We start from the raw sequence: 72,089 nt of genomic DNA on the forward strand, positions 1-72,089 counted from the left end.
GGGTCCCCCAACCCTGATTTCCTTGTTGAAAAGATGGTATCAATAGTGTTGAGAGACCAACTGATCAATTCCATGGTTATTCCAAAAGCAGTTTGAAGAATTCACAGTCTGGTGAAGTTGAGACTTTAAAGGTTGGGACAGAGATAGAGACAAACAGGAGGAGAGGAGAGAGGAGGAGATGCGATTGCCCTCATGTGTTCACTTGTTCTGGATGATAGAAAATCTTAAAGCACCATCAGTGGTTCTGCACTAAATCATTATTTTCACAGCCAGTTTTCTTACGGAGATGAACACATGAGCATTTTCTTGGATTTAATTTCCATCAATCATTCAGAAATACAAACAGTCTGATACTGTGGAGTAAGTCTGTGTGCAGCAGGCAGTTCTCAAAAACTGAGTGATTGAGAGTGAGGGAAGCCACCAAGACACCCAGACAGCTCTGAAGAACTTATAGGCTTCTGTGCCTGTGACTGGAGAAACTGTGCAGAGTGAAACATTTTTCAGAGACAGAAAATCTGATCTGGTCTGTCTGTGGACTTGTGCACACCGCCATCTTACGAAGTGATCACTCACTAATACTGTATGCTGATTGGTCCATATCAATGCGGACATCATTCTGCACCAAGTGGAACGAAAAAGCACCAAATTTAAAACATGATTTTTTTTTTTTTTTTAAACTGCAGGAAATTCATTTTGTAAACACAAAACTTAAAGCTCTTGATCATCTTTGAAACATGTAGTTTTCATTCTGGAGGATCTGCTACAATATGAGGCCTGCAGCTAATTGGCTGAGCACACCTTACTTAATTAGCAGTGGGCGGAGCCTGAAGAGTCAGGTAACCTCCAGGAGCAGGGTTGGTGAGCCCTGATTGGTTAAATCCACTTCAACAGATTTTAACCAAAATCATCAAACCTAAAAAAGCCAAAAGTTGTTTGTTGCTGATCAGCACAGTTAGAGGTGATCAATAATCAATGATCCATTTGGAGTGATGAGTGTGTTAGAAGAGTAGAACTAAAGTGTGTGGATGAGCTCAATGTCATGTTGATGTTTCCATGATTAATGACCGTGTTGCTCCACCCCCTCCTCCTTTCAGGGTGGATCCTGGTGGAGTCCGATGGCTGAGACCAGGTCTGAGGAAGTGTAAGTGTCTTTGTACTTTGATCCATCTGTTTCCATAGAAACCACTTTCTTTCACATTACTCATTCAGGTTTTACTGACAGTGAAGCAGAGTTCAATGTAAAGGCTGCAACAAAAGGTCAATTGATAAATGTGTCGTGGTGTCCATCGGTGAACTGGTCGATTGATACCTGTGTCGTGGTGTTCATCGGTGAACTGGTCGATTGATACCTGTGTCGTGGTGTCCATCGGTGAACTGGTCGATTGACAACTGTGTCGTGGTGTCCATCAGTGAACTGGTTGATTGATACCTGTGTCGTGGTGTCCAACGGTGAACTGGTCGTTTGATAACTGTCATGGTGTCCATCTGTGAACTGGTTGATTGATACCTGTGTTGTGGTGTCCATCTGTGAACTGGTTGATTGATACCGGTGTCGTGGTGTCAATCGGTGAACTGGTCGTTTGATAACTGTGTCGTGGTGTCCATTGGTGAACAGGTTGATTGATAACTGTGTCGTGGTGTCCATCAGTGAACTGGTCATTTGATAACAGTGTCGCGGTGTTCATCTGTGAACTGGTCGATTGATAACTGTGTTGTGTTTTGTTCCATCAGATTTCTGTGAACTCTCTCTGGATCCAAACTCAGCAAACCGAAAACTCAAACTGTCCAACAACAACACAAAGGTGGAACAGGTGGACGAGGATCAATCATATCCTGATCATCCAGACAGATTTGACCTTTGCCCTCAGGTCCTGTCTTCAACTGGTCTGACTGGTCGCTGTTACTGGGAGGTCGAGTGGAGAGGACAAGTTTATATATCTGTAAGGAGATGGTTGGGACTGTAAGTTTGGATCTAATGATCAATCCTGGAGTCTGGACTGTGATGATGATAAACTTTGGTACTTTGTCTCTCACAATAACAGACAAACACGCCTTCCTCGCTCCCCTTCATCCTCTCACAGAGTCTCAGTGTTTGTGGACTGTCCTGCTGGCACTTTGTCCTTCTATGAAGTCTCCTCTGACTCTATGATCCACATCCACACATTCTGGTGCACCTTCACTGAACCTCTATGTGCTGGGTTCAGGTTCTGGTTCTGGTTCCTCAGTGTCTCTGTGTGGACTGTAGGACAGTTTCCTCCTATGGACACAAACAGTCAATCATGAGTGTTTGGACAGTCCGGCTGGTTTGACTTTGATGTTTCAGTGGTTGTAAGCTAACATGATTTTTGGTACCCCCTGTGGCTGACGTAGGATCTCAACACCAACGTGTTTTTGGTTCTGTTTCGGTGACGTGTGTTAGGGTTCGGTTGGTGGTTTTGGGGGTTTAAGTTATTAGTTCTCTGTGGTCTCTGCTGATCTGTGCTGTCTGGGAGCGTCTGGGTGTGTTTGTGGGCGTGTTGTTTGATGAATGACTTGGAGTTTGGTGTGCGTGTGCAGGAGATGTGGATGTGTGTGAATGTGTCAGTTCTCGGGCACTCCTCCCACACTTACCTGTCATTTCAGTCTGTCTGTCTCCTCTGTGCTGTCACCTTTTCCCCGTCAATGTAGCTTTGCACTGCAGTCTTCTTGCATTTGTTTCTGGGGCACGTACACACTTGTGGGCTGTGCTTCGGAGGAAGGGCATTGTGCTGTCATCCTGTCTTGATTAGACCTCACCCATTGTTCTTGCTGTATTTCCTGGTTTTGCCCGTCTTGCCTTTCTCACTCACTCTCCAGTCTTGTCTGCCTTTCACTTGTCCTCCAGATTTTTCTTTCCTCTGGGGTTTTCATCTGGGTTCTATTTCTATATCATCATATGTTTATTAGTTTCTACATCCATGTCACATTTATGTATGTTCTATTTCTCTGCTGCCCCCTGGTGTCTTAGTTAAACAATCACATCCGTTCTTTTTGGTTTCCAGCTGCAATTAATTCACTCATCAGAGAGTCAGAATTTAATCCCACCCGTGCTCTTGTCTCTTGTGGGTCCATTTTATGTTGATGGCTTCTTGTCCTCCACATCCTGAGATACCAACTGTTTGTTAGTACTCTGTTCAGTTTTGGCACTTTGGTTTTTGGTACTTTGGTTTTGGAATTCACCGTTTGTGAGGAAGAGAAATCCCTCAGTGTATTTTATTTCTCTGTTGGACTCATCCTTTTCAAAGAAAGACACTGCTCAGTTTTATCCTGTTTCTCTGCTGGAACTTACCTTTTGATGAAAGATACTCCTCTGTTTAATTGTTTTTCTGTTGGAACAAACCCTTTTTTGAAGAAAGAAACTATTTAGTTTTGTCTTTCTGTTGGGACTCACCATATGTGAAGAAGAGGCACCCCTCAGTTCATTCCGGCTTAGTGTTGAAATCCAGCTATTAAGAAGAAATCCCTCAGTTGCCCTTCACCTTTTTGAAGAGAAGTTGGAACTCTCCTTTTGGTTGTCCCTGTTCTTCCTGCCTCACCACTGACTGTTTGTGTCCACTTTCCCTTAATAAACTGCTGTCTTTGTGACTACTCCTTCATTGTCCGGGCTGACCTGCTTTTGGGGTTCAATTACTCTGTCTCTGGGTTCTAGCTACAAAGGGCGGCGCTGGGTGGTACTGCCTGGTACTGCAAATTTCCGCCTGGCACTGAATGGCAAATTTCCTCTCCCGCCCGGCACGGATTTTCCAAAAAATTAACCAATTCGATTGTATTTCAATTTTATAGTGTTATACTTTTGTTTTATTTTGCAATTTCAACCAAATAATTAAAGAAATAATAAATATACGAGGTCTGTTAGAAAAGTATCTGACCTTTTTATTTTTTTCAAAAACCATGTGGATTTGAATCACGTGTGATTGCATCAGCCAAGCTTGAACCTTCGTGCGCATGCGAGAGTTTTTTCACGCCTGTCGGTTGCGTCATTCGCCTGTGAGCAGGCTTTGTGTGAGCAGTGGTCCACCCCTCTCGTCAGATTTTTATTGCGAATAAATGTCTGAACGATTTGGAGCTTTGCTGCATCAATTTTTTCCAGAAACTGTGAGAGACCTCCAGGTGGTAACCATTCGGAAAATTCAAATGGCTTTGAGGGACGATTTTATGGGGATTACACAGATTAAGGAGTGCTCCAGCCGGTTTAAAGACCGCCCACAGCTGCTGAGAGCGTGCCGCGCTCCAAGCGCCGATCGACAGGCTCAAACCCCGCTGAAACAACCACATAATTTCCAACGTGAAGGCTTTGTTGATCCGGGACGTCGTCTGACTTACACAAAAATGGCAGGAGACGTGGACATCAGTACTTTTTCAGCACATTCCACTGTTACAGGAGTTTTTTTCATGGAAAGAAAAGCGGACGGATGCGCCACCATGCCGCTCATGGCGCGGCACAAAACCACCTCCGTGTTGGTCTCACAGGACGGCTTTGAGACAGCTGTCGGTGGGTTTTCAGTTGTGTGACTAACCAAGAAATTGTGGATGAGCCTGGACATGCCAGAACATGTCCTGTGAGGCTTCATCACAGCGTTGCTTTGCGCCATGCGGCTCCTCCGCACGTCTGTCTCAATGTGCCGAAAATGTGCTGATGTCCACGTCTTCCGCAATTCCTGTGCTAGTCAGAGGATGTCCCGGATAAAACACAGCGTACAGTTTGGAAATGAACGGCACATTCCACTGTTACAGGAGTTTTTGTCATGGAAAGAGGAGCGGGGGAATTCTGCGCGTCGCGGCAGTGCCGCATGGCGCAAAGCAACGCCGTGATTAAGCCTCACAGGACACGTTCTGGCATGTCCAGGCTCATCCACAATTTCTCGGTTAGTCACACGATTGAAAACCCACCGACAGCCGTCTGAAAGCCGTCCTGTAAGACCAACATGGTTTTGTGCCGCGCCATGAGCGGCACGGTGGCGCATCTGTCCGCTTTTCTTTCCATGAAAAAAACTCCTGTAACAGTGGAATGTGCCGAAAAAGTACTGATGTCCACGTCACCTGCCATTTTTGTGTAAGTCAGACGACGTCCCGGATCAACAAAGCCTTCACGTTGGAAATGATCTGGTTGTTTCAGCGGGGTTTGGGCCTGTCGATCAGTGCTCGGAGCGCGGCGCGCTCTCAGCAGCTGTGGGCGGTCTTTAAACCGGCTGGAGCACTCCTTAATCTGTGTAATCCCTATAAAATCGTCCCTCAAAGCCATTTTAATTTTCTGAATGGTGTCCACCTGGAGGTCTCTCACAGTTTCTGGAAAAAATTGATGCAGCAAAGCTCCAAATCGTTCAGACATTTTATTCGCAATAAAAATCCGACAAGAGGGGTGGACCACTGGTCACTCAAAGCCTGCTCACAGGCGAATGACGCAACCGACAGGCGTGAAAAAACTCACGCATGCGCATGAAGGTTCAAGCTTGGCTGATGCAATCACACGTGATTCAAATCCATATGGTTCTTGAAAAAAATAAAAAGGTCAGATACTTTTCTAACAGACCTCGTATTTCTCATCTTCTTCATATCAGTTGAACGGCAGAGTTTGCTGAAAACAGCAGTCCATTAAAATGTTTTATTAAAATAATCCAGAGTGTCAGTGCCCGTAGATGTTGACTTATTCAGAAGTTTGAGGTTTATTTTTATCTCCCATTTCCAAAAAGTTCGAAGGAACAGTGAGAGCGAGTAGGAGGAGGAAGAGGAGCAGCAGAGAGCGCAGAGCGCACACGAGAGAGAAAGGGGGAGGAGGAGGGGGGGCTCATTCAGCAAGTAATGCTATCCCACTCAAATATGTTGGAAAAAAAACTGTCATGCTTCACTGAATGAAAGAATTCTATAATATATTATGTATTTTTAACCTTCTCAACTTAGACTTTGACAGAAACTTTTTAAAAGAACTTTCGTTTTACAAATATTATGACATAAATGTCTTTTTTGTCTATTATTCTTGCTTTCAATGCATCTAAAACCATGCAAAATTGGTTAAAATAGGGCTTGCCAATAACATTTTAGAGGTATAAAATCCGATAGCTTCAGGGGGCTTCGCCCCTTGACCGCCCGCCGGGGGCTCCTGCACCCCTGGCCATGAGCCACAATCATGTAATTTACCTGGCACTAAAATGGTTCTAGCTAGAACCCTGCTCTGTCTGACCACCTAACCTTAACAATATTCCTTTTACAACCCCAATTCCAATGAAGTTGGGACATTGTGTGAAATGTAAATAAAAACAGAATACGATTTGCAAATCCACTTCAACCTATATTCAATTGGATACACCACAAAGACAAGATATTTAATGTTCAAACTGATAGACTTTTTTGTTTTTGTGCAAATACTTACTCATTTTGAAATGGATGCCTGCAACACATTTCAAAAAAGCTGGGACAGTGGCAACAAAAGACTGGGAGAGTTGAGGAATGCTAAAAGAACACCTGTTTGGAACATTCCACAGGTGAACAGGTTAATTGGAAACAGGTGAGTGTCATGACTGTGTATGAAGGAGTATCCCTAAAAGGCTCAGTCGTTCACAAGCAAAGATGGGGCGAGGATAAAAACAGTCCAACAGCTTAAAAACAATGTTTCTCAACGTTCAACTGCAAGGAATTTAGGGATTCCATCATCTACAGTCCATAATATAATCAGAAGATTCAGAGAATCTAGAGAACTTTCTATATGTAAGCGGCAAGGCCGAAAACCAACATTGAATGCCCATGACCTTCGATCCCTCAGGCGGCACTGCATTAAAAACCGACATCATTTGTGTAAAGGATCTTACCGCGTGGGCTCAGGAACACTTCAGAAAACCATCAGTTAACACAGTTCGTCGCTACATCTACAAGTGCAAGTTAAAACTCTACCATGCAAAGCAAAAGCCATACATCAACAACATTCCGCCACCTTCTCTGGGCCCGAGCTCCTTTGAAATGGACAGACGCAAAGTGGAAAAGTGTGCTGTGATCTGATGAGTCCACATTTCAAATTGTTTTTGGAAATCATGGATGTCGTGACCTCCAGACAAAAGAGGAAAAAGACCATCCAGATTGTTACCACCGCAAAGTTCAAAAGCCAACATCTGTGATGGTATGGGGGTGTGTTAGTGTGCATGGCATGGGCAACTTACACATCTGTGATGGCACCATCAATGCTGAAAGGTACATCCAGGTTTTGGAGCAACACATGCTGCCATCCAAGCAATGTCTTTTTCAGGGACGTACCTTAAGACAGAAGTCAGACTACCAGAACAAGAATTTTAGCTGAGGAAGCTTCTGCGATTTGAAGCGAAAAGTCCTCGCGTCAAGCAACCCAGTCCAGTCGAAGATTCAAGCTTCTCTATTATGGAAACCACCTGGACAACTGAGAGCCTTCACAGAAACAAATACAGAAGTATAGTATGTACAGCATTAACAACAACATAAAAAGAAAAAAAATATCCACATATAGTTGCAGTGCCATATTTTACAAATACTTCTTATTCATTCAGATCCCACATGTATTATGCACAACTGTATGCAAAAAAAGAGCACTTTGTTAGAAAGTACCCAATTTTTAAATAACGTAACTACAATTGCCAGTTATTAGGTGGGTGGAAGCATCAACCACCAGAACCTCTTCTGTTTTCAGGTCAATACTGTACTTACGGGGCTCTCTATGAAGTGAAGGGAAACTGACAGATTTATGATCATATTTAAGTTAATAATGAGAGGTTATATGATGGTTTATTTACACTCATATTCTAGCCACATTATATTGAATCTGTCAGCACATTTTGTAAAAAAAAAAAAAAAAAAACAATAATAATGAAAAACACCAAATTATTTAGGGGGGCTTAAAAATATTTTAGGGGTGCTTCAACCCCCGTAAAATAGGCCTAATGATGCCACTGATGTATTCTGTTTTTATTTACATTTTACACAACGTCCCAACTTCTTTGGAATTGGGGTTGTAAATGTACAACTAACCTATGCAATGTTACCACACAGTCCAACCAACATCTGGACATCGGCAGAGCCCACACTGTGCCAAAACCCAGCTTGCTGGACTTGGACTTCTTCCATTGACTGGACCAAGTTAACTGCAGCAGCAAGAGACAGCAGCTCCGGATTCACATGAGTGACAAAGCTTATGCAGGGGACGTCTGAAGAAGAGGCAAGGGAAGAGAGGCAGGCTACATCCTAGGCTAAAGGCTAGAGCTACCAGACCTCTGCTGCCTAGTCTGTTACTAACTAGTGTCTGATCATAGGCTAAAGGCTAGAGCTACCAGGCTGCAGCTGCCTAGTCTGTTACTGACTGATGTCTGCTTGTAGGCTACAGGATAGAGCTACCAGACCTCTACTGCATAGTCTGTTACTAGCTGATGTCTGCTCATAGTTTAAAAGATCCCAGCCAAACTGTACTTGCTCGCCTCATTCGCAGGGCAGTGTCCATGCATCATGTGATTTTTAAAAGGATCAAAAAATTCTTCATGATGAACTCCCTCACCAGATCATCAGGTGGGCACCTCGTACCCCCTTCTACGTCATCTCTGTGACTCAGACTGTCATGTCAACATGTGACAACTTGTGAAGGGTTGACACACTTTCCCTTTTATGATTTAAGAGGAACAGCTCTTCCGGAAGTACTGAGCTAACTGAACGCTCCAGCGACCTCCGGCCACCCTGCTCTGCTCTTCTATTTAATTTAAATAACAGGATCATGACGCCTGTGTGTCCTGTCCTGCCACAGCGGAGCCATGCCATCTAATGGAAGTAAGTTTTGTGCTTGGCCTGGCTGTGAATGCACAGTCCAGCCAATGCACGCCGGACGCATCCTGCCCGGCCACAGAGGAGTGCACAAACCAGATTTTCTCTTTTTATTTTTCTGAGGACCACAGTCTAATGCTGGCAGCCGGCAACAGAAACAGTGGACTTCACCTGTGGAGAATACAGACAAAGCAATCCGGATTTATTGTTTAATTTTCATTGTGTGTAAGGTCGTCAATGGAACTTGAGAGACGCAGCTCAGTGGACATCATTCTGTATCTCTGTGAGTGGTTGTAAACACTTTTCTTCTTGTTTTTCTTGAAGTAGGGGGAATTTTCACAGCCTCTTTCTGTGTTCATGTTCACATTTAAGTGAGCAGGGGTGGTGGCCAAGTGGTTAGTGCACTTCAGTATGGGAGGTTTCGGGTTCAAACCCTGCCACATTTCTCCATGTAATGTGAAGCTGCATCAGGAACGGCATCTGGTGTAAAACCTGTGCCAATTCAACATGCAGATCCACCTCAGATTTACTGTGGTGGACCTGAGTGCAAAACAACTGAGCAGCCAAAGGGACTTACATTTTTTTGTCTCTGTTCATGTTTCCATCATTATTCATGGTCTGAATTTTAGCATAAATTGGAGTTTTCTTTAATTAATTATGTAATACACACACACACACACACACACACACACACACACACACACACACACACACACACACACACACACACACACACACACACACACACACACACACACACAGAGGACCATGAAGCTGACTGTGCAATAAACAAACAGGAATCTGTGCACACAGTTTACAAAAGTGTGCACAGATGATGAATCTCAGGACACAATTAATCCACTGTTATTTAATTATTTCCACCTGATCCTTGTGGGCCTCCATACAAATCTAAGGCCAAAAGAACTTTAATCAGACACAAAGGAGAGATATTGGTCACTGGATGGGTTTAAAGTATGGTTCATAATTATCTGAGCCTGACCAGTACGGTGGCTGACAAAGGCCAAACGCACTGCAAGACACAAAAACAAATGCATAGCCATCAAATGTGCTGCAAATAGAGAAAGAATGCAACCAAGAAAACACATGCAAACAAAAAATGCTGCATAACCAGTCACCACAAGGCCACAGACCTGGCACCTTTGGGAAGAAGTGAGGGGGCGGGTGGAAGGAGGAAGTGTTTGAAGCAAGCGCAGTATCAAAATTTTGTTAAGTTTCATCTCATTCATTTAAGTTTACCAGTTTTATCGTGCGTTTTTGGCTGGAAGAGCCATGGACCAGGGAGGATGTCTGCGTTGATCGGTGGATGACGGGAGGCGGTTGGCAACACCTGGACTGTGGGTGGTCAAGAGCAGGGGAGTTGGACTGACGTGTCAGGAAGTGAGGAGATGGAAGGTAGTGGGAGTTCTGAACCATGGGCTGAGTACAGGGGGACTAAAAGGAAAAAGTATCAAACATGTCAAGCGAATGATGACGGTGAGAGATTTAGTGTGTCAGAAAGAAGTGAGGAGTACAAAGTGTTTGTTAAGTTGATGCAAGAAGGAGCCACATTTGTGGATTGTAGTCCAGTATGCCTTACGAACGTCCAACAGTCTCAATCTCACGCAGTGGTGGGCACAGATAACCAAAAAATTCACTTCGATAACAGATAAACAGATAACTGAAAAGTTATCTTTGATAAAGATAAACTGATAAACCACCCAAAAATGTATCGGAAGTTACAGATAACCGATAGCCGATAACTTCCAGTATTGTCTCTGGTACATTTGCAACTACTAACAAGCTGAATATGAGTTTTAACACAACTGCTTTTGGAAGCATCAAAAGCGACAAAAACCCAAACAATGAGCCCGCACTTCTATGTTTGAACATGCTGTCCCCTGCTGGAAGCTACACGGCTACAGCACAGACGCACCCTGAGAGCAGCCACAAAGCCAGCTCTCTACCAATCACAATGCTCCGGTCAGGCGGAGGTCTTGGAAAATAAAGGCATGCTGACTTATGGTTTGGTGTGAATACTGATAGAATAACTCCATTAATGTCAATTCTGTCATTTGTACAAAGTTAAAATATAACGTATATCTTTTACTGTTGAATAATGCACTAATTCTGAGGTTTTGTAACAAACACAGACAGATCGCAAAGGATTCTGGGTAAAAGTGCCTCTGCTAAACACTGATTGGTTCAGTCATTCATTATGTAAACCAACATGTTAATGTGACGTGTGTCGTGTGTTGGTGTTTACAGATAAATGTGCTTTTGTAAAATATTCCATTTTTTATTTGTTAAAACAGGCATTTTTACAGAGCCCTGGAAGTGTCATTGCAAAATGTTTTCCATATGAAGAGAATGTGTGCTCATTTTATTAGTTTTATTATTTTTATTATTAGTTTTATGATGTGCGCACGTTTTATGATGTTGTAAAACGTGCACTCAATATTGTCTTGACACATAAATGTTGGCTTTACACTGTGCGAGTTTTGGCCCTTTTTCAGATGATTTTTCATTCGTGCGAGAACTTTTTGGACCGAGTTTCAGGTTAATCGTGTGTCCTGCATCGTGTAGTGTACATGGAGTAACAACCTGCGTTTAACATCTCACAACCACCTCCTGATCGCTGATCGTATGGCCGAATGAAAACCAAACCTGTTTGATATTATTCTGGTCGGCCATCATGAAGGTATCCTGCTGCTGAAGAGCTACAAGCATCCAACCGCTCGTACTGTGCATGTGCAAACACTGCAGAGCTGTCTTATAATGTTGTTGTTGTTTTGTTTATAAACTTAATTTGTAAAAAAAAAAAAGCCATTTGCAAAGCCAAAAAGTTGATTTGACAACCATCTAACGGGATCAAAATAAATAGAACACTGCCATCTACTGGTGCCCAGACGCTTAGTACTTAGGGCAAATACTGCCATGAACACTACTAGCTAGTAGATGGCAGTAGAGGCCTTGAAAACTTGCCAAAACAAAATTCCAGTTAATCCGTGTCTGCTACATTTAAGATGCATGGAATTTAACAAATGCAAATAGAATAACATCTATAAACCCAGAGAATATATTCACGAGAGTTTTAGGCACTAGAGTTTAATGCTGTTGTCCGTGGAGCCTGAACAGAGTGTCTGAAATGCATTTGTCCTGTCGTGAACGTACTGAGATTACCCTATCCTACCCATAATGCACTGCTGGGCACAGCATGTGCTCACAAAACCTTAAAAATTAGCACATTACTTTAAAACTAAAACATATATCTGATGTTTTCACTTTATAAAACTTCAGACATGACAGTGATTTTAAATAACTTGTCCAAAGTTAGTTTGGTTAAAATTTGAACCATAAGTTAAAAATGTATGCCTCTGGATGATGTGGGTGATATTGCCAGTGTATCAGTATGGTGTTAAAGAAAATGATTTTTTGTTTTTTTTGTGACCACTCCTTTTGTGACCACTCCTTTGCTTACAGAGGACACAGTGGTTTCTCCTGAAAGCAGCTCTCTTCTGTTTGCAGAGGGTGGAACTACGTGTATACATCTGTTAGGAAACTTTTAACAGGTAGGTGCTCAACTGATTTTAAGTTTTAAAAATGTTTGTCGCTGTTTAGCTTTGTTTACTACGTTATCGGTCTAAAAGTTACCGGACAAAAATGTATCGGAAGATAATTAGTCCAATAATGTTTTTTAAAGTCAGCTAAAATGATAATCCGATAATGAAAACATTATCTTCGATAATTATCTGTTATCGGATTATCGGAACTGTGCCCACCACTGATCTCACGTATGGGTTGGTTCAGCCTGATGGTGTTACTTTTATTGCAGCGGAATGCGAGGAGTCTAACTGCAAATGGACAGGAATTTAAACAGTGTATAGAGAGTTTAAATGTCCGCCTAGACGTCATATGTGTTCAAGAAATGTGGTTGATACCAAGTTGGATTTTACGATTGAGGGATACACAGCTGTGAGATTGGATAGGAAAGAGGGTAAAGGTGGGGGAGTCACCACCTTCATACAAAGGGGACTTCAGTACAGGAAAGTGGAGAAAGGGGACGACTTGGAATGTATTACTGTAGAGGTGTGGCTCACCAGAGGGAGTATGACCATTATAAACTTTTACAATCCATGTAGGAGACTAGAGTTGGAGCAGCTGGAGAAGATGTGGAAGGGAGTTTGAGGGAAGGTTGTCTGGTGTGGAGATTTTAATGCCCACAGCACACTGTGGGGAGAGACGGATGATGGTAATGGGAGAACCTTAGCAGAGTTTATTAAGGAAAAAGAGCTTATCTGTATGAATGATGGAACGGGTACGAAGGTCGATGTAGTAAGGGGTACTGAATCAGCTCTTGACATCACTATAGTGACGAAAGATGCTGATAAGTGTGGGTGGGACATAATGAGGGATAGTACTGTTGGGAGTGATCATTATCCAATTGAAACTCAGATAGGAGTCCAGTTTGTAAGTGATGCTGGGGTGAGAGGGGACAAGTGGATTTTAGACAAGGCAGAATGGGATAAATTTAAGGCGGTCAGTGAAGAGTTGTTGCTAATGGTTGATACAAATCTGGACATTCATAATTTAAGCACAGAGATCAGCTGCAGTATACTTACTGCAGTAGTTTTGGCTATCCCAAAATCTAAGCCTAAAACGCTGAATAGAATTGTCCCATGGTGAACAGATGAGTGTAAGAAGGTTATCAAAGAGAGAAATAGAGCTTTTAGTGTTGTGTGTTGGGGGGTTTGGCTGGATGTTTTTGTGTTGTTTTCTTTTCTTTGCTCTCCAGGTGGTATGCAAACTGGTTTTTGTCTGTGGAGAAGGTGCTGGCAGAAGAGTCCTTCACCCTCATCAGCATTATTAGCTGCACCTGTGGAGGATGTTCACGTGCAGGCCTACTGACTCGCAGCACCTGTGGATGATGCTCACGTGTAAACTTAAAGACTTTCAGCTGAAGCAGATAATCAGATGGCGTTCTGCATTTAAGCCATGAGTGGTTCAAGCAGAATTGCCGGGAACTCGACCTTGTGACGTTCGTTTGTGAGACGCTGAGGACCGCGCCAGGGTTTGACACATCGTGCCTGTGAAGGAGGACGGGTGAGGGACACATGCTGTCAGCACACATCAGAGGTGATTATTGTCTGAATGATCGTTAATAGTAATTTGGCATTTTGTTACGCAGTATATTTGAACATTGATGAGAATTGTGCAGTTTGCTTCTCACTGCCGTGGCGTACGGACTGATGATCCTCCACCTGTTGTGAGAAGCTGCTCATTTATATAAAGCTTAAATTCAGACCTGAATGTGCTGCTGATAGTGTGTGCCTCTGACAGATACGAGGTCTGTCCATAAAGTATCGTACCTTTTTATTTTTTTTTTAAAACTATATGGATTTCATTCATATGTTTTTACGTCAGACATGCTTGAACCCTTGTGCGCATGCATGAGTTTTTCCACGCCTGTCGGTGACGTCATTCGCCTGTGAGCAAGCCTTGTGGAAGGAGTGGTCCCGCCCCCTCGTTGGATTTTCATTGCCTGGAAATGGCGGAATGAAAAGGACTTTTTTTCCATCAGAATTTTTTCAGAAGCTGTTAGAGACTGGCACCTGGAAACCATTTGAAAAATTTATCTGGCTTTCAGTGAAAATTTTATGGGCTTCACAGAGAATAAGGACTTTAACTACAGGTATAAGGACCCCTTTAAGGACGGTCGGTGCGCCGCGCTGCGAGCTGCGACGATGCGGCACAAACCACTGGATCATTTCTAAGCTGATGGCTCTGTGGATACGAGACCGTCGTGTGCTCTTTCTCTGGTTATCACGAGACCTGGACATCAGCCATTTTCCGGCAGATTTCACTTTTAACAAGAGATTTTGTCATGGAAAGCCACGCGGAGGCTTTGCGCGTCACGACCGATTCGCTGATGAAGCGAGACAAAGGAACACCTCCATTTCGGAGTGTTAGAGGACAAGTTGGGACATGTCCAGCTCTCCACAAGTTCTTTTATACTCACTCGACTGGTAAGCACTGAAAGCCGAGATAGATAGTGTTGGGGCATGTCTATCTCAAAGCTATGCTGGTGTGGCACTGTTTGCGGATGACGGGGCGATCTGGAAAAGGGGGAGAAATGTACCTTACATTATGAATACGATGCAAGAAACCATAAATACAATCCAAGAGTGGGCTCTTAAATGGGGTTTTAGGATATCAGAGGATAAAACAAAATTTGTACTATTTACTAAGAAAAGAACACTACTGGACCTGAAATTACAATTTGCTGGTAAAACCTTGGAGAAGGTTGCATTATTTAAACTCCTAGGCCTATGGTTTGATAGGACTTTATCACAGACTGTACATATAAAATGGATGGTTGATAAGTGCAAGAAGGTACTGAATGTGATGAGGTGTTTGTCTGGTGTGGACTGGGGGTCCAGCTAAACATTAAGCTAAACACAGCATGTGGACATCGCAAACCTTTAGAGCTCTAAAGTTTTTAAAAGAAGAATTGTGCAGCACGTCTGTGTCACGGACCAACGTCGGACAGAGAGAAGATGGCGAGAAAGACTGTTTGAAAAAGTCTGATGAGGACAAGAATCTGTGGAATTCTCACTGGCTTCATCAAAAGACCTGAAAGATATAAATGGGAAAAGCGAACTGTGCACTCAGGAAACATGGTAAGAATTTTTCTCTCCCTGGAAAATAAACATTCTGCTGTTCAAACAGGAATTTAGAAAACATAATGTAACTTTTTTCATTAATCTAGACTTTCTTTCACTGGAAAAAAAAAGACTGTGGCTTTGAATGGATTTACATAAATTTACACAAGAATTTAAATTTTTTATTCATGTAGACTTTTTTCATGGGAAAAAGACACTGTGGCTTTGAGTGGATTTACAGGAATTTACACAAGAATATGTGGCTTTTTTAATATAAGGTATGTTATTGATATTTTACCATGATTTTCAAAATATTCTCCAAGCTTTAGCTGTGGTTTTTGAAATGCTGTAACAGTGTTTTCAGTCTTCATGAATTTCATGTAGTTTAACTGTTCTGAGTTAATGCATAATTTGGTTTACAATTAAAAGGAAAATCATTCCAGGTCCTACTTCCACATCATATTCTGTTATTTCAACATGAACATTGATGGTTCAAATGAAAGATGACTTACGATCATTTAGGGGTGAAAACACACGAGATACACAAGTTCTTGTGCCAAATACAACCCCTGGCAAAAATTATGGAATCACCGGCCTTGTAGGATGTTCATTCTGTCGTTTAATTTTTTTTAGAAAAAAAGCAGATCACAGACATGACACAAAACTAAAGTCATTTCAAATGGCAACTTTCTGGCTTTAAGAAACACTATAAGAAATCAAGAAAAAAAAAGATTGTGGCAGTCAGTAACGGTTACTTTTTTAGACCAAGCAGAGGAAAAAAATATGGACTCACTCAATTCTGAGGAATAAATTATGGAATCACCCTGTAAATTTCCATCCCCAAAACTAACACCTGCATCAAATCACATCTGCTCGTTGACATTGACCCTATGTCATGAAATTGACCCTATGTGTCTTTTTGCAAGGAATGTTTTCACAGTTTTTGCTCTATGGCAAGATGCATTATCTTCTTGAAAAATGATTTCATCATCCTCAAACATCAGAAAAGTGTCCAAAATATCAACGTAAACTTGTGCATTTATTGATGATGTAATGACAGCCATCTCCCCAGTGCCTTTACCTGACATGCAGCCCCATATCATCAATGACTGTGGAAATTTACATGTTCTCTTCAGGCAGTCATCTTTATAAATCTCATTGGAACGGCACCAAACAAAAGTTCCAGCATCATCACCTTGCCCAATGCAGATTCGAGATTCATCACTGAATATGACTTTCATCCAGTCATCCACAGTCCACGATTGCTTTTCTTTAGCCCACTGTAACCTTGTTTTTTTCTGTTTAGGTGTTAATGATGGCTTTCTTTTAGCTTTTCTGTATGTAAATCCCATTTCCTTTAGGCGGTTTCTTACAATTCGGTCACAGAAGTTGACTCCAGTTTCCTCCCATTTGTTCCTCATTTGTTTTGTTGTGCATTTTCAATTTTTTAGACATATTGCTTTAAGTTTTCTGTCTTGACGCTTTGATGTCTTCCTTGGTCTACCAGTATGTTTGCCTTTAACAACTTTCCCATGTTGTTTGTATTTGGTCCAGAGTTTAGACACAGCTGACTGTGAACAACCAACATCTTTTGCAACATTGCGTGATGATTTACTCTCTTTTAAGAGTTTGATAATCCTCTCCTTTGTTTCAATTGACATCTCTCGTGTTGGAGCCATGATTCATGTCAGTCCACTTGGTGCAACAGCTCTCCAAGGTGTGATCACTCCTTTTTAGATGCAGACTAACAAGCAGATGTGATTTGATGCAGGTGTTAGTTTTGGGGATGAAAATTTACAGGGTGATTCCATAATTTATTCCTCAGAATTGAGTGAGTCCATATTTTTTTCCTCTGCTTGGTCTAAAAAAGTAACCGTTACTGACCGCCACAATCTTTTTTCTTGATTTCTTATAGTGTTTCTTAAAGCCAGAAAGTTGCCATTTGAAATTACTTTAGTTTTGTGTCATGTCTGTGATCTGCTTTTTTTCTACAAAATTAAACAACTGAATGAACATCCTCCGAGGCCGGTGATTCCATAATTTTTGCCAGGGGTTGTATACTCCTGATGTTTTTGTTACCCAGGAAAATGCACTGTCATCACAGGTCTGGGAACTACTTTTTGCACAGGAATTCATCAAGCACGTCAGCTGCGGGTGCATACAAACACAGAATATACAAAAAATGTATAGATGTTTGGCCAAAACAAGAGCGTCCACTTTTAGCTTGCCATAAGCTAGTGGCACACGTGACAGTATGAACTAAATCGTCTCAAGGAGTCCAGTGTCTTTCAAGTATTTAAAAAGCCAACACTTCCCCCCTCACTTGACCTTATTGCTAAAATACTTCCTACAGAAGTTTCTTTCAGGTCTTACAATTGATTGTCTTCAGTTTTTACACTTTATGGCATTAGTTTGACACGAAACACACTCCTTTCAAATGGTGACCCTGTGGTAAAAACGCACCCTCCCTTCTTCGGCATTTAACGGCAGCCAGCATCCTTATTGGTGCACTGCTGGCACCTGCTGCATCAGTCTGTTATATCAGTACTAAATCCTCTCAGAGTCCAGTGTCTTTCAAGTATTTAAAAAGTCAACACTTCCCCTTCTTACTTGACCTTATGGCTAAAATACTTCCAACAGAAACTTCTTTCAGACCTTACAATTGATTTCTTTCAGTTTTTACTGTTTCATAGATTAAAAAATGACAAGATATATTTTGAGATAAAATTAAAGCACTGTGCTAAATACTGTACATGTATGTTCATTGGTTATGATTTTTATTAATTTATATTATAACTGGTGGCATTTGAAAGCACTCCATTCTGGCGATAGTATTTCACAACACTTTATTTTGGTCTGGTGGTGGAATTTGTCATATGCGGTCTTGATCTGGTGATGGTATTTTTTTTTTTACTATTGCATCAGTTTTAAATGATTTACAAGTGGCAAAACACTTCATTGATAATGGTTATGTCTTTAAGTGTATTATTTACTAAAATCTGAAAAGGTGTAATTATTGATTTGTTTTACAAGACACACTTAGAATTTGGTAAATGTAGAATGAAAACAATCAATTAATGTGGACAGTCAGTCCATTTGCGGAAACTTGTTACAGATTTGAACCACATTTTGTTCCAGTATGAGTCAAATCCCACTTTGTTTTAAACCAAGAAAAACTGGCCAAAATGCTCTCAGAATGCACCAAACTGCACAATTTATTTCAAAATTTCCTAGGGGGGAGCATACCCCCAGACCCCCCAAGGAGGCCTTGTGCCTATGGGGCTCGACCATCCACTCACAGAAAAAATTCAAAGAATTTTTAACTTGCTTGCACGCATGATGTTGCCATGGGTTTGCCTATTTTGGACAAACCCTGATCTATATTAGTCAATTCTGGAATTATAAATTCAAACCTTTTAGTTAATACTGCTGCAAATATTCTGTAGTCAGTGTTTAAAACTGATACTGGTCTGTAGGAACCAGACTCTGTTTTATCTTTACCTGGTTTGGGAATTCGTGAAATCACTCCTCGTTTCCATAACGGTGGTATCTCCCGATCAGGAGATACCTGTTGATACCCTGAGATACCCGGAAGATACCCTGTTGATGAACAGATGAAAGTTCTAATCAAATCCAATAAGAAGACGTTGCTTGGATGGCAGCATGTGTTGCTCCAAAACCTGGATGTACCTTTCAGAATTGATGGTGCCATCACAGATGTGTAAGTTGTCCATGCCATGGGCACTAACGCACCCCCATACCATCAAAGATGCTGGCTTTTGAACTTTGTGCTGGTAACAATCTGGATGGTCTTTTTTCTCTTCTGTCCAGAGGACACGACATCCATTATTTCCAAAAACAATTTGAAATGTGGACTCATCAGACCACAGCACACTTTTCCACTTTGCGTCTGTCCATTTCAAATGAGCTCGGGCCCAGAGAAGACGGCGGCGTTTCTTGATGTTGTTTATGTATGGCTGTCGCTTTGCATGGTAGAGTTTTAACTTGCACTTGTAGATGTAGCGACGAACTGTGTTAACTGAAGATGGTTTTCTGAAGTGTTCCTGAGCCCACACGGTAAGGTCCTTTACACAGTGATGTCAGTTTTTAATGCAGTGCCACCTGAGGGATCGAAGGTCACGGGCATTCAATGTTTGTTTTCAGCCTTGCTGCTTACGTGTAGAAAGTTCTCCAGATTATATTACAGAATGTAGATGATGGAATCCCTAAATTCCTTGCATTGAGAAACATTGTTCTTAAACTGTTGGACTATTTTTTCACACAGTTGTTCACAAAGTGGTGATCCTCGCCCCATCTTTGCTTGTGAACAACTGAGCCTTTTGGGGATGCTCCTTTTATACCAATCATGCCACTCACCTGTTTCCAATTAACCTGTTCCCCTGTGGAATGTTCCGGATATTCCACTGTTAAAGGAGATTTTTTTTAATGAAAGACGTGTGGACGGATTGCAGCGTCGGCTCGCAGCCGCTGCGACGCTCCGCCACAGGAAAAACAAGGACAAGTTGGAACATGTCCAGCTGTTAAACAATTTCTCATATACTCACTCCACTGAAAGCCATCAAAAGCCGCCTGGATTTTACAAATGGTTATCAACACGGAGGTGTTTTTCCTGTGCCGCCGCACCGCGCCGGCTGCGTCCCGACGCGCGGACCCGTCCGCACGTCTTTCATTAAAAAAATCTCCTTTAACAGTGGAATATCCGGATAAAATGCTGAAACCGACTTCTTCTGAAACTTCTCTGTTCTCTCACGACGTCCTGGATCAACAGAGCCTGAAATGTGGAGGTTTTCAGCTTGAAACAGGCTGACGACGGCGCCTGAGAGAGCTGTGCGACGTCTCGCACCGTGGGAAGTCCTTAAAGCGACAGTATCACCTCAAAATCTCTCATCAGCCGTTAAAATTTTCACAGAAAACCAGCTTAATTTTTCGAACCGTGTCCACTTCGATGTGTCTCACAGGTTTAGAAAAAATTTTGATCAAACAAAGCGCCAGTCTCTCAGCAACTTCTCAGGCAAAGGAATTCCGACAAGGGGCTGGACGACTCCTCCCACAAGGAGTGCTCACAGGCGAATGACGTCACCGACAGGCGTGGAAAAACTCATGCATGCGCACGAGGGTTCAAGCATGTCTGATGTAAAAACATATGAATCCATATAGTTTTTGAAAAAAATTAAAAAGGACCTATACTTTATTGACAGCCCTCGTAAGTATGTGATGTATTATTTTAAAATGACTATAAACTGGAAATCTGGCTCAAATAGAAAGATTTCACATGATCTCACAATACATTAGGGTTGAAACGATTAGTCGAGTAACTCAAATAATTTGATTACAAAAAAATGTTTGAGGCAAATTCTGTGCCTCAAAGCTTCATTTAATGTTGTAGTACATATGCCGGGCCTGTGTGTGGCGCTGTAACGCCCCCAGAAAAAAAAAAACAGAAGAAGACTACAGCATGCACACTAATCAATTTCGCACAAAACCTACCACTTTCCAATGTGGCACACAGAGTAAAATAAAGCCTTTTAAGAAAAAGATTGTCCACACTGATCATCTGAAATCGCTTACCGAGCATTTAAAGCAAAGGAGTGTGTTTGTCTGTTTTTAAAAAAGCTGTTTTGTCTGCTGCCTGCTCTCCACTCTACATGGGGAGTGGCTATTCTACCGGTGGCCGACTGGTGTCGCTCTCTGCTAGGTGTGAGGGGCTCTCAGCACTCCACTCACACCAGGCAAGTCGAAGCTCTGTCCCCGGCCACACTGACAAACAGAAGGATCCTCTCAGCAAAGGACACTTTTTCTGCTGTGTTTTGCTCAGACTCGCACTGTTTCATTTTTTAATTTTCGCTTTTTTGGGCAACACAGAACACCACAAACACTGTAACTTAAATTAAATAATAATAATTTTAAAAAGTGACTGCGAGGCTTGCATGTTCAACCTCCAGCTGAAATGCATCTGCTGAATTGCAGAGAAAGGGATTAAAAAAAATTCACGTACCTATAAAAAACAAAAAACAACTTTAAAGCCACATCCCATCACCATTTTGGCAAAATGTCAAGACTTTGGCCCGACTTTGGCTGAGCTTCTGACACCGGGAAAGATCCAAAACGTGTAAAGATGTGAAAAAAATAAATAATTACCCAGGAAAACAAAAAGGGATTGAATAATTTGACAATTGGTGTGATGGCGCAGCGACATTGTGCCATTGCTTAGGAAGAGCCCTGGACGGTTGATGATGTTTAAAAACACAAAAGTACTTTTTATCCAATTCCTCGATTAATCGCCAGAATAATCAATACTCAATTACTAAAATAATTGATAGCTGTAGCCCTACAATACATAGCAAAACTGCATGGCACCATGATGGACACCCGTGCTGTTGTTATAAGGCGGACAGGTAGACAGTTAAGGTAAACTAGATTTGGATAAGTTTTGGTGCCACATTTTAGTTTTATGTCTTGTTTGCAGATTCTGCTTCTACAAGGACCACTGTTAGAGGACTACTGTTGCAAGTACAAAGTATTCACTGACTGTTTCCATTTATGTTGCTGAAGGGAAAAAAAGGAAAAAACATTTGATGTCATTGGGACTGTCTGAGTTAAATCTGCACTACAACTTTTGTATCCCCCACCCCCGTCTGCATATATAGTAATGGTAAATGCCACACTGGCAGAACCATTTATGTACATTAATACACATATATGCAATTTATTCTTGAAAGACAGAAGGTATGTAAGGGTGAGTGAACGTGGTGTGCGTGTGTGACTCCCATCCTCCCTTCCCGATCAGCCTACAACATCCTACTCAAAGGCCAACGGACAACTTCTATCAGGAAGAACTGACCACCCAAACAACACAAAGACAGACAAGAAGAAAAGACAAGTAGTGAGGGCAATAACTGTGAAGTGATGAGAAGTGAGACACCAAGGAGACGGGGCCCCAACCATACAACTTACCAGGACAAACAACCACACATGAACAAACAGTTCAAACACCTTAATCTAAGACAACAGAGTCTTGATCCCCTTGAGAGCACCCACGGCCACAAACACATAACCATCCAAGCACAAAGACCCAGATCACAGCTAAATATCAGATCACTACTGTGGCTGGTGTGTTGGGCCTAGACAAAAGTACAGAACCTTACCATATGTGGTGGACCACTCTGGCACGTCAGAAGCCATACGGCCAGGCACACACAATGACGGAAATGGGCCCAGGACACAGGGCCCCAGGAGAAACCAGAAGAAAAAGGGCAGCGGAAGGGCATAGGGGCCAGGAAGGGCAGCCACCAGAGCCACCAGGGCAGCACGATGAACCACCAGGGCATGGGCCCACAAAAAGGGGGGGGGGGCCCAGAACCACACCACCCGGGCCACGGCCCCCAAAGGGAAGAGCGAGCAGTGGTGGGGACAGGGGGCCAAGGAGCCATTGCAATCAAACCCAAGAGTGCGGGCAGGGACCACCGAGCCAAATGAGGGCAGGGTCCAACCCCCAGACAAGAGGTAGGACCCAACCTCCCGGGCAAGGAAGCACACGAGGCTCCCCCAACACCCAAGAACCCCCCCCCCCCCCCCCATGTCCAGCTCTCCACAAGTTCTCTTATACTCACTCGACTGGTAAGCACTGAAAGCCGAGATAGGCATGTCCAAACTTGTCCTCTAACACTCCGAAATGGAGGTGTTCCTTTGTCTCGCTTCATCAGCGAATCGGTCCGCGCGGCTTTCCATGACAAAATCTCTTGTTAAAAGTGAAATCTGCCGGAAAATGGCTGATGTCCAGCTCTTGTGATAACCAGAGAAAGAGCACACGACGGTCTCGTATCCACAGAGCCATCAGCTTAGAAATGATCCAGTGGTTTGTGCCGCGACGTCGCAGCTCGGAGCGCGGCGCACCGACCGTCCTTAAAGGGTTCCTTAAAGATGTAGTTAAAGTCCTTATTCTCTGTGAAGCCCGTAAAATTTTCACCAAAAGCCAGATAACTTTTTCGAATGGTTTCCAGGTGCCAGTCTCTAACAGCTTCTGAAAAAATTCTGATGGAAAAAAAGTCCTTTTCATTCTGCCATTTCCAGACAGTGAAAATCCGACGAGGGGGCGGGACCACTCCTTCCACAAGGCGTGCTCACAGGCGAATGACATCACCGACAGGCGTGGAAAAACTCACGCATGCGCATGAGGGTTCAAGCATGTCTGACGTAAAACATATGAATGAAATCCATATAGTTTTTAAAAAAAATAAAAAGGACCATTACTTTATGGACACACCATGTATTGTACTGTTTTGTATTGTTTGAACATTGCACCTTCTTATTATTCATATTATGGGAGATGTCAGGAGTTTCAAAATATTTGCACAAAATCTGAAAAGCAATTCTGGTTTTATTTATGTTATTTCATTTAAATATTTTTCACTGTTATTTATGTTATTTTAATGTGTCTTTGTGTATTGGTGTGTTTGATCAACAATTAAACCTTTAAGGTCTGTCATACGGCTGTTGTCAATCTATATTCAAAATAATAATCTCACCAAAAAAGTAAGTCTCTTCGGCTGCTCCCTTGTTTGCACACAGGGTCGTCACAGCAATTCCGAGGCCTAGGGCACCAAGATGGCTAGAACAGGCTCTGACCCAATTGAAGGAAATCTGTCGTACTGATGGGGAACATTAACCCCTGTATCTATTTCTTTCAATGACTATGTTGTTCGTAGGTCTTGGTATTTCGTTTGTGAATGATCATGTGTGTGTTCAGCGTACTCTTTCGTCCAAATCTTTTGCCACACTCAGAACAGACAAATAGTTTTTGCCCTGTATGAATTATCATGTGTCTGTTCAGGTAGGTCTTTTGTCCAAATCTTCGACCACATTCAGAACACACAAATAGTTTTTGTCCTGTATGAATTATCATGTGTCTTTTCAGCTGGCATTTTCGTCCAAATCTTTGACCACATTCAGAACAGGCAAATAGTTTTTGCCCTGTATGAATTATCATGTGTTTGTTCAGGTTGCTCTTTTGTCCAAATCTTTGACCACACTCAGAACACACAAATGCTTTTTGTCCTGTATGAATTATCATGTGTCTGTTCAGAGTGCTCTTGAGTCCAAATCTTTGACCACACTCAGAACAGACAAATGCTTTTTGTCCTGTATGAATTATCATATGTGTTTTCAGGCTGCCCTTTTGTCCAAATCTTTGACCACACTCAGAACAAACAAATGATTTTTGCCCTGAATGAATTATCATGTGTTTGTTCAGAGTGCTGTTTTGTCCAAATCTTTGACCACATTCAGAACAGACAAATGCTTTTTGCCCTGTATGAATTATCATGTGTGTGTTCAGATGGCCCTTTTGTCCAAATCTTTTACCACACTCAGAACAGACAAATGGCTTTTGCCCTGAATGAATTGTCATGTGTGTGTTCAGGTGGCTCTTTCGTCCAAATCTTTGACGACATTCAGAACAGCCAAATGGTTTTTGTCCTGTCTGAATTCTAATGGGTTTGTTCAGAGTGTCCTCCTGTTTCTGTCTTGTACTCTGATCAGAACAGCTAAATGGTTTTCTTCTTGCTTGCCTCCCCTTTTGATGCTCTGAGTTGTTCATGTGACCAGATGCTTTTCCATATTTAGAGCCTTTAAATTGTTTCTCGTCATTGTTGCCTGAACAAACAATGCTGGTATTTTTTTGACAGTTAAAATGTAACTGAAGTTCTCTGGTCTGGTTCCAGTCATAACTGTCATCAGTCTCAGTTCCAGAACTGTCTGAACTCCTGCCACTGGTATCTGGTTGTAAATGACTGTTTGGACCTGAGTTGCTGGCTGGTTGTGGTCCTCCATCATCCTCTCCATCAGCTTCTGCTGTCAGTGTTCTGTGTACAGATAAGCTGCTGGCTACAGGCTCAGCCTCTGTGCTCTCATCACTTTGGCTTTGATGAAGCTGTGAAGGCTCTGGTTTTTCATCATTTTCACTCTTCACGGGGATGGCAGTGAAACCAAAGTTGGTGAGATCTGCCTCCTCCAGCTGCTGAAGCTGCTCTCCCTGCTGACGTATCCACAGCTTCTCTTCTTCTTTAATGTTCTTCTGGTCAACACTCAGATTCCATTCTTGGTGTTCAGGGAGAGTTTCTTCTTTAATCACTAACAACGGCTGCATGTCTATAAAGAAACAAATTAACAATAAATGTTAGAACAACACTCATTAAAATAAAGTATCAGAGTGGTGAGTTTGACCTGAGGACAGTAAGTTATTGCACTGATGGAAGTGATAAAGTGGAAATGTACATCAGGAGGATTTGTTTTACATTTCACACATACTAACGTATATGAGGTCTGCGAGAAAAGTATCCGACCTTTTTATTTTTTTCAAAAACCATATGGATTTGAATCACGTGTGATTGCATCAGCCAAGCTTGAACCTTCGTGCGCATGCGTGAGTTTTTTCACGCCTGTTGGTTGCGTCATTCGCCTGTGAGCAGGCTTTGTGTGAGCAGTGGTCCACCCCTCTCGCCGTTTTTTTATTGTGAATAAATGTCTGAACAATTTGGAGCTTTGCTGCATCAATTTTTTTCCAGAAACTGTGAGAGACCTCCAGGTGGACACCGTTCGGAAAATTAATATGGCTTTTCAGCAAAGCTCCAAATTGTTCAGACATTTATTCGCAATAAAAAAACGACGAGAGGGGTGGACCACTGCTCACACAAAGCCTGCTCACAGGCGAATGACGCAACCGACAGGCGTGAAAAAACTCACGCATGCGCACGAAGGTTCAAGCTTGGCTGATGCAATCACACGTGATTCAAATCCATATGGTTTTTGAAAAAAATAAAAAGGTCCGATACTTTTCTCACAGACCTCGTATATTATGAGGAGGCGACGGTCTAGAGGTTAAGCAATGGGCTTCAGACCAGAGGATACTCTGTTCAAATCCCAGCCAGACTGAAAAATCACTAAGGGCCCTTGGGGAAGGTCCTTAATCCCCTTGTTGCTCCTAGTGTGTCGTGAGGGCCTTGCATAGCAGCACCCTGGCATCAGTGTGTGTGTGTGTGTGTTCATTTCTACAGCACATTTATCATCTGCTAAAAATGCTCAATGAGCTTTACAGTGATTTCTCACACACACCTCTTCGCATTCATGAAGTGGGAGAAATTTGGTGATTTTGTCATTTTTAAATCTGACGGGGAAACAAGGATCCTCTACTGTCAAGCCTGTGACTTTAAACTCTTGACCCTGCTTTCCAAAATTATGGAGATCGCTGTGAGGGGGTGTGCCACAGAAAATTTATGATGGTGTTCAAAAAAATATATACTGGAAATAAACAAATGTTTTAGGGTGTTTTCACACATGGAAGTCAGGAACAAGGTTTGTACAACTGAAATCAGAAATATTCAACTCCACAAAAATTTTAAGTATTTGTCAATTAAAGTTTTTCCAAAGAGGCAGCACGGTGGCTTACTGGTTAGCACTGTTGCCTCTCAGCGAGAAGGTCAATTCCCACCTTTCTGTGTGGAGTTTACATGTTCTCCAGGAAGCTTAGAAAATTACTTAGTAAAAGACCATCATTTAGAGAACACAACAATATTAACTGGGACACAAACCTCATAATAGTTAAAAAAGCCATTAAGGATTACAAAAAAACGTTGGGCTAAAAAAGAAAAAGTAGATACTAGAACACTGGACGAATGGGAAGCTTGAGTAATAGAAACAGTTCAAATTAAGATAGATAGACTTAGGAAAAAAGGAAAAATCCATATTAAAAAAATGTACTGTCAGACAAGGTTTGCCTAGAATACCTTAACTTTCAAAGACGTTTTGTTTTAGTACCAGCAGATAAAGCCAGCAACAATATCCTAATAGTTTGCAAAAAATATTACTTTGATGTAGTTTTAAAGGAACTCAACACTAGTGATGGGACTAACCCACAAACATATATGTATATAATAGTCACACAGAAGATATTGTTACAAAACACGAAGAATTTATGACTAAATATAACATTAAAATTACTAACGATATGAAACAATTACCATCCTTCTACTGGCTTCCCAAAATGCATAAAAATCCAATAGGTAGTAAATTTATAGCAGCTGCTAATGCATATACTACTAAACCATTATCCCAACTACTAACCTCTAGCCTTAAATTACTTACAAAACATTTCAAAAAATACTGCGAAGGCATAGCTAGTAACACTGGAGTTAATTGCTTTTGGATTATCAATAATGCTACAGAGGTTTTAAATAAATTAAAAAAGTTAAACAAAACTAAAGTAGCTACACATTTTGATAGTTTTGATTTTTCCACCAATGACCAACTTATATATAGTATCAGGGAACTAGTCAGGGAAGCTTTTAGAATTAGAGGTTCTAAATATATCGTTATTAGACATGATAGCACAACATATTGGTCTAACACTACATCAACACGGTATCATAATATAAATGAGGAAAATATGACTGAGCATATAGAATTCCTTGTAGACAATATTTATATAGAGGTTGGCAACAGAATTTTCAAACAAACAATAGGAATACCTATGGGAACAGATTGTGCTCCAGTTTTAGCTAACCTTTTCCTTTTTTATTATGAATACAAATTTATGAAAGATAAACTTAAAACTAATAGCAAGTCAGCAAAAACCTTTAATAATACCTTCCGTTACATTGATGACCTACTTACTTTAAATAACCCTAATTTTGAGAATGAAATTAAAAATATTTATAAATCAGAATTAAAATTAAAAAAGACTACAGAAAACAATAAAAACTCTCATACTTAGATAGACAGTTGAGCATTATAGATAGACAGTTTAGAACAGCTGTTTTTGACAAACGGGATAATTTTAACTTTCATATTGTAAAATTTCCTTGTATGAGTAGTAACATACCGAGTAAACTTACATACGGTGTTTACACCTCTCAATTAGTCAGAATTGGTTTTTCCACTAGACACCATAAACTTTATGTATAACAAATTGGTTCTTCAGTTCAAAAGATTTTCTAATAGACATCAAGAAATAATTAGAGAAGCTTGAATCTTCGACTGGACTGGGTTGCTTGACGCGAGGACGTTACGCTACAAATCGTGAATGTGAAATATGTGAAAATATGTGAAATATGTGAAACAGTTGTCTATATGTGGCCCTGCGAGAGGCTGACGTCCTGTCCAGGGTGTACCCCACCTCGCGCTCTATGACTGCTGGGATAGGCTCCAGCCCACCGCAACCCTTCAAATATGTGAAACAGTTGAAACCCAGCCTTAACCGGGGAGGGGGTCTGAGACACGCTTTGTCCCCTGTTTACAATGGGGTACTCAGGTCAAAGCAGTTTCAGTCTTTTGTTCATGGTAATGAGTCATTTACGTCATCAGGAGAGTCGTCAAGGGAGCCATCAGGAGAGACTTCCGTCCCATCATTAGGAGGGACAGCTGCCCTGTCATTAGGAGGGTGCTTACTAGAGCACAATAGGTGCTAATTAGAGCTATTGTTTAGTCACCAGCCTATAGCAGTCGGCCTCTCGGTAGGAGGGGTCTGGTTAGGTTTAAAACTCCAGCATTTATGGCTTCTGTTTACAAGAGTTAAGACAGAAGTCAGACTACCAGAGCAAGAATTTTAGCTGAGGAAGCTTCTGCGATTTGAAGCGAAACGTCCTCGCGTCAAGCAACCCAGTCCAGTCAAAGATTCAAGCTTCTCTAATATGGAAACCACCTGGACAACTGAAAGCCTACACAGAAACATCAAGAAATAATATCTAAGTTTGGGGTTCCCATTAAAAAACATGTAGAAGATGGAATTTCTTCTACCTAGATTAGCTAACCATAACCTAACAAATAGGGTAAACCTTAAATAAAACCTGTAACATATTATATCTGAGCCTTTGTTTATACAGTTATACTGCTACAATTATAGCTTAACCTATTAGATATTAATTATCCAATAGGCTGCCTCACCCTCATATATATATATATATATATATGCCAGTTTAATGTTTAACGCTTTAAGTGGTTACTAGGATGATCAGCTGTAGTTACATGTGTTCTCACACGAGGGTGAAGCTACTGAATACTGTGTTAGAAATATGAGCAGAAGAAGAAGAAACAGCAAGATGTGTAACGCTGGCAGCTGCAGGTTTGGTGATTAAAACGGCCGCCGTTTTTCCTCTTTTCTGCAAATATATGTACTTATGTCTCCATATACATTTCTACACGCTTTACTTTTTCTTGTTCCCCCCTTTTTAATATTATTATATTTAAGTAAATATTGGAGGAGTGGGGTACAATTAGTTATACCTAACAGCTAACGTTAGCTTATCTAGCCAGTCTTAGCAACGTTCATTGTAGCTTACAAAATAGTTGGTTCTTTTGTGTTTGATAACAATCTTATCCTGTGATGTCTTATCCTTCTTATGTCTTATTACTTATTATATATATATATATATATATATATATATATATATATATATATATATATATATATATATATATATATACCTTTTCTTGAGCTGCTTGGGTGGGTAGGGACAGTTCCCATGGGATAAAAAAGCTTTTTAACCTACCATCCCTGGTTCTCAAGACCAGGCACCTAAGTAGCTCTACTCTACTCTTTTCTACTCTCCTATTTTACTCTTCCTTTTTAGATATACCTTTGTATACTGGCATAGTTCCACCTTAAAATTGGAATATCATTGGAAGATCAAGTCTGATGGGAAATAAACCAATAGTAGAAGATACATTACATACACTTGTAAATACGGTCAATAGTATTTTCCTTGACAATGTGGAAAAAGATGAAATAAGAAATATTGTAAAAAACTGTGTAAGCAAAAGATCAACTGACCATGAAGATTTAGACATGATGACTGTAAAAAGTATAATAGAAACTGTTATTGAACCATTTACTTATATTTGCAATCTGTCTCTGTCAACAGGGATTTTTCCAGATGAAATGAAAATTGCCAAGGTAGTCCCATTATATAAAAATGGAGACAAACATAAATTCTCTAATTACAGGCCAGTATCATTGCTTCCACAGTTTTCTAAAATTATGGAAAAAGTTTTTGTGACAAGGTTGGATAAATTCACTGAGAAACATCATATTTTAAATAATGCTCAGTATGGATTCAGAACAAAACATTCGACAGCTATGGCAATTATGGAATTAATAGAGAAAATATCAACAACAATAGAAAATAAGGATTATTTTGTAAGTATTTTTATTGACTTGAAAAAAGCTTTTGATGTTATTTACCACTCAAGATTGCTTCACAAGTTACAACAATATGGAATAAGAGGTATTGCACATCAGTGGGTAAAAAGCTACTTAGAAAACAGAAAACAGTTTGTTCAGATAAATAATATCAAATCAGAATTGTGTAATATTGCTTATGGAGTACCACAAGGATCAGTACTTGGACCCAAACTGTTTATTTTGTATATCAATGATTTTGTGAATGTATCTAATGTGCTTGGTAGCATTTTATTTGCTGATGATACTCTGGATCAGATATACAGGAAGTAGCACAAGTGATAAAAACAGAATTGGAAAAGGTTAAGCATTGGTTTGATATAAACAGACTGTCACTAAATATTAATAAGACAAATTTCATATTGTTTAATGACAGAGCAAAAAAATAACGTGTCATTACAAATAGATGGAATGGATATACAAAGGGTAAAATAAATGAAATTTTTAGGAGTCATAATTGATGAAGATCTTACATGGAAGTCACACATAAATTACATAAAAGGAAAAATAGCGAAAGCCATTGCTGTTTTGCATAAAGTAAAATATTCATTAAATAGTTATGGTTTATTAACATTGTACAATTCATTGATTTTCCCATATTTAACTTATTGTGTAGAAATCTGGGGATCAACATATACAACTTATATACAACCTTTGTTTATTCTGCAGAAAAGGGCTTTAAGGGTGATTAGCAACAGTGGTTTTAGAGATCCATCTAATCCATTGTTCATTAAGTACAGGGTACTTAAATTTCGTGATTTGGTCGATTTGAAAATATTACAAACAATGTACCAAGCTAATAAAAATGCTTTACCAACAAACATTCAAAATATGTTTGAGAAAAGAGTAAGTAGTTATAAACTGAAAGGAACAGAAGTCTTTAGAAAACCAAGATACAGAACCAAAGTAAAAGAACGGAGTATTGCAGTAAATGGTGTAAAATTATGGAACAATCTCAACAAAGAAATTAAAGAATTAAGGTCGCTTAAATTATTTAAAAAACGTATTAAACTAGATGTATTAAGTAAGTATGAAACTATAAAATAAGTTAGTGGGCTGTAAGGAAGTTAAAAAAAATGTAATTTGTTAATAATGTATAAAATGTTTTAAGTTTAAAAATGTAACCTGTCAGAGATGTAATCTATTTAATAATGGTCATAATTATGAAATAAGTCAGTGGTATGTGACAAGTTAAAGAAATACAATCTGTTAAATAATGTTGAAAAATGACGCTGGATATTGAAAGATTGTATTGTAAAAAGGGGCAGAAAATATAAGACTTGTTCTTCTCTCTGCTCCTTTTCATTCTGGTAATGGAGATGCTTTATTTCTGCTTTTCTGTGTTTTTTTTTTTCTTTTAAATGAATGAAATAAATAAATAAATGAAATGAAATGAATGAAATATAATATATTAGATATACCTCACTGAATTTTCATGCAGGTTAGATAGATTGGAAACTTTAAGCTGTCCATAGGTGTGTGAGCGCATGTGAATGTGTTTGTTTGTCTATATGTGGCCCTGCGAGAGGCTGGCGTTTTGTCCAGGGTGTACCCCACCTCGCACTCTATGACTGCTGGGATAGGCTCCAACCCCCCGCGACCCTGACTTGGTCTAAGCGGTTGAAGATGTTTGTGTGCGTGTGTGTGAGTTTTTCCAAACTGCAAGATTCTGCTTTGGATGACATCCTTATTAGTTGAATGACACATAAAATGAAATTAAAAAAATAATAAATAAAAATGCATGATGTAGTATTTCAATCAATCAGTCAAAGTTTATTTATGTAGCCCTTTCCACAGCCCACAGGGTGACCAAAGTGCTTCACAGTCAGATAAAAACATAAAGAATAACTTAAGACAATACGCAAATTTAAAAGACACATCAATAAAAATATACATCCAAAATATTTACAGATAAGAACCAAATAAAATGTCAGAGCACTGCTCATTGTGCAAAAGCCATTCTAAAAAGGAAGGTTTAGATTTAAAAAGACCCAGGTCAGTGGTGGTGCGGATCTCAGGGGGGGAGCTTGTTCCACAGTCTGGGTGTGGCCACAAAGAAAGCCTGGTCTCCGCAGTGGCAGTATCTGGACCATGGAACCTCCAGTGCACACTAGTTAGAAGATCTCAAAACTCTGGTTTGGTCCCGATGTGTCAGCAGCTCGGCTAAGTATGGTGGGGCCAAACCATTCAGAGCTTTGAAAACAAACATAAGAATTTTAAAATCAATTGTAGCCCGAACTGGAAGTCAATGCAGAGTGTAGAGGACTGGGGCGATGTTGCGTCTACGCGTGTTAGTTCGCAGACGTGCTGCGGCATTATGAACCAGTTGAAGTCGACTGAGGGAAAACTGGGAGACTCCAACGTAAAGCCCAATACAGTAGTCCAGCCGGGAGCTAATAAAAGCATGAGTGGCTTTTTCCAGATATACACAATTTAAAAAAGGCTTCACCTTCACTAAAAGCTATAGTTGATAAAAGCTTGATTTGACCACGGAGTCAGTTTGTTTGTCGAAATTAAAACCACCTTTAAACAGCACCCCAAAATCTTGGAAGCCGGAACGCATCCCCCCCACGGAGGCACAGGAAGCAACCCCGTACCCAAGGGAAGCACACAGGGCGCCTGCATAGGCCCACAAAGGAGGGGGGCCGCAGAACCACACCACCTGGACCAGTGAGCAGCAGGGATGGGGGGCCAAGGAGCCATTGCAATCGAACCCAAATAACGGTCAGGACCACCGAGCCCCAATGTCCCAATTTCATTCGAATTGGGGTTGTATTTAAAGTGGATCATTCGTGTTTTTCCACAGTCAAACCCTCATGCCTTTTGCTTCAACCCAGACATATTCTGCTGTCCACCTGGTGTGTCTAAACACGCGGCGTTTAGCATTATCTGCTGTTAGAGTCCATTCTACTCCATGCTGTTCAGCAATTTCAGCTGTAATTCAGTCCTCAGTCTGTTCTACTCCATGCTGTCCAGCTATATCAGCTGCATTCAGTTATCAGAGTTTGTGCAAATCTGCGCTGTTCAGGAACAGGGGTCGAATTAGTACGTACATGTGCTAGTTTGTGGGCGTATTATTTGAGCAGTGCACATAATTTTATACTGCACTAGCACTGGTGCAAGTAACTTTATCCAAGTTTTATCAACTATAAGCTCGTAAGGAAGTAGAATGAACCAATAAAGGAATAAATAAGAAAAAAATTTTTCCAGTGTGTTGTCTTCGTCCTCCCTGCATTTTATGACTCTCACACATGGAGCAAGTTGCTGTGCTCTATTTGTTGTGGAAAGCTGACAAACATCGCCAGCGGCGCCGTCCCTGGGTTCACAACATCCTCATGAGATGTTCCCAATTCGGGGAGTTTCATTATTTGCTGCAGGAGCTGCAGCAAATAACTGGAGCTGCAGGATCTCCAGTTTGAGGACCTCCTGTCCCGTTCGAACGCACATGTAAACAAAGAAAAGAAAAAAAAACTGGCTGCCACTGCGGTTCCTCGCTCTCTCTCCCCTCAAACTCTGTCATCATTGTGTTATAAACCAGTCACCATTTGTTTTATTATACATCTGTGTAGTTAAAGTAGACCTGCATTGAAATAAATGTGGTCAGATTTCAGAAAGAAATAGCTGATATGTATTTATAAGACCCTTGTGAATGCAGTAAAGTAAATCTGTAAGCCCAAATTTGTAATTCAGCGGAAAAATCTTCGTTTAAAAATGACAAATTTGCAGCTAAAATTTAGCCCTCTGTGAAAACAGTTTGTACAGCCGTATCATTTCCATGACGTCAGGGACAAGACGACGCGCTCCCGCCTTCAGTCTGATCCCGCATTGAAATTGATTTTATCTGTTCGTAATGTTACTTATACACATCCTGGTTTCAACATCCAAAAGTAAGCTGCAATGAATGTGAGATACAGATCTGTGTGCTCAGATCAGCAACAACATCGACAGTGGGCGCCGTTCTTCCTCTCCCGCTCTCTGCCTCCGCTGCGCTTATTAAGTCTGCGGGCTCCTTAACGAGCTCGTTAACCGCCGACGACGGGCTCACACCGCCCGTGTCTGCTTTGCAGCCAGTGTTGTGCCAGATTCAGCGCACAACACCGGCATCACCTCTCTGTCTACTGAATGCAGCTGCAGCACACTTGGCACAAGTCCTAAGATTACGCTCGCTGTTTTAATGCGAAGCGGCCGGTACACCTGTTGCTGTAAGGACAGACTTCTTGCGGCAAAATCCACAGCACCGCACGTCTCGGCAATCGGAGCCCCAGAGCTCCATGGATGCTGAGAGAGGTTTATATATTTTTAATGACTGGGATTCTTTGCGGGTCTCGCCTCCATATCCCGCGATGGTACCGGAGGCGAAAGACAGTAGATTTTCATTGCGACACCACTCAATCAAACGGGCGTATGAAAAAGTCCCCCAAAATAATTTTCAAGCACAAATAAAAGAAATGTGTACTCACAAAACGTGCCGCAAGACAATATGAAGTTTTAAAAAAGTAGATCCTTCCGTATAAGACAAGAAAAAGGTGCAGATGCAAACTGACATAAATCTACAAATTACAACTGGCGCAATGCATGCTGGGAGAGGGTCTTGTCTGTGACGTCTCGGTAGCGTCCATGATGAGAGGGACAATTTGCGGAGGGCTAAATGTTAGCTGTAAATTTGTTATTTTCAAATGAAGATTTCTCCGTTGAATGACAGATCTGGGCTTGCAGATTTACTTTACTACATTCAGAAGGATCTCATGTGTAAATGTAAGTCATTTTTTGGTCAAAAAATCTGACTGCATTTTTTTTTCAATGCAGGTCTCCTTTAATAAATAAAACAATCTTCACAGACAATTCGTTTGTGCGCGCACGTGAAAAAAAAAAAAAAAAAAAAAACTGTCTGCCGCTGCTGCTGCTCTTCCCTCAAACTCTCCCCAGAGAGGAAGAGTCTGACACATCAGAGGAGGAGTTTTAAGGTTGATATAAGACTGACTTTTGGTTGTGCAAGTAACTTTTTTTTGGTGCAAGTAATTTTTTTGTTACTAGCACCAGTGCAAGTAAGTTAAAAAATGTATTTCAACCCCTGAGGAACGATGTGTGCAGTAATCTAGCATTTCTGCTGGTTGAACTGTTAAGTTATTTTGTGTCTTCAGTGATCAGATCTACCAACAGTCTGGAGTGGGTCCACACTCAGCTGCCGAAGGTCTCTGTAAATGGAGCAGTGGTTTTCTTTCAGGGTGTAACCACCCAGAGAATTATGTCTTGGCTGTGTTATAGTGTGCAGTGCACTTCACGCACGTCTGGACCCTTGGCACTAGGAGCAGTCATCGGACTTCCTCTCTCTGCCACATATGCACGCCTTTGGGGTGTAAAATGTAGAACTGAGATTTTTATCCTGAACTTTGAACTGAAATCCTGAACGAACAGAGACTTTGATCCTGAACTTTGATCTGAACTCCTGAATGAAATGAACTTTGATTTGAACTCCTGAATTAAATGAACTTTGATTCTGAACTAAAACTCTGAATGAACTGAGTTTAGTTTCAACTTCTCATTTCTAAATATGTGCTCAAATGCACCTGCACAACCACACCTGCCCTTTCGTTCTCCCCAGCAGTTCATCCAGTCTCAGCAACTCCGCAGGCTCGTATTCCCTGGTTCCAGTTCCAGTCCGACTGTCCTATCTGTCCCATCGGTCAGATCCCCTTGGTCCTCGTGGTTCCAGTCCCTGTCCAGTCTGTCTCTCTGGTCTGGTCCTTGTGGTTCCTCCTGGTTTTTGTCCTTTCTCTGCGCATTGCGCAGGTCCTTTTTAGTTCAATAAACTCTTGTTTATTTCACTCTGCCTGCCTTACTGCTCCCTGCACCTTGGTCAAACATCCAAACCCAGTCCTCAACTGTAACAGAATCAGCTGGTCGCGTTCTCCCGATGACACAGCAACAACATGGCCACAGCTGAGAGCGCAGGCTTCAGACAGCTGTTGTTATTATTAAGATTTACCTTTCACCTGCACACCTTTTGACTTTTACTGTTCAGGATTTTTTTTTTTTTTTAAATATCAACATTTCATCATTTTTAGTCGTTATTTGTGCACATTTTTTGGTGTCACCTACTATTTAAATTTATATGCAAATACAATGAAAACAAGGTTTTGTTCCACGTTGTGATGTTCAGAAGCAATGTTGACACAATACAAAGGGCCAAAAATAAAATGAAATCAGTAATTTGGAATACTAATTTTGAGTCGAGTGATTTTCCCCCGCTGCACCGCCACACTGGATTTTAGTGTTCAAAGTCCAATCCCACTTAACCACTGCACACACTGATCTGTCAGAGAAGCAGGAGCAAATGTTCTTAAGCATCACTGTGACAAACATCTCAGTTTGGATTGTTTTATTAAACCAGTGCATAAGACATTCTCTCTAAAGCCCGATACCACTGCCGGTTTCAGCAGTTCCTGCTCAACATCCAGGCTGAATACAGAGATTTATTACATCACAACCACATAAGAAGGCTCAGTCAGCGGTCCAGTTTTCTCTCTGGGGGGGAAATGTAACATATTTGGCTCCCAAAGGACAAACGATATACAGTTGTATGCAAAAGTTTGGGCACTACTGATAATTTTCATGATTTTCCTTTATAAATCATTGGTTGTCTGGATCAGAAATTTCAGTTAAATATATCATATAGCAGACGAATACACTGATATTTGAGAAGTGAAGTTTCTAGTAAAATGAAAATGAAAATCAGCACCTCCAAATCCGAGGCCATGGTTCTCGACCAGAAAAAGGTGCTTTGCCCTCTTCAGGTCGGTGGAGTGTCCTTGCCTCAAATGGAGGAGTTTAAGTATCTTGGGGTCTTGTTCACGAGTGAGGGTGGCTGGGCGCTCCCTTACAGATAGGGTGAGAAGCTCGGTCACTCGGGAGGAGCTCGGAGTCGAGCCGCTGCTCCTCCATGTCGAAAGGAGTCAGTTGAGGTGGCTCGGGCATCTTTTCTGGATGCCCCCTGGACGTCTCGCTGGAGAGGTGTTCCGGGCACATCCCATTGGGAGGAGGCCCCGGGGAAGACCCAGGACACGCTGGAGGGACTACATCTCTCGGCTGGTTTGGGAACGCCTTGGGGTTCCCCCGGAGGAGCTGGGGGAGGTGTGTGTGGATCGGGAGGTCTGGGCGGCTTTGCTTGAGCTGCTACCCTGCGACCCGACTCCGGATAAAGCGGAAGAAAATGGATGGATGGATGGATGAAAGTTTCTAGTATTTAAATAACTATTGCACATTGTATGTAAACAAGATTAGGCATTTTATTGATTTGAATACATTTAGCACTAATTATTGGAACACAAAATTGGTTTTGTAAGCTCACTGACCCTTGACCTCCTTACACAGGTGAATCCAAACATGAGAAAGGGTATTTAAGGTGGCCATTTGCAAATGTTTTTCTTCTTTGTATCTCTTCTAATGAGTGGCAACATGGGAGTCTCTAAACAACTCTCAAATGACCTGAAAACAAAGATTATTCAACATCATGGTTTAGGGGAAGGATACAAAAAGCTATCTCAGAGATTTCAGCTGTCAGTTTCCACTGTGAGAAACATAGTGAGGAAATGGAAGACCACAGGCACAGTACAAGTTAAGGCTAGAAGTGGCAGGCCAAGAAAAATCTCAGATAAGCTGAAGCAACGGATGGTGAGAACAGTCACAGTCAACCCACAGACCTGCTCCAAAGACCTACAACATGATCTTGCTGCACATAGTGTGTCTGTGCATCGTTCAGCTATACAGCACACTGCACAAAGAGATGCTGTATGATGCTGTAATGCAGAGGAAGCCTTTTCTGCGTACATGCCACAAACAGAGTCGCTTGAGGTATGCTAAAGCACATTTGGACATTTGGTATGCATGGCAACACTTTCAGATCAGGATATGTCATTCAATGCGCATATTAAATATGTAGGACTGCTTTTTTGCATTTGCGCAATATCTCTAAAATTAGAAAGGTCTTGTCTCAGAGTGATGCTGAAAAACTGATTCATGCATTTATTTCCTCTAGGCTGGACTATTGTAATTCATTATTATCAGGTTGTCCTAAAAGTTCCCTGAAAAGCCTTCAGTTAATTCAAAATGCTGCAGCTAGAGTGCTAACAGGGACTAGAAGGAGAGAGCATATCTCACCCATATTGGCCTCTCTTCATTGGCTTCCTGTTAATTCTAGAATAGAATTTAAAATTCTTCTTCTTACTTATAAAGTTTTGAATAATCAGGTCCCATCTTATCTTAGGGACCTCATAGTACCATATCACCCCAATAGAGCGCTTCGCTCTCAGACTGCAGGCTTACTTGTAGTTCCTAGGGTTTGTAAGAGTAGACTGGGAGGCAGAGCCTTCAGCCTTCAGCTCCTCTCCTGTGGAACCAGCTCCCAATTCAGATCAGGGAGACAGACACCCTCTCTACTTTTAAGATTAGGCTTAAAACTTTCCTTTTTGCTAAAGCTTATAGTTAGGGCTGGATCAGGTGACCCTGAACCATCCCTTAGTTATGCTGCTATAGACTTAGACTGCTGGGGGGTTCCCATGATGCACTGAGTGTTTCTTTCTCTTTTTGCTCTGTATGCACCACTCTGCATTTAATCATTAGTGACTGATCTCTGCTTTTCCTCGTTCTCTCCCTCAGCCCTAACCAGTCCCAGCAGAAGACTGCCCCTCCCTGAGCCTGGTTCTGCTGGAGGTTTCTTCCTGTTAAAAGGGAGTTTTTCCTTCCCACTGTTGCCAAGTGCTTGCTCACAGGGGGTCGTTTTGACCATTGGGGTTTTTCCGTAATTATTGTATGGCCTTGCCCTACAATATAAAGCGCCTTGGGGCAACTGTTTGTTGTGATTTGGCGCTATATAAATAAAATTGATTTGATTTGATTTAATGGCTGAAAAAGAACACAGCATTCCAAGAAAAACTCTTGCTACCTACAGTAAAATTTGAAGGTGGTTCCATCATGCTGTGGGGCTGTGTGGCCAGTGCAGGTACTGGGAATTTTGTTAAATTTGAGGGTCATGTGGATTCCAGGCAAAAGGAGAATAAACAAAATATTGATGCATTTTTTAAGTTGGGGTGCCAAAATTTATGCACCTGCCCAATTTTGTTTAAAGAATTATGCGTTTGTCTGCTATATGATATATTTAACTGAAATTGCTGATCCAGACAACCAATGATTTATAAAGGAAAATCATGGAAATCATCAAGGGTGCCCAAACTTTTACATACCAGTGTGAGAACCGGCAGCTCCTGTTTGACACACAGACACAACAAAGTGTCTGAATGCGCTGAACGTTAGCTTCCACAGTAAAGATGCCATGGTGAGCAGCTATATGCACACAGCAAGACGTTTGGAAAGAAGCTGCAAGTTTTCCAAAAACACTTGTCACAGATGGAGTCCAGCACCACACGTTTTCCATCTTTGCATGAAGTCATGGACAGTTTTCCACAGACAGTATCAGAGCACAAACCGAGAGGTTTATGATAGCCGCTGCAACTTTACAGCCAAGTTTAACCAACACTTTCAGAATGTTGCAGCTGCAGAAAAGAAGATGTTGCTCTTCTCTTCTCTCTTAACTCTGATGTTGCTCCACTTCAGCTGCAGCTCATTGAGCTGCAGTGAGACAAGGAGTGGAACAGCTGACACCAGCAGGTTTCTATGGTCAACTTTTACCGGCAGCTGGATGAAAGATGATTAACAGAAATGAGAAAAGGTGCAAAGAAAATGCTGAATCTTTTTGGATCCACATATGATGGGTGACTGAAAAGTGTTGAGCCTGACACAGAAAAAGTAGGGTGTGGTTCTCCATCTTTTGCATTCTGACAAACCAACATTTCTTTTGAGAATGTGTGAAATTTTGACTCACTGGTTGCAGTGTTTGCAGACACAATATTTCAGTGAATTGAGGAGGGGTGTGTCAGAAAATGGACAAAGCTGGTGGACATGCTGTGATTGAGTATCTCAAGAAAAACAATGTCTCAGAAGGAGATCCATGAGGACACGGTCATGACATTAGGGGAGGATGTTCTCTCTGGCTGCAGCGTCACATATTCAGTACTGTAGACATTCCCTATGAGAGAGTTCATTTGCTTCTGACGGAAGAACTGGGAACGATGAAACCTTTAGCGCGTTGGGTCCCAAGTCTTCTCACAACTGATCAGAAACCCACAAGGTCTAAGAAGGCCAGGGAGAATCTTCGGCTTTTTGAGGCAGATCCAGATAACTTCATGCGACAATTTATGACCAGGGATGAGAACCGAGTCCATCACTTCAAACCGGACCCAAACAACAGTTGAATCAATGGAAACGTGGGTTCTCCCCCGCCGAAGAAAGCCAACGCTGTCTCATCTGCTGGAAAGGTCATGGCCTCAGTCTTCAGGGATGCAGATGGCATCATAATGGTGGACAGTCTCCAGAAGGGACAGACCATCATTGGGTTCTAGTATGTTTCCATTTTGTGACAACTGCAGGAGAAAATAAAGCAGAAGTGATGTGGAATGCTCTGATGAAGTGTTCTGTTTTACTACGACAATGTTCTGGTCCACACGTCGGTCATCACAATGGCTGCCATTCATGAACGTGGCTTCAAACTTGTCCAGCAACCACCTTATTCTCCTGATTTGGCTCCTTCGGACTTCCATCTGTTTCCAAACATGAAATGGCATCTTGCTGGAACTCATTATAATCCTGATAATGATGTCATGTCTGCAGTGGATGACTTCCTTGAGCTCCAGGATAAGACCTTCTACGAGAACGATATTAAGTCACTGCAGACAAACTGGCAAAAGTCTGTGGACTTACATGAGGATTATGTTGAAAAATAAAACATCACATTAATTCAGTTGTGGTTTCTTCTTGGTCGGCTCAAAACTTTTCATTCACCCCTCGTATTTGTGTGAGTGGTTATGACCTTTAACAATAACCACTTGAGGTCAAGACTCAGTCACTCCCACCTGCATGATATTTTACACATCTCAAACCAGACCTGGACACTGAAATCCAGATATCAGGATTACTCATGACTTATCTTCAACCACTCATCCGGGATTGGGTCATGGGGGCAACAGCTCTAGCAGGGGACCCCAGATTTCCTTTTCCCTTTCCAGGAGCCCTCTCTGGGAACCATCACCTTATTGTGGTGGAGAGGTTATGTGCTGCTATGAACCTGAGAGCTGTGTTGTCTGGAGCCTTTGTGGTCCTGGTAGGGTTCCCCATGGCAAATTAGTCTCAAGCAAGAGGCCAGACTAAGAATGGTTGACAAGACACCATGACAGAACAGAGTGGACTTACCATCACTCTGGAAGAAGTCCAAAGGGTTTTGTCCAGGACCAAGGTGAGGAAGGCCCCTGGACCGGACAGAATCCCACCCCGGGTGCTCAAACTGTGTGCAGAGCAACTAGCTCCTGTTTTAACAGACCTTTTTAACTTGTCACTGCGGTACTGTACTGTCCCTTTATCTTTTAAAAAGTCAGACATAATACCAGTACCTAAGAAGATGCCTGTGACCTGTTTTAATGACTATCGGCCTGTGGCCTTAACCTCTGTTTTAATGAAGACTTTTGAGCGTCTGGTGTTGGACTATATTAAAAGTCAAATACCAGTGTCTGTGGACCCGCTCCAATTTGCTTACAGACGCAACAGGAGTGTCGAAGATGCCATCTCCTTCACGCTGAACTCTGTGTATAAGCACTTGGACAAAGGAAAATCTTATGTCTGTATGCTTTTCATAGATTACAGCTCTGCTTTTAATTCTCTTGTTCCAGTGCAGCTCATTCACAAATTGAAAACTCTTGGCTTATGTGATGCCATTTGCAAGTGGATTTTAAACTTTTTAACTGGTAGACCACAGAGGGTTAAAATTAACAACTGTTTTTCAAATGTACTTCTTGTGAATACAGGTTCTCCGCAAGGATGTATTCTAAGTCCTCTGCTCTACACTTTGTACACATATGATTGTGTTGCGTCTTTTCCCAATAATATGATCACCAAATATGCAGATGATACTACTATTATTGGTCTTGTTAATTCAGATGGTGCTGACTCTATCGGTCAGAGGTTCAGTATGTAGTCCAGTGGATTGAACAAAATCATTTAGTTCTTAATACTTCCAAAACAAATGAACTGATTATTGATTTTGGGAAAAGCAATGTTCACTTGCCTATTATTATTAACAACACAGAGGTACAGAGGGTTGACAGTGTAAAATTTCTTGGTGTGACCCTTTCTAATGATTTGAGCTGGCATGCTAACACTCAAGCTACTGCCAAAAAGTCCAGACAGCGGCTCTATTTTCTACATAAACTTAAGGAGTTTACTCTAAATAAGCACATTCTTTTAAATTTTTATCACTGTGCTGTTGAAAGTCTCCTTATAAACTGTATCTCTGTATGGTTTGGAAATCTTACATGTAAAGAAAAAAAGCTTTAAACAGAGTGGTGCGTTCTGCTCGCAGGGTAATAGGCTGTGAGCTGCCAGCCCTGGAGGACATTTTTAAAGGAAGGCTTCTTTCGCGGGCATTACTAATCATTAATGACCCCACCCATCCTGCTAAGAATATATTTGAGCTTCTTCCTTCTGGGAGACGCTATTGTTCTATTAAATGCACCACGTCTCGCCATGTAAACAGCTTCTTTCCACAAGCTGTGATGGCTTTGAACTGTGCACACTGACTGACAAGCACTTTACTATTTTTATTATCTCTTATTGCTTTTATTGTGGCAAGTGTTATCTATTTATTCATTTATTATTTATTATGTCTTTGTGTCCATGTTTTTAAAATGTATGTTTTTGCACACTAAGCTCTTGCAACGTTTTTTTCCCAATGTAGTTTACTGCAAATGGCAAATAAACCGAACTGAACTGAACTGAGAACAAGGCAGAGAAAATGTGACCCAGCCTGGAGAAAGCCCAGGGCCCCCGCCTGGAGCCAGGCCTGGATGGAGGGCCCGTCAGCAAGTGCCTGGTCGCTGGGCTTGCCACGGAGCCCAGTCGGGCACAGCTCGAAAAGGCAACGTGGACCTTCCATCTCCACCCTGTGGGCTCACCACCTGCAGGGGGAACCGCTGGTGTCAGGTGCGCTGTCCCATAGGTGGTAGTGAAAGTCGAGGGCCTCGGCGGACCTTTCTCAGGATCACCAGACTCTTTAAATGGAAACTGGACTGTACTTAAAGGAGCATCTGAGAAAATTAGATCATCATGGAAAAAGTTCAGTATTTTTGTCAGGTATTTTAGAGAATTAAAATGTTACATTTTCTAATTTCAGTGCATAGAGACTAGAATGTTATTTATTTATTTAATTTTGATAATTACGGCCTTCAGTTCCATAAAACAGAAAATGTAAACCCTGTAAAACCCTAACAGAAGAGTAAAAACCCTGTAGAAAAAACAAAAAACAAAACAATGATGGCAGTGACAACCAAAGTGTGGGCCACAAAGGTACTGCAGATAGTCCATGAAAAATCACAAAATAAAGTAAAAAAGTCTCATTTTCAATCTTGTAAACTTTAAAAATTACCCAAAATATTTGATTATTTGAAAAAGTATGCAGAAATAATAAAACAAAGCCATAGGTTTTAAAATATGCATTATTCTTCATTTATGTCTCACATTTTAAGAAAAAATATGTGGAAATACTTCATCTTAGTCTTCTCATGTGTTGTTCAAAACTGTGATGAAGGTTTGGGTGGGCTACAGGTTTTCAGATCCACAGTCTCAGCTCTTTGCTGCCCCCTTGTGTCCTGCTTTAATTTGTGAGAATGCAACATATTTCTGTTGGCACTGAGCTCTGGGTCTCTGGATCTCTGTCTTTCTGTGAGACACTGTTACTGTGTTTGTCATGTCATTGTTGCTCATGTGTTCTAGTCTTCGTCTCACTCCCTCAAGCTGTTCACAGACACTGTTCCAGGTTCTGAAGGTTCCTTCCAGGACCTGTAGGTTGTGAGCTGCTGATGCTACTTCCTCAGACCTTTGACCTTTATTCACCTTTTGTCAATCAGATTATCAGTGCTGGATTGAACCTCACAACTGTGCAGCCCAACAAGAGTCTGAAAATTAGTGCACCAGGAAAAATCAAGTTTTAAATATGTTCACATTTCAGGGAATGTAGTTAATATTTTACCGATTGATGATTTACCTGCAACAATTAATCAGAATGTCTTTTTTTGTTTGTTTTTTTAAATCTCTGTCTGCACGACCAGTGGATTATCCGTAGTGTCCGTGGATATCAGTGCATCGTAGGTGTGTCATTTATATGCACCAAATAGAGTTAAGGTATTTTGACACTTGCACAATTTGACTGCCACCACAAAACTAAAGATAGTTCTGTTAAAGACTGTTTCTGGGACCAGACGTCCATCCCATTTCATCCCCCCCTCCCTCCCTCTCTCTCAAACCCGCATTTCTGCACACTTCCACCTTTACACTATTCGGGTCGACACGTCACGCCTGGTAGCAAAGCCTGCTATTAACGCTACCAAGTTACCAAGAAAATGGAGGAATCCCAATGAGGAAAACAAAAATCCCCCACTCAACATGTTATAAAGTATCAATAACACAAACAAAGCTGAGTAAACAAACCAGTTCTGCAGAAGAGATTTGGAAGATTAAAAACAGCATCCAGCCCTTTACCTCTTTTGTTCTCTTCTTTTAAATGACTCATTTCTTCTTCCTGGTCTGTGATCATTCCTTCACCAGCAGGTGTTAGCTGTAGTTTCATGTCCCTCAGTTGTTGGACTTCAGACATGTTTGTGGAAAGACTTTAAAACACACAAAAGAAAGAGAGCGTCAATGACAAAGTGGAGGAAACACTAAAAACAGGCTGATTTAATCATCTGCTGCTGCTCTGCTGCCCAGTCTGACCAATCACAAGTGAGAGACAACACTGAAATGTCCCTGTGCTGGGACAGATGTCCTAAAACAGGAGACACCAACCCTGATCCCAGAGACATGAACATTTTCCTTAGATATTGGAGAGAGAGAGCGACATAACATGTTTGTTTAAATCAAACTGAGATGGTGTTAAAATAAAATTAAATGTTCTGAACTAACACGGTCAGTGATTAGGAAGGGAAAAGAAGACAATGAGACACTGTCCCCATTTTGTTGCAAAGTAATGGGACAATTTGATTCACAACAGTAAGTTGTGCTTGTCAAGAGAAATTGCTGTCCTTCTGTCCATCTTTACAGCAAAACTTCCCATGTCACCAACCCTGATCCCAGAGATCCGCTGATGTGCATGTTTTTCTGACATACCTGCTGCAACCAGCTGATTTGAGAATGAGAGAGAGATGACAAAAACGTCCATATAAGATGTTTGTTTAAATGAAACTAAGATGATGTTAAAATAAAATGAAGTGTTCTGAACTTACACAGTCAGTGGTCAGAAAGAGAAAAGAAGAAAATGAGACAATGTCCACATTTTGTGGAAAAGTAATGTGACAATTTCATTTACAATGGGATATTTGCTAAATTTTCTGGCAACAAATTTATAAGATTAATTTCAACATAAACTTTGTGTTTAGTTTTCATTACCTCCGCCAAGGAGGTTATGTTTTCGGTCGGGTTTGTTTGTTTGTGTGTCTGTCTGTCTGTCAGCAGGATAACTCAAAAAGTTTTGAACGGATTTTGATGAAATTTTGTGGAGTGGTTGGAAATGACAAGAGGAACAAGTGATTAAATTTTAGTGGTGATCTGGATCACGATCCGGATCACGATGCTAACGCATTAGCATGTCTATGGCATTTTCAATGTTAAAAGTTAGCATTAAGCAGTTTCAGCTGTCAACATGTTTGGGTGCATTTGTTTTCAAATTGTAAAAAACACTCTGAAGCTCTAATCTTGTGCCACATATCGATGTTCACAGTACAGTACATTGAACAGCACAGTAACATTCACGAGCAGAAAAATAGCCAATCACATGTACTGCTCACACCGAGCAATGACAAAGACAACTGACGATGTCATGTAGCCTAAAAAATTAGCCATTAGACTCAATAACTCCTCCCTCTAACACTCATTAACATAACAGCTGTCCCCTCTCTGTCTCACTGTGTGTCATCAGTCCTTTTTATGCTCCTCAAATGTCCAATAATAACATATCTGCAGCTGCTCACATGTCCAAGAACTCTTCCACTCTCAGAATGTGCAATAAATCATTTGTATGTGTGATATTATCAACACTAGTAGGAGACATAATTCACCCTCAGTGTTAAAGAGGATTTTAAAGTCGTCTTATCCTGACAGATCTTCCATTTTATTTTCTTCTAATGTGGTTATTTTGGGCAGCGTGGGGGTTAGTGCACTCAAAGTTCAGTAGTTTGGAGTCATGTTGATTCATGAGCTTCAGATTTTATGAACTGTGTGTATATAAAATGAGGAAAAACTGATCAGTAGTGTCGAATGATCGGCTTCATCAGTCCATCACCAAGCTGAACTGTCCATTTATCATCATAAAGCACAGTTTGTCTTATTTATTTTTGCTGATATTTGGTGTTCAGTCTATAATAAGAACTCCAACACAAACTAGTTGCTATCATCTGGATTTGGTGGAGTTGGTCTGAATTAAAGTTTAGTGGACAAACCTGCTCTGAATCAGCGAACTTCAGGCTTGAAAACAGCATCCATCACGTTGCCTAGTTTCTTCTCTTCTTTAAATCCACTTGTTTCTTCTTGCTGCTCCGCGATCTGTTTGTTTCTACCAACTCAAATATCTCGACATTAACAGCAGTTAGCCGCTGTTTCAACAACCTTCTCAGCTGTTCCACCTTTTCGCGCTAACTTCGCCTTTTCTTCTTTTTCCGGTTTACTCGTCGACCTTTGTGCTTCTGGAGCTCTTCAAAAAACACATTAAAGGATCACAGAGTGAAGTTTGATCTGTTCAGAGAAGAGTTTCCAGCGTTTCCAGCTAACTAGCTTTAGCCTCGGACAACAACAGGAAATTTCTTCTTCGTCGGAGTTTAATGATGATGAGGAACTTATCGTTGCATTACCGCCACCTACTAGGCTGGAGTATGGACAAGTGACTCACAGAGACGAAAGAAAAAAAATGAAAGAAGCTGTATTTTCTCCATTAATCCTGTAATTTAAAGATGCTGAACTGCTGGGTTCTTGAATGTGCTCTTCACACTGCTGTCATTGTCAGAGTGCAGCAGATAATCAATAAATGACTGTGACTTTGCTGCTATGAGCAATTTTCCTGCCAGTCAAACAAATTGAAGGCTGTGTGTGAGTTTGTTCCTCCGTTATGTTAAGACACAGTATTCCAGTGCTTTTATGATGCAACATCAACAGGTTATGTACCTAGGAAGGAGTTTGGAAGCCGATGAAATAGGTTATGCTTCGATGGAGATGAGGAAAAACTATGAGTTATGGGAAACTAAGTTTCTCGCACACCTGTGTCTACTCAGTCGAAGGTGAAGAGGGTGCAGATAAAGACGTTGAAAGAAATGAAGAGATGTTTGTTGAACTGATTCAAGTGTTGGATGATGAAAGTCTGTCACAGTGGACGACAGCAGGAAGGCGCTTCAGATTCTCAGAGACCATGATGCTGGTAAGATGAAGCCACATGTGATCAGCCTGTATACGGAGCTGACATCCCTTCAAAAAGCTGTTCATGAGAGCGTCACAGATTATATTATTCACGCAGAGGCTGTTATCACCACACTGAGGAAGGAAGAAGAGACTTTGAGTGAAGTTTCAAGCTGCAAAAGCACATATTGGAGCTGCCTGATGGACAGGGGACCAGCAGGGTTGTGTTGAAAAGGGGCGCAGCCAATGTTCACTTGATTGACAGCAGAGGTCATGCAGTGGACATGATATTGATGGAGGTGTTGTATGTCCAATAGTTTGGCCACAGGCTGTTTCTGAGTAATGCAAAAGTAACAAGTAATACAATGAGCTACTTTTCACTAAAAGTAAAGTAAAATCATTTTTGAAGTTGCGAGTGACATTACATGAGATTACTTTTTTGAGTGATGACATCAACAATGTAGACAGCATTGTTCCATGAAATGATTTCAAGCTGTTGGAAAAATACTGAAGCTTCATTTCCCAAATTAATGTTGATTTAAAAAAAATGTTGAAATTGCCAGATGGGTAAAATCAACTCTTCAAAGACAATAAAAAAATTATAGTAGAACTACCATCAAATCGTCCAATCATGGCACAGGTTAGTCCAAATATTTTGAGACACCAAAATTTCTGTCTACAAAACAGGCAGCACAGAACAAGAGTAAAAGTCTTCAGTGTATGTACATGGAGCCATATAATGAAATATGTCCTCTGCATTTAACCATCTTAATTACAGTTAGACACAATCCAACCAGGAGGAGACATGTGCAGCCACAGTCCAGAGCACAGGGACCAACTCTAGATGTGGAGATGTTGGAGTGCCCAGAGGAAACCCAGACACCAGGAGAACAGTGGGAATTCTGGAGTCTGTAGGGGCCCTTAACAGGGGTTCACAGGGGGGCCCTCCAACAAGGGTTCATCACCATGATGTTGTAGGTGTGGCCCTGGACTTGTTCTCACTGTCACTGTGAGGCCTTTACTCAAGTTCTGTACTACTTTACCACCTGAATCATTTTAATAATCTTCTCCTCTTTGTTTAAAGTGACTGGAGACCAAAAACATTCCAAATAATCCTTTTATTTCAAGTAAGAAATATTCACAATACAGTGATAAAGGAAAGTAATTCAATATGTGCTTGAAGATAAATTGATGTTACATTAATGCTGCTGTCAGAAGATGAACAAATATGTTACAGTAGTGCAGCTCTATAAGAAAATTAGTAAGTTTAACATCAAAGAGTAAAAAAAAGTGATGATTCTGAAGAAAGAATAAAGTGACATAGCAGGGTTTTTCGTGGCTTTTTTCTTACCCTCCAATGTGATTATTATTATTATTATTATTATTATTATAATTATTATTATGTTAAAAATTGTCTTTGAATGTGGGTTTGAAGGAGTCCCTCCTGTCATCGCCGTCCTTCGGGGGGATCCTGCTGTACAGGATGAACTTCTTTGAGTCATCAGGCAGTGGACAGACGATGTCACAGACGTCTTTGAGAAGATCCAGGTTCTCCAAGACGAATTCAGGCAGTTTGGTCTGGAAAAGATACAAATATATTAGAGTTAAAAGTCCGTCAGGTAACTTTTCAGAAGAGTTCTCACAGACACTCATTAAGTCTGTTTTTAATGACGTGGTGTTTTGTAAAGTCATTTCTTGATCACAGCTGCTCTGACTGATGAAGGTAAAAGCAGGTGGAGTGTTTCAGAATGTCACTTACTTTGTATTTGTCCTGGAAGACCTTTGGCAGCGCCTTGGCCCACAGTCCACGAGGGAAGATCTTCAGCAGCTCCTTCAGCTTCAGCTTCAGTTCTGGGCTGAGAGCTGCAGGGGAGGAAGGAGGCCTGGAGGAAGAGGATTGGAAAGAATTCATCAGATGTGTTGTGTGGGCCGCTGAAGAGGAGGTACTGCTGGCCCACCACCACCAGAGGGCACCCTGCCTGGAGTGCGGGCTCCAGGCACCAGAGGGCGCTGCCGCCTCACAGGAGCAGCCGGGGTGACAGCTGTCACTTATCACCTATGACAGCTGTCACCAATCATCTGATCTGCATCGGTATATCAGCAAGACGTCATCTCCACCTCTTTGCCGAGATATCGCTCTACCGAGGAGGTAACGTACTCAGCCAATTGTGTTGTCTTCTTGAACATAATACCTTGTTGCTTTTGCACAGATAGTGAGTGGAACAGCAGGAGACTGTATTGGACCTTTTTGATAAGTACACACATTCCTGCACTAACCAGTGTTTTCCTGACGAGAGGTGGAGGTGGTTTTTCCACCATACGTGTTGCTGGGTGCAGGCGCACCCACATCTGACTGTTTTTGTTCCTCGCCAGCAGTACCAGATCCGACAAGCGGAGGCAGTGGCCACCTGGGAGTTCGGGACTTGGCGGCTCCAGTATTCCCGGGGTTCGGTGGCGGAGGAAATCGTGTGGTTCCGGTTCTGCTTTGGACAGACGTCTTCTATCTTCGAGCCTGCCCACATGACACCTTTTGTGATTTGACTTTATTGTCTATTCTTGTAATCTGTCGTGTTTGTTGTGCTTATTTCACAACAGTAAAAGTGCTATTTGACTTCCTCCATTGTCCGTTCATTTGCGCCCCCTGTTGTGGGTCCGTGTTCCTACACTTTCACAACAAGATGATTCTCTCTGTGATACTTTACCATCACTTCACTGTGTGTGACATGAGTTTCATCTCAGCTTTAATTCAACATTTCAACTATTTCACTCCCTCACTGTTCCCTCTTCTTGTTCCCCACAGATGCTGATTTACCCTCAAACATCAGACCATCATCTGAACGTTTGTCCAAACTTGATATGTGAATGACAGTCAGCTCTGGAAGTTGCCCCGAAAGGGTTTGTTTTGGCAAAGGTCAAGGTCAATGGGGTGAAAGGTCAAAATTTTGTGCACCAAACACAGCACACATTTCGAGGTGGATTCTGGAATTGCCCAGGTCAGATTAAATCGATGAAGGTGAAGGTCGTTGTTAAAAGTAAAAAAAAAAAAAAAAAGTTTCTCAGTCTGATTTACTTCAAACTTGGGACACATTTGGAGGTGGTTTTTGGAATTGACCAGCAAGTTTACATTTTCCTGACCTCCATCATTGGGGACGAGCTCATGTGTTCCCGTCATTGTTGGCTGACTCCTCCCAGGTCCTTTTGCTGATTTCTGCCAAACTTGGCATGTTAATGAAAGCTGACCCTGAAACTACCCTGAAATAATTATTTTTGACAAAGGTCAAGGTAAAGGAATTTGATTTTCAAATCACAATTGGGTCTCCTTGCAACCAAAGTAGGGGCTGCAGGGCTCGCAAAATCACTAGCCCGACGTCCCGGGGCTATGTACTTTTTCACTCGGGCTACTAAAATTTTACACCCCCTGCCCGATGGGCTACCTAAAAATATACCCGATATCTTGGCTGGCTGAGGATGAGAGGAGACGGTGCCGTCCTTCTGTGTGTTACGTGCGCAGCCAGACACCCGCTCGCTCTATTCAGAATTGAAGCATCGCAAACACTCGCCAATATAGACGTCTTTTGATGGTAGGTTAATAAAGTAAAAAAAAAAAAAAAAAAAACGCACATGTGCGAAACAGTTGTATTTATTTATTTAATTCATTTCTTCTTTTTTTGAACAGATGGATTTACGTTGATATTTTAGTTCTGTGCAGCCAAAAAACACAGGTCAGAATGAAAAGGGGGAAGAGAAAGAGGGACAGTCCAGCACAGATGAGCAGGCAACCACACAGGACCAGGCCAGTTCAGCGTCAGAGCAGCCAGCCTCCACAGGAACAGAGCGACAAGCCAGCCTAAAAAAGAGTTCTGAAAAATCAGACTATGAAGCAAAAAGAAAGAGCACATTTGTGGTTTCATGGACTAAGGAATTCCCTTGGCTGGAATATGATAAGGTGAACAAAACAATGTTCTGTCAAGTGTGTCGTCAATTCCCTACAATTTCTGACTCCAACAATGCTTTTGTACTTGATACTAGTAATTTAAGGAAAGACCCCATCAGAACCCATGACAACTCACATACATAAGAAGTGCATTAGTGCCCAGTCTGCAGCTTTATTCCCAGAAGAGACACCAATTGCAAAAACCATACAACACATGAACAAAGCACAGCAGGATATAATGACTAGACTTTTTAGAACAGCATTTTATGTTGCAAAAAGTGAATTGCCAATGGAAAAATTTGGCAGTCTTTGCAAACTTCAAAAAGCAAATGGCATAGATGTAGGTTCTACTTACCACAGTGACCATGCCTGCAGAGATTTTACGTATTAGGGCTATAGCAGAAACCTCTAGAGACCAGATTCAAAAAGATATCAAAGACAGCAGGTTTTTGACTGTGCTCGCAGATGGGAGCACAGATGCTGGGGTTATTGAACAGCAGCTGGTTCATGTTAGATATGTAAAGGGAAATGGTGACATATCTACCTACATGGTGAAATGCCAATCAGTCAGAAGCTCAAATGCTGCAGGGGTTCTAGAAGCCATTGATGAAGCTGTGGACCATGTAGGCATCAGGGCAGACATTTTGGGAAAAAAAAAGTGGTCTGTGCTAATTTTGATGGTGCTGCTGTAATGATTGGAGAAAAAACTGGAGTAGCTGGGCAGCTCAAAGAAAGGGCACCTCACGTCATTACTATACATTGTGTGGCACATAAATTAGAGCTGGCAGTGCTGGGCTGGATGCGAGTACCTAGCAGAATTTGAAGACACACTCAAAAGCATCTTTAAGATGTATTATTATTATTCGCCAAAAAATATAAGGGAACTGACTGAAATAAGTGAAATACTCAATGAAAAACTGGCACATTTTAGTGGCCTAAAAAGCACCCGGTGTCTGCCAAGCAGGCTGAGATGTCTAAAGGCTGTGGAAAAAACTACACTCAAACAGTTACCCATTTGGAAAACATGTCAGGAGGAAGTGGTGTTACACCAGAAGAAGATGCTGCAAAAGCAAAGGGGATTGTGCAGGAGATGAAAAGTGAGAGATTTGTTAGATTTCTGCATTTTATGTTAGATTACAGCACAATCCTTTCCAAATGCAGCACTGAAATGCAGCATGACAAACTGAGCATTATGGGAACAAATCAGTTAGTCGAGAGCACAACATCACGCCTAATCAGCCTTAAAACCAAGCCAGGTGAATTTCAAAAATCCCTGGACACCAAACTCACAGTAAATGATGATGAGAGTATTTCTTACAGTGGAACAAAACTCACAAAAAGCCAGCGACCTGTTGGGGGCGATGTGAAGACAAGGACAAAAGTGCCATTAGTACACTGTTCCTGAAGATTATTGACAACACAGTTAAGTACATGGACAACAGATTTAAAAAGTGCCATTAGTACACTGTTCCTGAAGATTATTGACAACACAGTTAAGTACATGGACAACAGATTTAAAAATCTTTCTCAAAAACCCTTGTCTTGTTTCCAAGTTTTTGACCCTTCTACTCTTCCCAGCTCAAGACAAGAGCTGTCAACTTTTGGGGATGAAGAGGTGGACTGTCTTGTCAAACATTTTGACACTTTGCTAAATGAGGAGGAAAATGGCAAAATTCCAGAAGAATGGATGGATCTAAAAATGTGGCTTTCAGCACACCGTGGTAGCAAACTAGACACCTTGTACAAAGATCTCTTATCTGAGAATCCTGAAAACCTGTCCCATGTGTTGTTGCTAGTGAAGTTAATGCTGACACTAAGTCCAAAAACAGCCATTTTTTGAGAGAGGATTTTTCTGCATGAACCGTGTGAAAACAGTATACCGCACAAGTCTCCAGGCTGAAACACTGAATGACCTTATGCACATCTCCATAAATGGGAAATCAGTGGAATCCTTTTGTCCTGAGACAGCAATTCATTTCTGGATGTTGAGCACAAAGGGCACAAGACATATTGTACACAAAACAGGAAAAACAGTGAGCAGAGAAGAGGAGACTGTGGCACAAGAGGAAATGTCTGAAGATGATGAGACTGTTCCCTCAACAACAACTGGCATTTTCTAATTTGCCAGAATAATCCATTTTCTTGTTCTGTGTTAATAAAAGTTCCAAAAATGTTAATTAGTTAAATGTGTTATCACTTGCATTAAAACATTAAAAACAAAAAATGGGCCAGTTCATTTCATTTCGGGCTACCAAAACCTGAAGAGTGTCTGCACGAAGGGCTACTAGGGATTTTGAAATTTTGCAAGCCCTGGGCTGTGTCCAAATTCTTACCACTTCATCGGACCTGTTTCTTGTGGCTGTTGGACTGTCCCAGGGCTGTCCCCTGTCAATGATCCTGTTTTTGATTTTTGTTTTTTCTTATGGATAGGATTTCAAAGCTCAGTCAGAGATTGGAGGGTGTCCAGTTTGATGACCTCAGAATTACATCTCTGCTTTTTGCAGATGATGTGTTTCTGTTGGTGTCAGACTGAGACCTCTGATGTGCTCTGAGCATGTTTGAGGCCCAACGTGAAACGACTAGGATGACAATCAGCACCTCCAAATGGTCATGAGCTTTGGGTAGGGACTGAAAGAAGAAGATCATGAATAAAAGGGAAATGAGGTCACTTTGTACGGTATTCCAATCTTACACTCAGGGACAGGGTGAGACGTTTTAACAGCGTGAGAGACTTGGAGTAGAGCCATGGATCTTTCAGACTGAAAGCATCTACTGAGGATGTCCCCTGGTCATCTCCCCATGAAGTCTTCCAGGCATGTGGGAGGAGGCCGCAGGGAAGACCCAGGACACTCTGGAGGGATTTTATCTGCCAGGTGGCTTGGGACACAGCAGGATTCTCCAGAAGGGGGTTAAAGGTCAGAACCGGGAAGTTTGGGTTGAGCTGCTTAGTCTGCTGACACATGACCCAGACCCAGATAACTGGTAAAATTGAATGAATGAATTTATAGCAAATGTGAGTTAGACTCTGGAATTGCCTTGCCTAGGTCAGCAAGAGGTCAATCATTTGGGTGAAGTCACGGTCAATTCAGTCAAACCTCAGACCACCATAGCTGTTAATGTCTTTGTGCCCACAAGTGCTATTACTGAGTCATCAAAAAAAAAAAGCAAACACACAAGGAACCAATGCAAGTGTTTAAGTCCAACCCTAAATCACATCATTCACTCACTGTGCTGAAGGCGGGCGTGAGGACCTGCGTTCCGATGGGACCATCCTGATGTCCCTCGTCATGATGATGCCGACATTCTGTCCACTGGGGTTTGACGGCCTGTGAGGAGTCTGGGGTTTGGCTACAGAGAGAAAGAAAGAGAAACAGTCTTCAGCGAAAGTCCAGACCTGCAGAGACAGAGACGTGTCTGTCTCACTGCTACTGACTGTACAGATCTGCAGAAATCTGATGCATTAAACACAATAATAATTCAATTAAAGGTGACAACATAACGAGACACTGACAAAATGAATGTCCACATCTCTCCTGGACTCAGCAGTTGGATGGATGGATGGATGAGATTTATTGTCATTGTCATTACAAGCGCAACAACAACGAGATTACATCCACACTCACATTTCCACAGGATACAGCAATTAATCCACAATTATTACTTGTTTACAGTAATAATGGCACACATCAGAATTAAGACGACACACATACATTTGACATTGTTTATGTGCACTAAACTTGAAACAGTCCTTTTCCAAATTGAGGCATGTGAGTGTGTGGTAGCTTCTGCAACAGGAGTCTGCAACTGCAACTGCAACAGTTGCACACAAACATTTTGTATTTATTCTAAGACAATGCTGTACATGATGCCGGTAACGCGTTACTCTAATCTGACCACTTTTTTTTAGTAACGAGTAATCTAACGCGTTAATCTTTCCAAATCAGTAATCAGATTAAAGTTACTTCTCCATGTCACTGTGCGTTACTATTATTTTTCATTGTGGGTCGTAGCAGCATTAAACTTGGTCTGTGGGCAGGAGGTCGGGGTTCGACTGAACTGCCCACTTTCAGTGAGCTGTGAGCTTTTCATCCACGGTTTTTTGCAGCTGCTCGACTCGTCGTCTCCTCTTAAAGCGCTGTGACAACAGCACACCTGCACTGAGCTTTACAAAGACATTTTTATACTTTTTTTCCTCCTTTATTTAGAGCTGAGCTGAGCCGCTCCATATCTGCACGTTAAAACAACTGATCCTCCGCGACGCGTCAACAACTAACACTATTTTCCACTCAAATGCACCTAAACTCTCTTTCTGAGGACCACATGATGTGAAAACACAATAAAACTTTCTTACCTGTAAATCTGGTCACGTTTTCTGCATAAATAAATGTTATCCATTCTTTGTGCTCAAACGCCAAAGTAGGGGCGAATCCAGATGGAATGGGGGCGTGGGGGAGGGATGTGCCCCCCTCACAACACCCCTAGATTAAAGGTCCAGTTTTGAAGCCTTTTTTTACTACAACTACTAATACTACTTAAAATAATATTAATTTCGACAAGTAAAATATTTAGAGAGAATTTAAATGTTAGAAAAATGCTAGAATGAATTTAATAGTTACATTTATAAACAATGTAGGTTCGAAATTGCAAGTTTTACTGTTACAGTGCTGTCAACAGTTAAATATGAGGTCAAGAAAGAGGTCTTTATTTTACTTTTTATAAAACAAGTATTTATTTTCATTGAAGTCAAGAAAGGGTGACTATAAAGTAAGTTTTGGCAAAACAGGTATCATTGTCATGTTGAAGTGGCAGAGGGTTGTTGTCGGCAGCTGGGAAAAGTAACTAAAAAAGTAACTAGTAATCTAACTTAGTTACTTTTACAATTGAGTAATCAGTAAAGTAACTAAGTTACTTTTTTAAGGAGTAATCAGTAATCAGTAATTGGATTACTTTTTCAAAGTAACTGTGGCAACACTGAATATTCATACTGTATAACATTAAGAACATGGATATGAAATGGGGTTTGATCCTCAGAGTACATGACTCAGGAACATCTTGATTGTCTGTTCAATTCTAATCCAGAAATGTCACTTATGGTTCAAATGGAAAGAAAAATGTACAATAAACAAAAAGCAGCAGAAACTGCTGGAAAGGAGTTGGACAGCAAAGCAAAAGGAGGGTGAATTAAGGCGTAATTGTTGTGGACTGGGGTGTTTGGCTGGCTTGGTTTTTGTTTTCTGTTTCTCCCACCAGGTGGTATGCATTCAGGACTGAGTGGCTGAGCATTAGGACCTCACCCTGAACACCTGAGGCTTGTTTTCACGTGCAGGTCATCAGGACTCACAGCTGTGGTGTATTTTGTCATAATCAGAGATTGCTGCATTTAAACCTTGAATGCACAGTGTGTGATTGCCAGAGACTCGACCTTGTGAGCAGACGTGTGAGATCGACGTCAGGAGAACAATCTCACCATTACGGACGCAGAGACCGCTCCAGGTTTGACGCCACAGTCTGTGAAGGAGGATTGGGTGAGGTCTCATGCTCTTCAGCACACTTCCTGAGGTAATTTGGTTTTGGTGACTTTTATGAAGTAATGACAGTGGATTTGGTGTCCCTCACACCTTGTGTTAGTGAGCTGTCACGTTATGCTAATTGTCTAATCAGCTTCTGCTGCAGTGGAGATTTGAACTGAGTTGTTCCGTGCCTGCAGGGTGAGAAGCTGATGTATAGATTTAAGCCAGGAAGTGTTTGCTTTGAGTTGTGTCTCTCTGTGTGGAGTTGGACTCACCTCCATGTTTTCTTTCTTCACAGACTTGGTTTGTCGCGGCCACCTGGGGGGTGTCGGCAGGGTCCCTGGGTCCAAACTGCTGTGGCTCCGGACCGTTTGCGCTGTTGAGAGCGCGCCGTGTTTCCACCTCACCAGTCCGCGGACTTTTTAGTTGTTTAGCACTTCACCCATGGTTATGTTTATTAAATTCTGTTACCTTTTGAACCGTGCTCTGCTTATTTTATGCTGGGTCCTTTCAAACGCTGGGTCGGTGCTCCGACCGCGTCCGAAACATAACAGTAATCATTTTATAAGTTCTTCACAATTCTGCCTTTGTCCTCGGGTTGTCACAGCAGATCTACAATGGATCTGCATGTTGATTCAGTAAGTGTTTCACGCCACGTGACATGGAAAACCAGCTGGGGTGGCCTTGAACCAACAACCCTACGCTCCAGAAACAAGTGCACAAACCGCTTGGCTACCTTCATTTTGAAGAGCATGTTTTGACATTTAATGAGAAAAACATGCACACGTGTACATCCACAGAAAGTCTCTTCAGCTGACCAGACGTGTCTGATAAGATTTTCACTGATTCTGTTACAACATTAAGGGGTTAACTTTGAGCTTGCACCGTAGGGTTTCATTGTTTAAAGCCCTGTCACCTTGACGATTTAGCCAGTGTATGCTGACTGTATTAAAAAATCGCTGGCATAAATCCAATAAGTTAAGGGTAAGTTTTTATAGGTTAAGAGCAAGTTCACTCACGTTGAAACACGCTGATGTACGTCCTGATAAGCTGAGCTCCTCAAAAAATTTTGGGCATGCTGAAAATTTTCAAGACATGCCATCGTGTGACTCATAAATGCTGGACATAAGTTGTAGGTAAGTTGTGTGATTGGTGGCAGATGTTTCTTGTAATTTACTCATAAGTTTGAAATCTATCCATTAATGCGGCCACTGATCAGCTGAAAGCTGCGGTCCGTATGCAGAACGACCGTTTCATTCACACACTGAAAAAATATAAAGTCTGACCTGTTCGTTTCAGTACAATTTACCATCACAGATTGTCATGAATCCACATAAAGCTCCTGATTTTTGAAAATTACCACGGAAAATCCTTTAATTGTGGCTGGAAATCTAGAGTTTTAAAGCAAGTCCCTCTGTGGTTTTTTTTTTTCTGCTGCAGGTGCGTTTCTCCGAGGATGCCGGTGCTGCGCTCGCTGATCACACAGAAGTGTGATGATTAAACTTTTAAAGCCGTCGCTGTGGTGTGACCATCACAAAACCTGATCGATCGATCAGGGTGATCGCGCCTGATTAATGCGCTGTTAAAACATTTAAAGTGCTGTGGCTGACGGTGATCACCACGACGACAGATCACACCAACAGATCAAATGCACTTCATTCAGATCGCACCCGATCACGGTCGACTGGCGCTTTAAAAGCTTCATCATAGCATTTCATTATTCAGGTCTGTGATGACCTGATCAGCGGAGCTGAAAGCAGCCGCTACTCTACTGATCAGGAAGTAGCCACTCGGCGCATTAAAAGTTTAAATAGTCACAGCCTTCCATTCATTCACGGCAGTGTTTTCCACAGCCAGTTGACTCATCAGCATTCTGTACACAATGAAAATGATCCACCAAGATAAAAAAAATTAAAATAATGTTTTATGACTTTGTTTCTGACAGGCACCACACAGTGCAGCACCGACCAGAACCATTGGGCTGTCAGCAGACGCTGGCTAATCATCAAGGTGTGACAGCTGCATTCATTTATTAAACGTATGACAGCGTGCACCAGAGTTTTTAAAACGGCCGGCATACGCAGGCTAAATCTTCTAGGCGTGGTTTTAGTGTTCCAACTCCACAACTGAACAGTGAAAACCATTTCTGCGCCAAGTGAAATGTTGAATCTAAAAACGTATAAAAAATAATGCTCAGGTTGAAAAATCCCACAGTTCTCCTTTAAAAGATTATATTCCAAACCAGAACTTACTGTTGAATACTCATGGTGCAGCTGGTCTGACCCTCACATCGGTGTTGACCTGGTGTGGTCGGATCATCTCCTTGGATACCTGCTGAGGGCTTTTCATGTTGGCTGTCGGGGGCTCAGCGGAAGAAAAGCACATCATCTGCAAAAGAATCAAAAACAAACACTGATATGTATAATCCACGACCATGACCAGCAGTAAGATATCAGTATTTGGTGTAATTATATGGATACTGGATGATGTCATAATGGCACATATTGTTTCTCAGGGTAAGTTAAAAATCACAAACATTTATTTTGACCTGCACCTTTATTGTTACTTTACTTTTTAATGCTTAATGCTTTTAATGCTTTTTTCTTTTTTCAATGCCTATTTTGACTATTATTATAGACACCCGGTGAGAGCAGCAAAGAAGAGAATTTCATTGCACAGGGAAATACGTTTCTTACTGTACATATGACAATAAACCTTTTGAACCTTTTGAACCTTTGACATGTTTGCTATAATACTGACATGAGACACCAAGTGCTGCTTTCAGCATATCAAGTTCATTTGTCAAAATATTTCAGCTATTCTCCATAATTTATTTTATGCACCTTGTCTTATACATATGTTGTGAAACAGAAGCTCAGTCCCAATTTCATCACTTTCCTCTGTGTAAGGTTGGAACCTTCAGCATCTGATGGTTAGTAAATAAACTGGAAATTTAATTCTGATGTGAAAAATATTCAACAGGCAGTAAGTATATAATTTAGAAATATGTCCATCACTGGCCACATGACGGTTCTTCAGTCAGTCTGTTTTGTCCTTTCTTTTGTTTTACTTTAGGATCTCACAGGATCACTTGCTTAATATGACTGAAGTCATATTTCTTCCATTTACAGCAAATCACCCCAACATCAGTTATCTAATAAAGACTTCAGCATTCAGAAGTTTGGTTCAGTTCTTTCAAGAGGAAACTTTAAAATTGAATTTATAGGGTTTGATTCAGGTTTCACTTCAAGACCATGTAGTTTTTGGAACAGATTTGATGTAATCAACCTGAAGTTGCTTACATTTGATAACAGAAGTGTCAGAAATGATTTTATCCCTCAAATAAAAGGAATGTTATATGCTGCTAAAATTAAGAACAGATATTATTTATAGTGGAATGTCTGTTTTAGATTTCTAAGCCTGACAATTCATTTTGGTAAAACAAAAGACTATATATACGAGTACAGTGAGGAAAATAAGTATTTGAACACCCTGCGATTTTGCAAGTTCTCCCACTCAGAAGTCATGGAGGGGTCTGAAATTTTCATCTTAGGTGCATGTCCACTGTGAGAGACATAATCTAAAAAAAAAAAAAAAATCCGGAAATCACAATGTATGCTTTTTTAACAATTTATTTGTATGTTACTGCTGCAAATAAGTATTTGATCCCCTACCAACCAGCAAGAATTCTGGCTCTCACAGACCTGTTAATTTTTCTTTATGAAGCCCTCTTATTCTGCACTCTTTTCCTGTATTAATTGCACCTGTTTAACTTATTACCTGTATAAAAGACACCCGTTCACACTGTCTAAGGACACCAGGGACAAAACTGTAGACCTGCACAAGGCTGGGATGGACTACAGGACAACAGGCAAGCAGCTTGGTAGAAGACACCAACTGTTATGATTATTTATTAGAAAGTAGAAGAAACACAAGATGACTGTCAATCTCCTTCGGTCTGGGATTCCATGCAAGATCTCACTTTGTGGGGTAAGGATGATTCTGAGAAAGCTCAGAACTACACAGGAGGACCTGGTTAATGACCTGAAGAGAGCTGGGACCACAGTTACAAAGATTACATTAGTAACACATGATGCTGTCATGGTTTAAAATCCTGCAGGGCAGCAAGGTCCCCCTGCTCAAGCCAGCACATGTCCAGGCCTGTTTGAAGTTCACCAGTGACCATCTGGATGATCCAGAGGAGGCATGGGAGAAGGTCATGTAGTCAGATGAGACCAGAATAGAGCTTTTTGGAATCACCTCCACTTACCATGTTTAGAGGATGAGAACAACCCCAAGAAAACCATCTCAACCGTGAAGCATGGGGGTGGAAACATAATACTCTGGGGGTGCTCTTCTGCAAAGGGGACAGGACGACCGTATTGAAGGGAGGATGGATGGGGTCATGTATTGCAAGATTTTGGCAAACAACCTCCTTCCCTCAGTAAGAGCATTGAAGATGGGTCATGGCTGGGTCTTCCAGCATGACAATGACCCCAAACACACAGCCAGGGCAACTAAGGAGGGGCTCCATAAGCATTTCAAGGCCCTGGAGTGGTCTGGCCAGTCTCCAGACCTGAACTCAATAGAAAATCTTTGTAGGGAGCTGAAACTCCATACCTGAAAGATCTAGAGAAGATCTGTATAGAGGAGTGGACCAAAATCCTTGCTACAGTGTGTGCAAACCTGGTGAAAAACTACAGGAAATGTTTGACCTCTGTAATTACAAACAAAGACTACTGTACCAAATATTAATGGTGATTTTCACAGGTGTTCAACTACTTATTTGCAGCAGTAACATACAAATAAATTATTTTAAAAAAATCACACTGTGATTTCCGGATTTTTTTTTTTTTTTTTATTATGTCTCTAACAGTGGACATGCACCTAAGATGAAAATTTCAGAACCCTCCATGATTTCTAATTGGGAGAACTTATTTTCCTCATATACAACCTCTGGCAAAAATTATGGAATCACCGGCCTCGGAGGATGTTCATTCAGTTGTTTAATTTTGTAGAAAAAAAGCAGATCACAGACATGACACAAAACTAAAGTCATTTCAAATGGCAACTTTCTGGCTTTAAGAAACACTATAAGAAATCAAGAAAAAAAGATTGTGGAAGTCAGTAACGGTTACTTTTTTAGACCAAGCAGAGGAAAAAAATATGGAATCACTCAATTCTGAGGAAAAAATTATGGAATCACCGGCCTCGGAGGATGTTCATTCAGTTGTTTAATTTTGTAGAAAAAAAGCAGATCACAGACATGACACAAAACTAAAGTCATTTCAAATGGCAACTTTCTGGCTTTAAGAAACACTATAAGAAATCAAGAAAAAAAGATTGTGGCAGTCAGTAACGGTTACTTTTTTAGACCAAGCAGAGGAAAAAAATATGGACTCACTCAATTCTGAGGAATAAATTATGGAATCACCCTGTAAGTTTTCATCCCCAAAACTAACACCTGCATCAAATCACATCTGCTTGTTAGTCTGCATCTAAAAAGGAGTGATCACACCTTGGAGAGCTGTTGCACCAAGTGGACTGACATGAATCATGGCTCCAACACGAGAGATGTCAGTTGAAACAAAGGAGAGGATTATCAAACTCTTAAAAGAGGGTAAATCATCACGCAATGTTGCAAAAGATGTTGGTTGTTCACAGTCAGCTGTGTCTAAACTCTGGACCAAATACAAACAACATGGGAAGGTTGTTAAAAGCAAACATACTGGTAGACCAAGGAAGACATCAAAGCATCAAGACAGAAAACTTAAAGCAATATGTCTCAAAAATCGAAAATGCACAACAAAACAAATGAGGAACGAATGGGAGGAAACTGGAGTCAATGTCTGTGACCGAACTGTAAGAAACCGCCTAAAGGAAATGGGACTTACATACAGAAAAGCAAAACGAAAGCCATCATTAACACGTAAACAGAAAAAAACAAGGTTACAATGGGCTAAAGAAAAGCAATTGTGGACTGTGGATGACTGGATGAAAGTCATATTCAGTGATGAATCTCAAATCTGCATTGGGCAAGGTGATGATGCTGGAACTTTTGTTTGGTGCCGTTCCAATGAGATTTATAAAGATGACTGCCTGAAGACAACATGTAAATTTCCACAGTCATTGATGATATGGGGCTGCATGTCATGTAAAGGCACTGGGGAGATGGCTGTCATTACATCATCAATAAATACACAAGTTTACGTTGATATTTTGGACACTTTTTTGATGTTTAAGGATGATGAAATCATTTTTCAAGAAGATAATACATCTTGCCATAGAGCAAAAACTGTGAAAACATTCCTTGCAAAAAGACACATAGGGTCAATTTCATGACATAGGGTTAATGTCAATGAGCAGATGTGATTTGATGCAGGTGTTAGTTTTGGGGATGGAAATTTACAGGGTGATTCCATAATTTATTCCTCAGAATTGAGTGAGTCCATATTTTTTTCCTCTGCTTGGTCTAAAAAAGTAACCGTTACTGACTGCCACAATCTTTTTTTCTTGATTTCTTATAGTGTTTCTTAAAGCCAGAAAGTTGCCATTTGAAATGACTTTAGTTTTGTGTCATGTCTGTGATCTGCTTTTATTTCTACAAAATTAAACAACTGAATGAACATCCTCCGAGGCCGGTGATTCCATAATTTTTGCCAGGGGTTGTAGATGCTGAGAATGACAGCCTCAACACTGCATTTAATCTATTATTAGATTCAGTTGGCTTTGCTCAAAATGTAAATCAGCTCATCCACCATTTTAACCGCACTTTACATTTACTTTAATGGACAGCAGTGGGGAATAAGTTTCATTACAGTAGAAGTCTTTCTGAAAGCACTGTAACTAGGTTTAAGGATATGATTCCTTCTTTGTTATGTTCTTCAATGCCATATACCAACACAGTGCAGAGTAGCTACCTAAACTCTGTGAGTGAGATAGATTATCTTGTCAATAGCTTTACATCCTCATTGAGCACAACTTTGGATGCTGTAGCTCCTCTGAAAAAGAGCCTTAAATCAGAAATGCTTGACTCCGTGGTATAACCCACAAACTCGCAGCTTAAAACAGATAACCCGTAAGCTGGAGAGGAAATGGCGTATCACTAATTTAGAAGATCTTCATTTAGCCTAGAAAAAGAGTCTATAAAAAAGCCCTCCGTAAAGCTAGGACATCTTACTATTTATCACTAATTGAAGAAAATAAGAACCCCAGGTTTCTTTTCAGCACTGTAGCCAGGCTGACAAAGAGTCAGAGCTCTATTGAGCCGAGTATTCCTTTAACTTTAACTAGTAATGACTTCATGACTTTCTTTGCAAATACAATTTTAACTATTAGAGAAAAAATTATTCATAACCATCCCAAATACATATCTTTATGTTCAGCTGCCTTCACTAATGCTGGTATTTGGCTAGACTCTTTCTCTCTGATTGTTCTGTCTGAGTTATTTTCATTAGTTACTTCCTCCAAACCATCAACATGTCTATTAGACCCCATTCCTACCAGGCTGCTCAAGAAAGCCCTACCATTAGTTGATGCTTTGATCTTAAATATGATCAATCTATCTTTATTAGTTGGCTATGTACCACAGGCTTTTAAGGTGGCAGTAATTAAACCATTACTTAAAAAGCCATCACTTGACCCAGCTATCTTAGCTAATTATAGGCCAATCTCCAACCTTCCTTTTCTCTCCAAAATTCTTGAAAGGGTAGTTGTAAAACAGCTAACTGATCATCTGCAGAGGAATGGTCTATTTGAAGAGTTTCAGTCAGGTTTCAGAATTCATCATAGTACAGAAACAGCATTACTGAAGGTTACAAATGATCTTCTTATGGCCTCAGACAGTGGACTCATCTCTGTGCTTGTCCTGTTAGACCTCAGTGCAGCTTTTGATACTGTTGACCATAAAATTTTATTACAGAGATTAGAGCATGCCATAGGTATTAAAACCACTGCGCTGCAGTGGTTTTAATCAAACCACAATTTATGTTCTCCATCTTGTCCAGGAGCTGTCCCAAATGATCCCCACTACAAAACACAGTCGTATCATCCGCAAATAAAATACAACTTACATACTTAGAAACCAAACATATATCATTAATATACAAAAGGAACAACAGTGGCCCAAGGACTGAACCCTGGGGCACCCCACAAGTAATCTTCCAAAACTCAGAATTTGTCCCACCAAAGTGGACACACTGATACCTACTGTCTAAGTAGCTCGCTATCCAGTCATGTGCCAATCCCCTGATACCATACTTCTGTAATTTGTCCAATAGCAAGGTATGATCTATAGTATCAAATGCTTTCTGTAAATAAAAAAAAACCCTACAGTATATTGCTTATTTTCAATCGCGTTGGTAATTTGTTCAACAAAATCCATCACAGCCAATGAAGTAGTACGATTCTTTCTAAAACCATATTGCTGCTCGTTAAGGATATGATGTTTAGTTAAAAAATCGTTTAACCTAATTTCAAATACCTTTTCCAGAATTTTGGAAAATTGTGGTAACAGGGAGATTAGCCTATAATTGCAAAAGACATGCTTGTCACCAGATTTGAACAATGGGATCACTTTAGCTATTTTCATTTTGAAAGGAAATTTCCCAGTCATTAATGACAAATTACAGATATATGTTAAAGGCTTAACAATGCAATCAATAATATTTGTAACCAAACACATATCAAAACGGTCACTATCAGTTGATTTTTTTCCCTTTAAGTTTGTGAACTATATCAATAATTTCTTTTTCATCCGTTCCTCTAATAAACATTGAATCACGAACTGTTTCTATTGTTTTGCTGTAATTCAAGGAGCACGTTTTGGAAGAAACAATTGAATTTACTAAGTTTTTACCCACGTTAACAAAATAACCATTAAAATGATCTGCAATAGCTTTGTTTTCTTTAACAATTGTGTCAGTATTTGCATAAAAATAGGCAGGATACTCTTATTTATGATTTCGTTTAACAACCTCCAAGTAACCTTTATATTCGTTTTATTTTTTTTTCCAATAAATCACTATAATACTGCTTTTTACATGATCGCATAATGTAAGTTAGTTTGTTTTTATATGACTTATATCTTATCTCAGCTTCAATTGTTCTAGATTTTAAAAACTGCTTATATGAAAAAATGTTCTTTTTACATGCATTCAGAAGTCCCTTAGTGATCCAAGATTTATCTTTGCTTAGCTTTTTTCCATTTTTTAACACATAAGGGCAATGTCTGTCATATAAATTAGAAATAATAGAAATGAATAATTCGTAAGATTGATCAACATCCTCAATGTAAATGTCACTCCAGTTTTGCTGTCTTAAATCCCCCCTAAGCTTTTCCATTGTTTCCTTTGTTATTTTCCTTGCTAATGCTGAATTTATGTGTTGTATAAAAGCTTCAGATATCTATTGCTGAGATAGATATGACTGGAGTGCAGTTTTAACCAGAAACGAGGGGATAAATTTGCTGCCGACGCTCTGAAATGACGCATGCTTAGTGAAGGCAGGGCGAACCGATTTTTTTGGGGGGGGGGGCATTTGGTCGGCGACACCAGTACCTGTCTGACGATTCCGGAGACATCTTTGCCAACCAAGCATGAAAGGCCTCCTTCTTCAGCCTGATGGCTTCCCCTCATGCTGGAGTCCACCAGCAGGTTCTTGGGTTGCTGCCACACCAAGCACCGACCACTTTCTGGCCACAGCTCAAAGCAGCTGCCTCAGCAATGGAGGCCTTGAATAATAATAATAATAATTTTAACTAAAATGTTTGTCACTATTAGTCTGGGACAAATGTTTCTTGGTTCAAATCCCAGCCTGACAAGAAAATAATGTGTTAGTTAAAGTCTTTCTATAATATGATGCTGCATTGGAAAAGAGCAGCAATAGTTAGTGAGTGAAATATAATCTTGTTGTTCTTTAATCCCTGTAATTACATCATGGCAAGTTCTTTATCTGACATGAAGTGTGAAACCAAACTAAAAGGACCAAATACAAATATGAACCTTTGTTCAGACCTTCTTCCAGACTTCCATGCAGGTCTTTAACCAATGGAATAATGGCACAATGCCATCTTGTTACAGTCTCAGTGCCATCATGCTGATTTTCAAGTTTGGGGTGTTCATCTTCTGTTTTCTTGTGTAATTTATCTTAAATTTATTTAAATCACTGCATGCAGCCAAATCTTGACATTGTGTTCAACTGCAGTTTATGCAGGCGTAGTAGTAATAATAAATTCATAAAGAATTCAAATGAAGGAAAAAAAAAAAAATCAAAGTGCTGAACTCCAGAACATTAAACAGAGACCCCCATATCCCAAAGTAAAAACAATTAAAACCACAAAAGAATTAAGTACAACAATCAAAAATAATGAAAAGATGATGAAAACCATAAAACTATAGGCAATAGAAAGTAAATGTTTTAAGAACAGTCTGCTCTTCACATGGAGCCAATGAAGGGAAGCTAGAATGTTTGTGATCAAACCTCCTGGTTTTCATCAAAAACTCTAGTTGCGGTATTCTGTACCATCTGTAGCCATCTCATACTCCTTCTTTGCAGTCCAGAAAATAAAACATTACAATAGTCAATTCTAGAAGACAAAAGCCTCAGTTGAGATTTAAAAACCCTCCTAATGTACATTTTAGTGATGGCGAGATGAAGCTTCTTGAAACCTTGAGGCCTCTCTGCAAGTTGTGTTGAAAAGTGGTTCATTTCTCAAGTCTTCAGATGCAAGATAGAAGCCCCTAGCGGACAATAAGAGAACACAAACCCAAGCCAAAATGCACTGTTGTCTGTATATTCACTCAAATACACACATGCTTTTGAGAATACGAGGTCTGTCAATAAAGTATAGGTCCTTTTTATTTTTTCAAAAACTATATGGATTTCATTCATATGTTTTTACGTCAGACATGCTTGAACCCTCGTGCGCATGCGTGAATTTTTCCACGCCTGTCGGTGACGTCATTCGCCTGTGAGCACTCCTTGTGGGAGGAGTCGTCCAGCCCCTCGTCGGAATTCCTTTGTCTGAGAAGTTGCTGAGAGACTGGCGCTTTGTTTGATCAAAATTTTTTCTAAACCTGTGAGACACATCGAAGTGGACATGGTTCGAAAAATTAAGCTGGTTTTCAGTGAAAATTTTAACGGCTGATGAGAGATTTTGAGGTGATACTGTCGCTTTAAGGACTTCCCACGGTGCGAGACGTCGCGCAGCGCTCTCAGGCGCCGTCATCAGCCTGTTTCAAGCTGAAAGCCTCCACATTTCAGGCTCTATTGATCCAGGACGTCGTGAGAGAACAGAGAAGTTTCAGAAGAAGTCGGTTTCAGCATTTTATCCGGATATTCCACTGTTAAAGGAGATTTTTTTAATGAAAGACGTGCGGACGGATTGCAGCATCGGCTCGCAGCCGCTGCGACGCTCCACCACAGGAAAAACACCTCTGTTGGAAGCGTTAAGGACAAGTTGGAACATGTCCAGCTGTTAAACAATTTCTCATATACTCACTCCACTGAAAGCCATCAAAAGCCGCCTGGATTTTACAAATGGTTATCAACACGGAGGTGTTTTTCCTGTGCCGCCGCACCGCGCCGGCTGCGTCCCGACGCAGTCATAATGAAAATAGGAAATTTCTAATAACAGAATAATAGAAATTTATGACAGAGATTTACTGATGTTTTAGTTAAAAATAATTTATATATATATATATATATATATATATATATATATATATATATATATATATATATATATATATATATATATATATATATTTTTTTTTTTTTTTTTTTTTTTTTTTTTTTTTTGACACAACTTCTTCAGCTGACACCACCATGTGGTACAGCCTGGCAGTGAGGCTTCAGAATGACCTCAATGATGTCACTAGTCTGAAATGATACAAGCCTCGAAACACGCATTGCGAAAGCACCTCCTGGATTACTCGACATGCACTTCGAAGCATCGGCACAACATGTGACATCCATAATACATTTTCAATTCCATCAGTGCAATAACTTTTACCCCGTCACACAGTCAGAATCATGGAATCACGCAGAATGGCGTCACAGTTATGAATCAGCACACATTCGAAAAGTGTTGGATTTCAGTTCCACAACATTCTGACAGCCATCAACAAAAGTTCACACAATTGGTCAAAATCGGCCAGCAGCCCCGAGTGTGAAGCACATGTTTATAATTCTCTGGGTGCGATTGAGATGGAACACCTATCTGACGGAGGTCCATGAACAGTCTGAGGAGCATCTAACCACAATTTACATATTCTGATGGCGACAAAACAGCATCTGAAATGATTTGAGTGCATACGAGGGAACCTCGAGATGGATCTGACACGGCGCAAAGCCTGCTGGTATCTGTATGTGCCACGTATAAAATTGTCCACATCTACTGCCCTCCCCCCAGAGCGCAAAGAAACCACTGATTATTGATATGTATGTGACTCGCAGCCATCTATGTGCAGACGATGTGAACACAGCGTGAACAAACCGAAGCACCGTGTCCACTGAGGGTCAATGTGTGGCACAGCGCATGGCGCTACAGATGTGGACAGGCTGTTATATCCATGGAAATATAGGCTGGAATGGATGTGCGCGCCTCAGTCTATTAGCGTCGCTCAGGACAGGAAGGCACCATTACTAAGGGTGGAGATGCGCCGATCATCAATAATAAACTGAGCGCTTTTTTGCACTAGCGTCGCTATTTCTTAACGGATTTTAATAAATGTAGGCTTGTTTTAAAGCCATTTGAAAGCTCATTCCAATGAATCTATGCGTGTGGGTGAAAAAAAACTTTTATGTAAAATGCAGAAATTTGGGGAAATTATGACAAATTGTGCTGCTTTATTCTCTCTGTTGTTGCTATTTGTTAACAGATTTTAATAAAAGTAGGCTTGTTTTAAAGCCCTTTAATTGCTCTTTCTAATGAACCCATACATGTCTGGGTAGAAAAAAATGTTTTATGTAAAGTGTGGAAATTTGGGGAAAATATACCATTCTGTTCATTTACTTGATGGATTTTTTTAAATGAAGCCTTGTAAGTTGTATTCAAGCTGATTAAAAGCTCAAACAAACCAATACATGCCTGGATAAAAAATCCTTATGTATTAAAATATGAAGTATGCCTTGCCATTGTGCTCATTTACCTTGCTGCTTTTTCTACTGTAATATTATTGCTCGTCTTTTAATGACAACACATATATGATTTTTACTAACATTTTATTACAAGTAGATATAAAGCCATTTGGGGTTTTCACGTATCCCATAATCCCTTGCATGCCAGAGAGTCACTGCAGTCAAAACAACATAGAGAATCCACATGATGACAATTGTAAATGAATATTATACTACAAAAATGTAATTTTTTATGCTTTTCATCACGTTGATAAGAGACTGCTGCATGATACCCTGAAAACTTGCTAAAACAATTATAACAAATAATCCATGTCTGTTACATTTAATCTGCGTGGAATTTAATAAGAGCAAACCGAATTTAAGACATATATATTAGTCTGGAACAAAGAGGACAAACAGTGTTGTAAAGAATAATCAAGACGTTAAAGAGCAAACTTCACTTTCTCCCAGAATGACATGATCAGGAAGCGAGTGTAACTCATAGCAGCTCCCATTGAAAATAACGGAGAGACAGCCTGTGATTCTCGCATGTTTACATAAAACAAACGCAATAACAACGTCTATAAACCCAGAGAATATATTCACGAGAGTTTTAAGCACAATATAAAAATAGTTTTATGTTGCGATGTTAATGCTGTTGTCCGTGCGCAACGGTTAAAGTGCAGTGTGATCAGAGCGTATCAATGTAGTTCTCAATGTTACTGAGATCTCACAGCGCTGCGACCTCTTCGAGGTTTTGTGGGATTTTAAACCTGAAAAGGCTCAATTCAGAATTTATGACTTTTGACCCTCAGTGAAGGTAAAAAGTACCTCCTCCATCCCCTCCAACCATACTGTTAAAATTTAAATGCCGCCTGTAACCACCATGTACATATCATATTAAACAACAACTGCAAGTATATATATATATATATATATATATATATATATATATATATATATATATATATATATATATATATAGACATAAATATATTTAAACATTTTTGTTTCCATATCTGTATGCATGTGAATGCAGCTTAATGAAAAGAACTTAGGCGTTGAGTTATAGTCTCAGTATATTGATATTAAATTGCGACATAGCGACTTTAAAATAGACATTTGTTTTACAGAATTACATTAAGGCTATTGTACAGTTCATTTTAGTATTCGAGAATTTGTTTTTGTAGTTGGTGCAGTTGATGGTGAAGCACTGGCTGCCTTTTTTTCCCCCCAATTCGCTTCTGTTTAACAGGTGTCTTAACTGGCTCAAGGCGCTCTGTCCACCCTTGGTAATG

The 72,089-nt window shown here is 40.8% G+C and overlaps 1 protein-coding gene and 2 long non-coding RNA genes across 3 annotated transcripts in view; 1 reads left to right on the forward strand and 2 right to left on the reverse strand.

The window, feature by feature from the left end:
• The first annotated feature begins 1,038 nt into the window (after window positions 1–1,038).
• Window positions 1,039–2,175, forward strand: LOC117531202 (neoverrucotoxin subunit alpha-like). Its single transcript, XM_034194248.1, has 2 exons — window positions 1,039–1,141; window positions 1,732–2,175. The coding sequence occupies exons 1-2, from the start codon at window positions 1,054–1,056 to the stop codon at window positions 1,962–1,964; spliced, it is 321 nt and encodes a 106-aa protein (XP_034050139.1). The 5' UTR covers window positions 1,039–1,053; the 3' UTR covers window positions 1,965–2,175.
• A 5,843-nt stretch (window positions 2,176–8,018) lies between these two features.
• LOC117531209 lies at window positions 8,019–25,201 on the reverse strand. Its single transcript, XR_004566557.1, has 4 exons — window positions 25,191–25,201; window positions 22,567–22,571; window positions 8,373–8,406; window positions 8,019–8,244 (listed from the first exon to the last, which is right to left on the reverse strand). It is a non-coding gene; the product is annotated as an uncharacterized LOC117531209 (long non-coding RNA).
• Window positions 25,202–59,906: 34,705 nt separating this feature from the next.
• The window catches only part of LOC117531239, an 18,846-nt gene continuing 6,663 nt past the window's right edge, over window positions 59,907–72,089 (reverse strand). The window contains exon 3 of the long non-coding RNA XR_004566586.1: window positions 59,907–59,919. This is a non-coding gene — a long non-coding RNA (uncharacterized LOC117531239). The remainder of the gene's footprint in view (window positions 59,920–72,089) is intronic.

The sequence above is a fragment of the Thalassophryne amazonica genome, chromosome 18, assembly GCF_902500255.1.
Source record: "Thalassophryne amazonica chromosome 18, fThaAma1.1, whole genome shotgun sequence".
NCBI classification, from domain to species: Eukaryota; Metazoa; Chordata; class Actinopteri; order Batrachoidiformes; family Batrachoididae; genus Thalassophryne; species Thalassophryne amazonica.

Bases quoted from the DNA above. Each gene is read 5' to 3' on its own strand.
- LOC117531202 (XM_034194248.1), top strand. From the start codon at position 1,054: ATGATTAATGACCGTGTTGCTCCACCCCCTCCTCCTTTCAGGGTGGAT. The intron at 1,142-1,731 runs GTAAGTGTCTTT...TTGTTCCATCAG, and splicing joins GAGACCAGGTCTGAGGAAGT to ATTTCTGTGAACTCTCTCTG.